General features: G+C 48.1%; 1 protein-coding gene and 1 pseudogene across 1 annotated transcript; both read right to left on the bottom strand.

Moving 5' to 3' along the window:
* Positions 1–6,550: 6,550 nt before the first annotated feature.
* LOC124673293 lies at positions 6,551–16,395 on the bottom strand. The gene is made up of 3 exons (XM_047209405.1): positions 16,249–16,395; positions 14,311–14,423; positions 6,551–6,678 (listed from the first exon to the last, which is right to left on the bottom strand). Exons 1-3 carry the CDS (start codon positions 16,393–16,395, stop codon positions 6,558–6,560), a joined length of 381 nt encoding a protein of 126 aa, XP_047065361.1. The 3' UTR covers positions 6,551–6,557.
* A 2,839-nt stretch (positions 16,396–19,234) lies between these two features.
* LOC124673294 lies at positions 19,235–42,839 on the bottom strand (annotated as a pseudogene).
* Between the last annotated feature and the right edge of the window lie 24,288 nt (positions 42,840–67,127).

The raw sequence follows: 67,127 nt of genomic DNA on the forward strand, positions 1-67,127 counted from the left end.
ATCATCAATTGGATCATCACTTGTAGCCTTCACTGCATCCTCATTTTGATCATCATTTTGCTCATCATTTGAAACATCAAAACACTCTCCGAACGCTGGATCTACTGCGTTATCACAGTACTTAGCGAAATGACCAGACCCACCACACAGTCAACTTTGCTCACTTCACTGAATTGGCTTCTGGCCCATAACTTGGAGTGGTGTGTTTCTGTTGACGTCAGAAACCCCCTGGCGGGCAGAGACGGTCAGCACTGTAGAGCCGGGAACAACTAGGGCTGCGGCTGGCCCCAGTCCCTCAGAGCGACGGCCCGCAAAGCCTCCTGGTCGCACGCGCCGATGTTTATCACAAGGGCGTGCCACCGACCTATACCTGGTCGGGAAGGTGTGGATGATGCCTCGCTTAGTTTCCTGCGGGGGCACACACGTAAACGTTAAATACGAGCCTCGATCGGCTCTCGGAGTTATCCCGTGAATCGGCTCAAAGAGCCGATCCACCCATGATTCAGACGGGGTGTCCGAATATATGGTGGTCCTGCTTGATCAAGGTAAAGCTAATGAGATCTACGACGATTTAGGGTTTTCACCGCATAATCGGATCATCCTACTCGGGATTGGGCCTCGCGCTCGCGCACGGTGACCGTAAGCCGATCCTAGACAGGGCCTAAAAATCAACACGAGGTTGATCCCCGGAACATCCGTTCTAGGACTAGCGAACGCCACCCTACACGCCGCTGGATCCTCCAGGCCCTTGTAAGGCCTAACTATTGCAGATATTAAACTAATCCTTGTGGAACAAGGATGCAATCGTAACGGATCAGATCTACTAAACTATAATCAAGCGGGGTGCCGCCCCTACACCTAAGATAGGTGTAAGGGCGGCTAGACATGCAAGGGTTGCACTACGAAAGCATGTAATATGAAGAACAATGCTAACCCTAACATGTCTAAGATAACTACGTTGCTCGCCATCAAAAAGGCTTCGATACGAGCAACGCATGAACAACGTAGGCGAGGCTTGTGCTGCCTAGATCGCAAGATGCGATCTAGGCAGCATGATGCTTACCGGTAGAAACCCTCGAGACGAAGGGGTTGGCGATGCGCCGAGATTTGTTTGTGGTTGAACGTTGGTTGTTGTTTATTCCATAAACCCTAGATACATATTTATAGTCCAGCGGACTTTCTAATGCGGGCGTGCACTAAACCGTGCACGAGATAAACTCTAACTTTTAATCTAGATACAATCTACTATAATTAAAGATATATGGGCAATCTGGCCCAACTTCACCGAGCAAGGCCGCTTCAGAGATCTTTCCCGTGTAATTTTCCAAGCTCATCTTGATCGCGGCCCACCTCCTGATTTAGCCAAAATCTGGTGATAACAGATTTCCAAGTATTCCTTCACTTTGTCATTTTTGTATAACTGCCTCATGTGATAGTTGTGCTTCTTCACACTGCAAGTCGAAGATGCTGGCCATAAATTGTCGGCATACACCTTTCCTTTGAATTTCTTCCCAAAATTTGCAGCAAGGTGACGCATGCATTCCCTATGCTCTACTCCAGGGAACACATTGTCCACGGCTACTTCTAAACCCTTGCAAGCATCTGTATGAATTACCAACCCATTGGGATGTGCAATAGCTCGGCGCAGATTCTGCAAAAACCAATTCCAGCTCTCCTCAGACTCTGCCTCTATCACGCCATAAGCAACTGGAAATACAAAATTGTGGCCATCAACTGCACAAGCTGCTACTAACTGTCCTTTAAACCTCCCTGTGAGAAAAGTAGCATCAATAGCCAAATAGGGCCTGCAGCCTTCCAAAAAACCCCGGCGACAAGCCTCAAAGCAGACAAAAACACTTCTAAAGCACTCTTTGGTCATTGTCATTCCCCTCAACGTGTACTCCACGGTGTGGTGATCAATATCTACAATACTACCTGGGCTGGTCTTCTCCACTTCACCCTTAAATGAATACAACAATTTAAAACTTTCCTGCCAATTACCATAAATAGAATCCATAGCATGTTGTTTTCCATTGAAAACCCTCATGTATGGTACCTCTATCTTGAACTTTTCTTTGAGCTTCTTACGCAACTCCTTTGTACCCACTTGATGGTCTTCTGTCACCCACCGTTTTCCTTCTTCAGCCACCCATCTTGACTTGGCTCTACTGATTGTTTCCTTCCTCAGGGTTGATTCCAGGCATGTGTGCCTAAAAGGCTTCACTTTGACTTTAACATTCGTGCTATTTCGCATTTTAGACGCGTGCATCCTCCATGGACAATCTTCAGTCGGACAGTGCACTCCGTAACGTACTGCGTCGCTCTTGTCAACTTCAAATGTATGCTGCGCCCGATGCGAGTATGTCACAAGTGCATTTCTACACTCACTCATGGATGCAAAGATGGTAACTTCTTCCATCTGAGAGTTTGCAGGGTCCCATTCAATAGCTGGAAGGTCTTCGTCCTCAACCTCCTCATCATCAATCACAAAAGCCTCATTGTCACACTCATCTCGGTTTTCAGCCCGACATGGCAGTCGTAAATTCTGCACAACATCAGAATATAGCCTCTCTTCATCATCGATGTATTCAGGCTCCACTTCTCTTGGGGCCCTACTGCCGGTGCCCATGTTTGACGAGCCACCACGTCGCCGTGCACTAACTGAAGCTCCCCTAACTGAACTGTTCTGGCTAGAGTTGCCATTACGACGACATGAATCTGTCAGAGAAGGTCCAACTGCCGGCACAACCACATCATTTTGCAGCCTTACATGAAATTGCTCTTTCTCCTTATGCTTAGCAAACATGGTAGCGAGCTCTTCATCATTACTAACTTTCACCCAATCAATTCCCCCATTGTAGTATTTGAATTCCACTTCATCATGCATACCCCAAGGATATGGGCCGCAAATTACCTCGCCAAATTGTCTAAAACTCCAATTACAATCCATTGGCAACCGATAATCAAACCCTCCTTGGAATTTCTTTTGATCCTTTGCATCCACAATGAATCGCTCCCTTCTAATGTTCACCAAGAAAGCAAACCGCAATTCCATCCTAATCAACCAAAAACGAGAGAGGCAATGAGCACACCAAAAGCACAAGCAAACGCAATGAGCACTCCATGTCAAATCGACTATTGCACTGCACAACAAAGCTCAATAGGAACAAGTCTTACCCCTCGGGAACCCAATCATGGACGCGGCGGGTCTCCGGCCCGACGCCTGCCTCGCCAAGGTCGTCGCCGCCACTAGCCATTTCGTCGAGCAGGTGGAGGGCGCAGTGGCGGAACGAACGACTACGTCGCAAGACGGTGGGGGCAGAGCAGGTGCTCCTGGAGGCGTGGCGGTGGCGGTGGAGCAGGTGTCCACGCGGGACAGCCGCGCGGCGGCGCAGGTGGTGGCGTCGCAGGTGGTGGCGGCGCAGGTGGTGGCGGCAGGGGTGCGGATGGTGGTGGGTGCAGCAGATCGGTGTGTTGCTGTATGGCGGGAGCAGGGGTAGTTCGGTCTTCACCTATTGTCATTGCGTGGTCCTACCTGTAAGATCCGGCCCCACTTTCAGTAACGGCAAGAGACGGAAACGTTTGAAGCCTGGCCGTTTGGCCTCGACAGAGCAGCTGCGCCAGAAGCGGTGGCAAAAGTGAGCACCATTCTGCTCTAGTGGCAAAACTGAGTCATGCGCGAGGTGTAGTGGCAAACCAATAATTAACCCTACTCAGAACCACGTGCTTCGATATCATATTTGCTTGTAAAAGAACTTCATAGGGACATGACGATTTTCAAATTGACCATGTTGTTACTATTGAAAATCATGGTTAGGGATACGCTCCCAGAGGTTACTCTTAGACGAATGCTTGGATATCTTATTATCTCTCAAAAGAAATTTTTAGGCAACGAACGGTTTTCAATACGATTATGATGGTACTATTTATAATCAGTGGTTTTCTTAGACACAAGCTTGGATATATTTTCCCTGAAAAAAAGCTTGGATATCTTAATAGTTCGGAAAAGAACTTATTACACACCAAACGGTTTTCAATTTGAATATGAGGGTTCTATTTTATAATAAGGGTTAGTGATACATGACCACCGGTTACTCACAGACACAATCTTAGATATGCTAATAGGTCATAAAAGAAATTCTTACACACCAAACGGTTTTCAATTTGAATAAGATGGTTCTTTTTTATATTCATGGTTAGTAATACACGACCGATGGTTACTCCGAGACACATGCTTGAATATCTTATAATCGCGGAAAAGGACTTCTTAATCACCGAACGGTTTCAATAGGAATATGATGGTACTATTTATAATAGTGATGAGCGATACACCACATGTGGTTACTTTGAGACACATCCTTGAATATCGTATTAGCTCTCAGAAGAACTTCTTATGAATATGATGGTACTTTTTAATAGCTCGGAAAATGACATTTTAGGCACTGAATGAGTTTCAATATTACTATGATGGTACTATTTATAATCATGGTTAGCGATACACAACCAACGGTTACTTGGAGGCACATGCTTGGATATTTTACTATCTTGGAAAAGAACATAGGAAGCAAACGTTTTTCAATATGAATATGATAGGGAGTGGTGTTTTGGCACATGGGAGCATATGATCTCTTCATTTTAAAATGCATCTTACACACATTTTGAATTTTAAAAAATTCGAACGAAAAATTCGCACGTACATCTTCACGTGCTACATGCTCACAACGTCGTTTCATGAAAAATCAACGGCGTCGCATGTGTAAAAAGAGACAAAATTCATTGCTAAATATATGGCTTTTCATAAGATAAATTTTCTCTTTTTTACATAGATCACAAAATATATTGGTTCTTCGTGAAACTTGACGAACACACGGATATTGTGAACATGTACAAGTAGAAATTTTGTCAAATTTTCTTGACATTTCAAAATATAATTTCGGGTAGAGGGAGCATACGCACCCGGGAGCCAAATTGAATTTCCGAATATGATGGTACTATTTATAATCATGGTTAGATGGTTACTCCCGGACACAAGCTTGGATATCTTAATAGCTCGAAAAATAACTTCTTATGAACCAAACGGGTTTTAGTTTTAATATGATTGTTCTTTTTTATGACCATGGTTAGTGATACACGACTGGCGGTTACTCACAGACATATGCTTAGATATCTTACTGGATTGGAAAAAAAAAAAACTCCTTAGGCATCGAACACTTTTCAATTTGACTATGATGTTACTATATAGAATGATGATTAGCGATACACCGTTAATGGTTACTCACAACCACATGCTTGCATATCTTATTAGCTCGTAAAATACTATTTTAGGAACCAAATAGTTTTCAAATTTGAATATGTTGTTACAATTGAAAATCTTGGTTAGGGATACTCCACTAGGGGTTACTCTTAGATATATGGTTGGATATCTTATTAACTCTCAAAAGAACTTTTTAGGCACCGAATGGTTTTCAAATATGAACATGTGACGGTACTATTTATAGTAATGGCGATACGCCATCAACGGTTACTCTTAGACACAATATTGGATATCTTAATAGCTTGAAAAAGAACTTACTACACACCAAACTTTGTCAATTTGAATATGATGGTTCTATTTTATAATCATGGTTAGTGATACACGACCAGTGATTACTCACAAACACAATGTTGGATATGTTAATAGTCGGGAAAACAAATTCTTATGCACCAAACAATTTTTAATTTTAATACGATGGTTCTAGCTTTTAATCATGCTTAGGAGTACACGATCGGCTGTTACTCAGAGTCACATTCTTGGATATCTTAGTATCGCGGAAAAGGACTTCTTAGCCACTGAACGGTTTTCAATTTGACCATGATGTTACTAGAAAATCGATCGGACTACGTATCCGCCAATACCGATCGTTTAGATGTAGTCCGCCTACCTGCCAAAATGGATCCATTCGAAAATGTGTGATGATACTTTAGAGAAAGGATCATACATGATAAACATATGATTTTGAGGACAGTATAAGATGGCAAAAAAAAGGTTACTTTAGATGAAGCGTGAGGATACCCGGCCGAAAAAAGGATCTGACTTGCAAAGCACAAAGCACGAATACATTTGCTAGGAAAAAGGATCCTTTATATAATGTGTGAAGATACATTTGCTCGAAAAAAAATTCCTAGGTGCCAAAGATAGGATTCCTCTGACGACGCATAAGGATACCTTCCAGAAGAGATCTCACGTGCCAAGCATATAATTTCAAGATAATGTGTCAAATGGTTACTTTAGTGACATGTAAAGATATATCAATTACCAAAATCATATTAAAATTAAAAATGGTGACACGTAAAGATGTCACGTAAAGAGGATCAGCGGTAGGGCGAGGATGTCGACAGTGGCCGGGTTGACCAGGGTGATGGCAACCACATCCAGTGTTCATCCCGATAAACAGATCCGGCATATAGCTCATTAAAACCCTAGAATCTAGCACATGCATGATATTGCACATAAATATTACTCCATACTAGGCTCCTTCAACATCATTGGTTTAAGCCTCACACACTCACATACTCCACTACATCGCATTGGTCAGCGACAGGATGGCTGTAGACGCACACAGGAACATCAGAACATTGCAGGTCTTCTCAATCGTGTGCAGCTCCCCGCGAAGCTTTGCCCAGAACTCAACCTCAAGCCTGTGCATGAAAGGGCATAACAGTAAATAAAGAGATTGAATGAGGAAAAACTGACAACTTATTAGAGAAGAATGAACACTAGAAAATATTTACAAAACTTTAAGTCCTAACAGGTCTGGTTACATCATACATTGCCACAGCTAAATTTCACACGGTGTAAGAAACGAAAAATTGCAATAAACAAGGTCTGTCAATGCCAATGTGGTTGACAGAAAGCATGATGCATGCATCACTCAAAAAACACATATCAGTGTAAATTTGGAACATCCAACACTTGAACAATTGTCCCGGAAAAAAGTCATGTACCCTAGCAGTTTTATTCATTTCAAGGTTGTTCATCGTCCCAGATAAGAAAGTAGAAGCTTTGAAGTGCTTCACTACAACGTCAAGGTTTCTGCTATCAAGACGCACATGATAATTTATCATACGTATTTGACATAACTAAAAAATGGCCATACTTCAACTATCATTTGCTGAAAGTAGCTGCTGCTACTACAGCAAGTGTCAAACGCAAAACAGTTGTTTGATGACTAAAGCGTGTTTATATTTCTAGAGAAAAAAAAAGTCAAGTTGTAACCTCAAGTTGACTGAGAGGCTTTTTGCACATTCCCACAAAAATACCACTTGGTGACTAATGCTAAGTGTGTCATTTCGGATCAAACACTTCTATAAGGATAATTTTGATTTTGTGGCAGCAGTAAACATATACTCCGTTATGAAGGGCGGAGGGATTAGTGGCAAACAGAGGCGATGTGGAAAAGGAAAACTTCAACCGTTACAGACAAAGAGTAAAATAGCTTATAGGAGAAGCGGTACTATCTAACTGTCTATTGCCATGTAAATATCACTATTTTCAGAACATCGCTTTCACGCTTTTAGTTCTAACAGATCTGTCTATCCCATTGTGCTTGTATACTTGACAGAAAGCATGATACATGCATCACTCAAAAACAAATATCAGTGTAAATTTGGAGCATCCAGCACTTGAACAATTGTCCGGGGAAAATAGAAAAGTCGCGTGCATTAGCAGTTTTATTCATTTCAAGGTTGTTCATCATCCTACAGAAAAGAAAGTAAAAGCTTTGAAGTGCTTCACTACAACGTCAAGGTTTCTACTATCAAGACTCGCATGATAATTTATCGTACATATTTGACATAACTAAAAACTGGCCATACTTCAACTATCATTTGCTGAAAGTAGCTGCTGCTACTACAGCAAGTGTCAAACGCAAAACAGTTGTTTTGATGACTAAAGCCCACGTTTATATTTCTAGAGAAAAAATGGTCAAGTTCCAACTGATAGTATCTCTAGCCTCACTTTCATGAAGAAGAGGATGACACTAGGAGAGTTGGGGCAATTTTCGTTGGTTTATTTCACACACATCTCACACAATGCCATGCCAGACTGAGGGCACGGGGTTACAGATTTATAGCTGCTAGCCAGCCAGAATATGCTAGTCTAAAAGATGCTAACTACCCGTCCTTGATGCCCCTAAAAGCAGTCAAAGATCAGGGGATGCTATCCTATCCTAACAGCCTAACAGACAGTCCTTCACAAAGGACCATGTGTGCTGCAGTCCTATCCTAACAGCCTAACAGACAGTCCTTCACAAAGAACCATGTGTGCTGCAGTAGCTCCACAAAGACCAGAATACAATGACTTATTCATCATTCTCCCCCTAAGTCTTGTACGCCGTCTTGCGGGAGCGCTGAGCCATCCCGATCCGGGAGCAAAGCTCGAGGAACTTGACCCTCCCAAGAGGCTTGGTGAGCAGATCTGCGAGCTGATCCGTGGTGTTGACGTAGCTTGCATGGATGCTCCCTTCCTCCAAGCAGTCTCGGATGAAGTGGTACCTCAACCGAATGTGCTTGCTCCGTTCATGAAAAACGGGGTTCTTTGCCAGGCCAGAGCAGACTTGCTGTCCACCAAGAGCTGCACTGGTCTAGTGTCTCGACCAAGGAGATCACCAAGCAGTCGAGCGAGCCGGAGCGCCCGAGTGCAAGCGGTGGAGGCTGCTATGTACTCAGCCTCACAGCTGGACATGGCCACCACCTGGCTGCTTGATCGACCGCCGACTCACGAGGCACTTGCCAAGGAAGACGAGGATCCCGCTCGTGCTCTTGCCGGTGTCGATGTCGCCGGCGTGGTCGCCGTCGCCGTACCCGACGAAGTGCGCCGCCCAGGACACCTAGGGTAGTGGAGGCCATGGTCGAGAGTCCCCGCAATGTAGCGGATGATCCTCTTCACAGCCTGCAGGTGCTCCGTCGTCGGTCGCTCCATGAAGCGACTAACGTAGCCGACGGAGAAGGCCAAGTCCGGCCGTGTGTGGGCGAGGTAGCAAAGGCTCCCCACAAGACGCCGGTATTGTGTGGCGTCCACTTCCTCCGTCGTGCTGTCGCGGCTCAATTTCAGCCTCTCCTCCATTGGAGTGAGGGCTGGGTTGCATCCAAGTGAGCCCGGCTAGCTCAACGATGCGCTTGGCGTAGGCGGTCCGCCGAAGCGTGATCCCGGAGTGGTCCCGGTGCACCTCGATCCCCGGATAGAAGGAGAGGAGCCCCGGATCACTCATCCGGAAGGTGGCCTTCATCTCTTCCTTGAACGCTGCCACCTCTCGCATCCTTGATGCCGGTGATCACCAAGTCGTCGACATAGACGCCCACCAACAGGGTGTTTCGTCCACTCCCCGTCGGTAGACGGCCGCCTCGTGCGGGCTTTGCTCGAAGCCCATTGCCTTCGGCGTGGAATCCAGCTTGGCATTCCACGCCCGTGGTGCCCGCCGCAGCCATAGAGAGCCTTGCGCGAGCGGAGTACCTTGCCCTCCCGGCCGGGAATCGCAAATCCCGGCGGCTGCCGCACGTAGACCTCCTCCTTCAAGTCGCCATTGAGGAAGGCGGACTTGACATCCATGTGATGGACGCGCCAGCCCTCCCGGGCAGCGAGCGCAAGGAGGAGTCGCACGGACTCCATCCGTGCCACGGGAGCGAAGGCATCGTCGAAGTCGACCCCCTCCTCGCCGCAAGAAGCCTCGTGCCACCAAGCGAGCCTTGTGCTTGACGATGGCGCCGGCTTCATCCCTCTTCGCCTTGAACACCCATTTGAGGGTGATCGCGCGGTGACCACGAGGAGGTCGGCAAGCTGCCAGTGCGGTTCTTCTCGACCGCATCCATCTCCAACCGCATGGCAGCGCGCCATGCCGCGTCTCTCTCGGCCTCCGCAAGGGACCGAGGCTCGCCGTCGTCACGCGCAAGCTGCGCGCTGCGCCTCCGGTCGCGTGGCACCTCGTCCCGGCACCGGCCGGTCGCCGAGAAGGTTCTCCATCGTACGGTACCGCAGCGGCTCGCCGCCATGATACGCGTCGATGCGCTCCCCGTCGTGAGAGAGCGGGGAAGCGAACTCCACCGGGCTGTGCTCAACATGAGCCGGTGTAGACGTGCCCGGAGGAGTGACTGCCGGTGCTGGAGTACGTGGTGACGCCGGCTGTGGTGGTGTAGCAACCACCGGGGTCGATGGAGACTTGGGGACCGAGGTAGGCGAGCTTGTTGAAGAAGAGCTGCCTACTCCCCTGGCTGCCTCGAAGTGGATGTACTCGACAATGAAGTCGTCATACGTCGGAGTCGAGCTGTCCTCCACCGCCTTGCCCCATGCTCACCCTCGCCCTTCGTTGAACACGACGTCGCGCGACGTGCGCACACGCTGTGTCTTGGGGTCGAGGATGCGGTAGGCCTTTGAGCCCTCCGAGTAGCCAATGAACACTCCCGGAGTGCTCCTGTCGTCGAGCTTGCCGATGTGGCTGAGCTCCTTGGCGAATGCGAGGCAGCCAAAGACCCGCGAGTGCGAGATCGCTAGCTTTCGCCCATGCCGGGCCTCGTACGGCGTCCCGCCGTCAAGCGCCTTAGTAGGCGAGCGGTTGAGGATGTAGACGGCCGTCGCGCACCGCCTCTCCCGCGAAGACAGCCGGCATCTCTCTGCGCTGAGGAGGGCCCGAGCCATCCCCACAACCGTCCGGTTGCGCCGCTCGACGACGCCGTTCTCGCTGCGGGCCGTAAGGCGCGGAGTAGTGGCGCCGGATGCCTTCCTCGGCCGCAGCACGACGCGACTCGGCCGATGTGAATTCGCCGCCGTTGTCGGTGCGCGAGCACGCGCAGCTTGCGGCCGCACTCCGCCTCCGCGAGCAACTCGCGAGCGCCCGATGGCGTCCGGCCGCTCTCCCTTGCCGCCGAGGAGCACCACCCACATGTAGCGGGAGAGGTCATCGACGAGCGCGCAGGAAGTAGCGTCGTCCTCCCGGTGTGGCCGGTGTCACCGGGCCACACAAGTCCCCGTGCACGAGCTCGAGCTTCTCCTTGGCTCGAAGCTCGCCCGTCGGGGAAAGCGGAGTCGTCTCGCTTCGTCACAACGCGCACGCCGCAGAACCGCTCCACATGGTCAAGGCACGGCATGCCTCGCACCATCTCCATGGTACCGAGCCGCTTCGTGGCCTCGAAGTGAAGGTGCCCGAAGCGCTCGTGCCATCGCCACGCCTCGTCCTCCCGACGAGCGGCCGAGACAGAGGGGTTGTGCCACCCGCACATCAAGAACATAGAGGCGATTTGTGCCTCCGGTTACCTTGGCAAGCGTGTGACGGTGGCGATCCCATATGCGCGGAACTCCGCTCTCGATCGGCACGCGGGAGCCGTTCTCATCCAGCTGTCCCGGGCTGATGATGGAGTTCCTCGCTGCGGGATGTAGTAGACACCGGTGAGCAGCCGGTGCTCTCCAGTCTTGGCGGCGAAGATGACGGAACCGACGCCCTTGATCTCCACGGCGGAGGCATCCCCAAACTTGACGGAGCCTCGCACGTCGGAGTCGAGCTCGGCGAAGAACTCCCGTCGGCCGGTCATGTGGTGGGTGGCGCCGGTGTCGAGGCACCACCCGCCGGCCCTTGTCGTTGCCGGAGCAATCGCCGAGAAGGGCGTGTGCTTTCGGCTCGTCAAGGTGGAGGAGAGTGGTACGGTGGAGAGCCGCCGCGGCCGGTGCCGCCGGGAGACGACTCGATGCCGGCATGCGCCATGAACGAGCCGGCTCCTCCTCCCCGCCCGTGCGACGTGGGCTTGGCCACGTCGTGGCCGTCGGCACTCGTTGGCCCGGTGACCAAGCTTGCCGCAGCTTGTGGCAGGCGTCGTCCTTTGTCGGCTTGGGCTTGCCGGCAGCCGCCTCGCGAGCATCACCTTGCGCCTTGGCATGGCCATCCTTCCGCGCCTTGCGTGGCTTGCCGCGCTTGCGGCCGCTCGTCGAGGAAGAAGGCTCCCCTTCTTCCCGTCACCGTGGCCAGCATCCCACCGCTCCCGAGTGAGGAGCAGCCTTCCCGCCGGTGGTGATGGGCCCCGACGAAGACCGTGGCTCGTCGGTGTCGACGACCTTGAGGCGACCTATCGCCTCCTCGATCTTCATGGTGGAGAGGTCCAGCGAGGACTCGATCGAGCGAGCCATCTCGCTTGTACTTCTCGGGACGCGACGAAAGAGCTTCTCGACGCCTCTCTCCTCGTCGTAGGCGTCATCGCCGAACCGCACCATCTTCTCGCAGAGAGTGTTAAGACGGAGAGCAAAGTCATCAACGTCCTCACCCGGCTTGAAGGCCAGGTTCTCCCACTCCTTGCGAAGTGCCCGCAGCTGTGGACTTGCGAGCACGGTCGGCTCGCCGATGCGTGCCGCGGCGATGGCGTCCCAAGCCTCCTTGGCGATCCGCTTGTGGGAGAGCGAGAACCGCATCTCGGCCGGGACTCGCGGCGATGAGGGCGTCCGGCCGCCCGTCGATCCTCATGATGGTCGACGTCGCCGTCGTGGACCGCCTCCCACATGTGCCGCACTCGGAGCCTGATCTTCATGATCGCGGCCCACTCGACGTAGTTGGTTTTGGTGAGGGTAGGCCACCCAACACCGGGACCAACATCCCCGACCACCGTCCGACCCCGTAGAGGCCGCGGTCTTGGTCATCCCGGCCCGCCACCGCCGTGCGCGCCTCCTCCGGGAGCGCCATCCCGAGGTGCGCGGGCGTGCTCGGCTGCCCATCGCTGCCGCCCGCCGCGCCGCCCGTGGCGCCGCTGCGTCGCCGCTGCCATCGGCAGAACGGAGCCGTTGGCGCTGCCGCGCGGCACCTCGACCTCCGCCGCCGCCGCACGTGCCGCCTCCGCCGCTTCGCTGCTTCTACCTCCGCCCGCCGCTGCCGCGCTCCGCCGCTGCCGCCCTCGATGCCCTTGCTTTCGCCGCAGCGGCTGCCGCGGCCACTCGTTCGCGCTCCTTCGCCGCGGCGCGATCGGCCTCCCCGCCGACGCCGCGTGCCGGAGGTAGCCGTGTGCCGAGAGTGGCCGTCGGACATGGCTCGCTGCTCGGGGCTGAGCGCTGCTTCCGACGAGCTGCTGCTCGACAACCCGGACGGAGGGAAGTAACCGTGGGCGGTTGAGGCTGCTACTGGTTGGGGCTGCTCCCTTCCCCGTGAAGGGAGGAGCAGGAGATGCTCAGGCTGCAAGACAACCTTGCTACCACTTGATAGTATCTCTAGCCTCACTTTCATGAAGAAGAGGATGACACTAGGAGAGTTGGGGCAATTTTCGTTGGTTTATTTCACACACATCTCACACAATGCCATGCCAGACTGAGGGCACGGGGTTACAGATTTATAGCTGCTAGCCAGCCAGAATATGCTAGTCTAAAAGATGCTAACTACCCGTCCTTGATGCCCCTAAAAGCAGTCAAAGATCAGGGGATGCTATCCTATCCTAACAGCCTAACAGACAGTCCTTCACAAAGGACCATGTGTGCTGCAGTCCTATCCTAACAGCCTAACAGACAGTCCTTCACAAAGGACCATGTGCGCTGCAGTAGCTCCACAAAGACCAGAATACAATGACTTATTCATCACCAACCTCAAGTTGACTCAGAGGCTTTTTGCACATTTTCACTAGGTGACTAATCTTCAGTGTGTCATTTCAGATCAAACATTTATATAAGGATAATTTTGATTTTGTGGCAGCAGTAAAAATTTGCTCCTTTATGAAGGGTGGAGGGATTAGTGGAAAACAGAGCCGATGTGAAAAAACGAAAATGTCAACCGTTATGGAGAAAGAGTAAAATAGCTATAGGAGAAGCGGTAGTATATGACTGTCTATTGCCATTTAAACATCACTAATTACAGAACATCGCTTTCACGCTATCTGAATATTAAACTGCCAGCTCCTAAACCAATGGTGTTAGAGTAATGACAAAGAAAATAAAAAGTGATCCCTAAATGCGAGAGGACTGAAGAATATTTATACGGAGAAAGTAGCTGCTGCAACTACAGTCGGTGTCAGAATGCTAATCTGTACAGTCTGCCGCACCATGAGGCCATAACAAATCATATCCTCGATGTTGTTTTCTCACACAAACATATACCAATGAGGCTCACGCTTGACAGATCACATACAAAATTGAATGAGCGGATGCTCATATGCCAGGACCTATTTGGTTGGGAGCCAAACACAAATACCTAATTCCCGCACCACGGAGAAAATCAGAAACTCCAACCATGCCATTAACTGCGTGCATCCTAGACAAAATGCGGAAATACCCCCCCGGAGAACCCTACACACAACCAAAATCAGCATATCACATACCTCCACTGCTCATCCATTTGCTGCTGTATCACCTTCATGTTCCTCTCGAACTCTGCATGCGCACGATCTGATTTCTCCCGCAGCAATTCTTCAGAGTAGACTGCTTGGGGCCCCTGCAAATCAAGGGCACCGCCGCATCGTGCAAACATAATAAATGTTAGAATCTAATCGAATGTAACAAAGTGAACAAATCACCTAAACGAAGTTGAAGAAGACCATCCTAGAGTACGTATGGATGAAAGACAACAAGGCTACCAAGGGAGGGGGGCACGAGGAACACGATCACCCAACCAAAGCTGTGGTTACCCACTAAAATACATCTAAAAGGTGTGACAGCAACTTCCTAAGAAGAATTGCCACAAGTAGACAGATAGGTATAGGCATCATTGGTAATGAGTATTTACTGCAGCACGATAATAATATATAATTAGAAAACAGGATTTGGATAGTGAAAAAGCAACTGAAAGCTCAGTTTAAACAAGCGGGTATAAAGTGATTTTACGGAGAGAAGTACTGAGAAGAGACACACCACTGGCATCAGTTCATTATCACTTTAGTTGAAACTAGGAGAAGGATTATGTACCACAAATCAACTAACCTGAAGTTAACAAGGAAACCGGGAAAAGGAGCATATGTGTGTGGTGTTTGTGTGGTTAGATTAAAGAAAGTAATGAGAAAAACACAAGGCAACAGATCATGAATGACGAGGCTAACTGAATTCTTACTGATAATCAAGAAATGGTGAATCAAAAGAAGATCAAAGGCTGAACACTGAAAAAAGATAGAATGAGGGTAGCAGGACTGAAGAAACTGAGAAGGAAGAAATAAACTAGGGCACTAAAAACTAGGGATACCGAAGAAAAGCTAAGACTGGCAAATGAAGGCAAACTGAGACAATGAGGAACTGGAGAAAAACAATGATGTAAGTAAAGAACAAAAATGAAGATGACTAAAGATAGAATGACAAAAAAGTCCTACTCATGGAGTTTCGCGATATATCCATCATCAATAGTGCCTTCTTATTCCCAACTTTGACTAAATTGAGAGAGTAACTAATGACTGACTGAAAAAGGTGTGAGGGCAAAGAAACAAAGAATGGAGAAAGAGGGACTAATGAAAAATCAATTCAAGATGCATGTCGGAAGGAAAAGGACTTAAAACAAGCCCACCCTAGAGTACGTATGGATGAAAGACAACAAGGCTACCAAGGGAGGGAGGCACGAGGAACACGATGACCCAAACAAAGCCAAGACCACATCAAGAAGGGCACCACCGACGACCGCCAACCAAACACAACATGTCAACCGGCATAGTCGCTGCCTGGTCCAGAGATGGACCACAGAGTGACACGACCCATGACGACGCCTCCAATGAGGAAGAGAGGCGCCCCAGCAACTACCGGACAAGGCTCTCATGGTGCCCAGCCTCCCGTGGATTTTCGCCATATATCCATCATCAATACTGCCTTCTTATTCCCAACTTTGACTAAATTGAAAGAGTAACTAATGACTGGCTGAAAAATGTGTGAGGACAAAGAAACTGAGAATGGAGAAAGGGGAACTGATGAGAAATCAATACAAGATGCATGTCAGAAGGGAAATGACTAAAAACAAGAGGAACAAATTCAGAACTGAAATGCACTGTCCCCGTCTCAACAATTGGACAGTATAAAAAACACATGCTGAAACGTCATATAGCTGTCTTCACCACCAGAACATAATTTTACATGTTCAATCGACTATTAGGCACATAGAGACAAACAAATTGTTCAGAAGTTTCTCTAGGTGTGTCACTAGATCCGGCGCGCACACAGACACAACTACACAAGCATGCAGCTCTAATTTCTCTCACAGTGGACGAACTGAAACTGAAAACGCGCGCAAGGGGAGAACCCGCAAGCTAGCAGCGGGGAAAGGGAGGGAATTTCGGTGTACTTACAGATACGGATGGACCGTGCGAAAGAAATCGAGATCCCGCCGCCTGTTGCAGCGCCTGGATGATCGGGGGCCTGGGACGGAGGGAAACCGGCGAAGTGAGACCGCCGGCGAGGGCGGGGCCCTTCCGGAGCAGGGACCGCAGCGCCATCTAGGGTTCCGGTCGCCGCCGTCTCTTCCTCGTGTCCGGTGGAGGAGGCCACTCGCTCACGCAGACACTTCCTCTTGTTTAGGGCAAGTCGCGGCCACGAGATACTACAGTTGCACCCGGGTGCCAGTGCACCCGGTTTTTCCAAAATTGGAAAAAAAAAGAATTACTTAAAAGTTTCAAAAAATTTGAAATAATTTTTTGCATTACATATTATTGTTGATATTTACTTCTGTAAGTTTGCATGAAAGAAATACAAAATACGATTGTATGTGGCCTACACGAAAATAACAAAATGTCCATATGACACTATAATGGCTGGTTCCGTCAGAAATGTCGTTTTTTTGTCCAAAAAACTGCACAAAAAAGTATCAACATAGTATGTACATACGTGTATTTTTTTCAAAATTTTCTAAAACATTTAAATAGCATTATTTTCTGAAACTTTTTTTTAAAACGAGTGGCAAAAGATTCACAAAGGAAAACAAAAGAAAAAGGAAGCTAAGGGGTTACTCTCATGTCATTACAAAACTCAAACACTTCGCACCCGCGGCAACCCAAAGCTTCACTTCGGATTTGATGATGTTGAGGAGGGCGGCGGTTGGTGCGGACTTATGGTTGAAAATTCTAGCATTCCGCTCCTTCTAAATGGTCCAACTAACAAGCATGGTTATGGAAGACAAGGCCTTACGATTGTCCGAAGCCTCATTCAACATCTTGGACCACCATCCCTCAAGGGTGAGATCATCCGTCCACTCATGGAAGTGGATGGAAGGAATGCCAATCCAACTTTTCACCATCCCCCAAAGGCGCTTGGTGTAGCGGCAATGAGAGAGAAGGTGGGCTGCCGTTTCTTGAGTTTGGTTGCAAAGCGGACACCGACCACAATTGGTTCTACCCCTCCTCGCGAGATGGTTCGTCGTCCAAAGCCTATTATGGAGAGACAACCAAGCGAAGAACTTGATCTTTGGGGGGCCCAAGCCTTCCAAACAAGCCGATTCATGTTAGTAGTCACGGCGCCGAAGAATTGTGCTTTGTAAGCCGCGGCCGAGGAGTACTCTCCATTCTCGGTGGTGGTCCATGTGATTGTGTCCTCAAGAAGATCATTGAAATGAATGACTCGGAGAAGTGTCCATAGCCGAATGTACTCATGCATATATTGGATGGTGAGGTTTGTCTCCATCTTGATTTTTTTTACCCAAGCATGACCCATCAACGCTTGGTTTACCTTCCATCTCTTTCTTGTAGAAGCTTCATATATTAATGGAGCTATGTCTTCGGGCTTCGTTCCATTGAGCCAAGGTGATTCCAAAAAACTAGCAATCTTGCCATTCCCTATATATTCATTTATCTCTTCAGTCACAAAAACAACACTTTTTTGCACCCATTCCATTTTCTCTTTGCTACACTAAGACTTCTTATTGAGGACCACGTGAAGATATTTATCTTCAGGGGTATTATCAACTTCCATAAGTATTTTGTAGGGAAATTACTATGAACCTTTATTAAATCCCCGCACATGGATTTTACTGTGAAAACGCCGATGCATTTAATTTCCATACAAAGTATCCTGTTCCGCGGATAGGTTCAGCACCATAAGGTGCTGACATAGATGTAGCCACATAGCTCATTTGGTTGGTGTAAGTATTCTTCTAAAACCGACGATTAGAGGAACATAGGACACAATAAACGAAAACATATTTCCGCTACACTATATTATATAAAGAGGGATATTGATTATTCAAAGGCGTCGCTCCTAGCCAAATGTCTTCCTAATATTTAGTTGTCCTACCATTTCCTGTTTTGAAAGAACCTGCACTAAAAAAATCTTCTTTTAACCACGTAAGACATTTCCAAAATGGTGAATCTCTTGGTTTCACTTGAACCTCATAGGCTCATACAGGTTTTTGTTTCGAACATATTTATTATGCAGCATCTCTTGCCACGTTCCTTTTTCGGTTAGTAGTTTAAATAACCATTTACTAAGGAAACACTTGTTCTTTAGTCCTAATACCTCAATGCTAAGACCGCCTGACTTTTTGGTCTACAAATTATGTTCCATTTTATTAGTCGGTATTATTTTTGTTGTCATTGTGAAGTATGTTTTGTTCCATCGCATTTCACTGGCATTACTTTTCTACAGCACCTGCTATAAACTCATTACAGGTTATGTGATATGTACTATTGGATGGTACAAAAGATGGTTCAATCAACGACTATCTATCATTTGTATTCGGTGATGTACCAAGTATGGATTCAAAAATATGAAATGTTGTCCATTTCATTTAATGCGCCACCGTAGCAACACACAGGCTCTATGGAGTAGTAATAATTTTATTTTGAAAAAGGTAAAAGTTTAGAGTAAGACCAAAACCAAAATGGTGGACATGTTTCTCAAAACTCTAGCATTACACCCGTTCCATATTTCCCAAGAAAATAGCAAGACTAATGAAGATAGTCCCTCGTGCCGCCTTCCATCGACTCCCACGATAGAGCAGCACCGATCTTTAACCGCGTCAAAGTTTGTCGTCTTACATCCGATCTCGTGTTTGTGCGTGAAATTAAAAGCTCATACCTACTAGACAAAAGCAGGAAAAAAAGGAGGAAAAGGAACGAAAACCTGAGGTAAGTAGAAACATCTCACGAGAAAAAAGAAATCTCTGTGTATTCAGCATTGGTGTTGGTGTGTAGAGTGCAAGTGTCCAGGTGTGATTTTACATTGGCTGCAATTATCAGTCGTTGGAGAAGGCAAGCAGACAAATCATGAATCTACTTATACACACAAAAAGGTAGAAGTAAGAAATGAGTCATGTTATTGACAAAAACGGTGCTAGCATCGGTCTCATTGTGCCATCTTTTTGTTTGCCAGGTTCGGAAATGCATCCAAAATGTTGTGCGCCCTCAGGTCCTGTCTTGTCAAGATCCCCACAATTGGAGTTATCTGAAGCGGAACAAAAATACTCATATCAATCGAATTTTGCAGGTACATTTGGATGGAATAAAAACATTTTACTTTGCTGAGATTAACTGGGCTCACCTCAGGGCCTTGGTACTTGGGCACGATGAGCATGTGGCGGAGCGCGACGCTGCGGAAGAGCACGACGGCCTTGGCCACCGACATGGTCTCCACGACGGTGTAGGGCGTGGTGTTGGTGAAGGGGTGGAGGTCAATGTACATGTCCATCTCCTCATGCGTGAGCTCGACATCATCGAGCTTACAGCTCTTGTCGGCGAGCTCCACCGCCGAGAACCGCTCCCTGGCCTCCCACATCTCCGTCTTCCTCTTCTCCGTGAGAAACCACCGCTTGTTGAGAACGGCAACGAGAGTTAAGAAACACAAGTGTTTAGGGTTTGCGTGGGGCAATGCCTCTCCACGTATCTCTTTATATATAGATCAGCTACGTACACAATACACGTATACATGACAGGTATAATACATCTAGACCTACTTTAACACTCCCCCTCAATCTGAACTTCTATTTTGTACAAGGTTCAGATTGGTACTAAAACGGTCTAGCATCTGTCGAGTAGCTGGTTTGGTAAACACATCAGCTAGCTGATCATTGGAAGAGATGAACCTGACTTGAAGAGCTCCAGACGCCACGCGCTCACGCACAAAATGGAAATCGATCTCAATGTGCTTTGTCCTTGCATGGAACACTGGATTAGCTGTCAGGTAAGTTGCCCCTAAATTATCACACCATAATATGGGTGTTCGCTGCCGAGATACTCCTAACTCCTTGAGTAGAGACTCTATCCAAATAGCTTCAGCAGCGCCATTTGCCAACGCTTTGTACTCTGCCTCGGTACTCGATCTCGAGACAGTGGGTTGTTTCTTCGAACTCCAAGAAATAAGATTCGACCCAACAAAGATGGCGTACCCTCCAGTGGATCGTCGATCATCCACACATCCTGCCCAATCTGCGTCAGTAAACACACTGATTCCTGTCGAGGCCGACTTGCGAAAGAGCAATCCCGTGCTTAAAGTGCCCTTGACATAACGCAGTATGCGCTTGACTGATTCCCAATGTACATCAGTCGGCTGTGACAGGAACTGGCATACTTTGTTTACCGCAAATGATATGTCCGGACGGGTGAGAGTCAAATACTGGAGGCCTCCAACGACGCTACGATAGCGGTGAGAATCCTCATCACTCAAGAGAGTGCCAATCTCTCGAGATAGATGCTCCATCACATTCAGCGGTGTAGAAGTGGGTCTACAATTCTCCATACTCACACGGTGCAAAAGATCCAATGCATACTTCCGTTGAGTGATAGTCATCCCCCTGAATTGTAGGACGCTTCAAGACCCAAGAAGTACTCCAGCGTACCAAGATCTTTAATGGGAAAACTGGCTGAGAGGGCACGCACAAGTCCATCAACCGCCCCTGGAGTAGAACCAGCAATGACAATATCATCGACGTACACCAACATGTACACCTGAACACCATCTCGAGAAAAGGTGAACAAGGAAGTGTCAGCTTTGGAGGGAACAAAACCCAAATCAACCAGCAAAGCGCTCAGTCGAGCATACCAAGCGCGCGGGGACTGCTTCAAGCCATAGAGAGCTCGCTGCAACTTACACACATGAGAGGGATACCGAGCATCCTCAAAGCCAGGTGGTTGTTGCATGTACACATCCTCGGACAGAAAACCATGGAGGAAAGCATTGCTGACATCAATCTGACGGAGACTCCATCCGCGAGACACGGCAAGAGAGAGAACCAGCCGCACCGTAGCTGGTTTGACAACTGGGCTAAACGTATCACCATAGTCAATACCATGCCGCTGAGTGAAACCCCGAGCGACAAGTCGAGCCTTATGTTTATCAATAGAACCATCAGGGCGATGCTTAGTCTTAAAAATCCACTTGCAGCCAACAACATTGACGTCGGGAGGACGAGGAACCAAGACCCATGTCCTGGTGTGATGAAGGGCAGCAACCTCCTCAGCCATGGCAGCGCGCCACGCAGTCTCACGGAGTGCATCACGATGTGAGACGGGTGTAGCAAAGAAGGCCCGTCGGCTAGGATCATAACGCACCGTACCATCGGTGTACATCCTCTCACGCCGAGTGTTGTCACGAGCACGAGTGACCATGGCGTGGCCTGGAGCAGCCGTGGGCGTCGCGGTCGAGGAGCCCTCGACAGATGGCGACGCGGGCTGATCAGGGACAGGGGCCGCGCTGAGAGAGGCAGCGGCCGCGGGTGACGCGCAGGTCGACCCGTCGCGCGACGCAGCAGGCGCGGGTGAGGGAGCTGCATGTGGCGCGGGATCTCGCGCCTCCGCATGCACGTCGATCACCAGGGCATGCGCAGCTGGCGCGGACGGTGGTGTAGCTTCGGCGGCCATTTGTTCCTGCACAAAAGGAGCACTACCAGGCACATCAAGAGGTAAACAGGACAAGTCATATTTGCGCATAGTGACACTCGTAACCGGTTCATCGGACGGAAAAGACAGTGCATCCGCTAGGGTGGAGACGTCGACCGAAACACCGGGAGTGGCATAAGGAAACACGGACTCGTCGAAGACAACATCTCGAGATATATAAACGCGACCCGTGGACCTATCCAGACACTTATAGCCTTTATGCATGGGGTTGTACCCGAGAAAGACACACATAGTGGACCGAAACGCAAGCTTGTGTGTGTTATATTTGCGCAGACTTGGCCAGCACGCGCAACCAAAGGTGCGAAGGAAGGAATAGTCAGGCTTGACCTGAAGAAGCCGATAGATAGGTGTATCTTGCTGCAAAACAGCTAGCCGGCATGCGATTGATCAAATAGCACGCCGTAAGAAAAGCCTCATCCCAAAAACGCAAAGGGAGAGAAGAATGAGCAAGAAGAGCAAGCCCCGTTTCCACCAAGTGACGGTGCTTGCGCTCCGCCACCCCGTTTTGCTGCGAGGTATGCGGGCAAGAGACACGATGAGCAATGCCAGTGCGCTTGAAATAGCTATGAAGCCGATGATACTCACCACCCCAGTCCGACTGAACGGTTTTGATTTTAGTGTCTAAGAGACGCTCAACATGAGCCTGAAAGGCATAAAACACTTGCTCAACATCAGACTTGTGCTTGAGGAGATAAATCCATACAAAACGAGAATAATCATCGACAAAACTCACATAGTACTTATACCCTCCCGAGGAAGAAATAGCAGGACCCCAAACATCGGAGTGAATCAACTCAAGAGGCATAGTAGAAATACGATGAGAAGCATGATATGGCATTTGTCGACTTTTAGCACATTGACAAGCATCACAAACTGGAGTCTGATTATTTGGAAAGCACACTAAATCATTATTTCTAACAATGTGTTGAACGATATTATTGGTGGGATGACCAAGGCGATGGTGCCACTTGTGAAGCAGAAGCACGGACACTAGACGACGCTTGACGTGATGATGACGAAGAGGCACGGCTGAACGGCACCGGGTAGAGACCGCCGTGACTCCTACCGTGTAGCAGGACCTTCTTGGTGACCTTGTCCTTAACAAGGAAAAAGAACTTATGAAATTCCACAAAGACATTGTTATCACAAACAAGGCGATAGACGTAAAGAAGGTGCTTGCTAATGTGCGGGACATGAAGGATATTATGCAAGCGAAGAGATGAACCGGTTAATTGAGAGTGACCAATATGCGAAATAGACAAACCTGCACCGTTGGCCACTTGCACTTGATCCTTCCCGCCATAGCGCTCATGGACATGCAGGCGCTCAAGATCACTTGTCAGGTGGTCGGTGGCACCTGTATCAAGGTGCCAATATTGCTCGTTGTCGTGGGAGGAGGTCGAGGCGCCGTTGCCGGAGCGCTGATCCCGATCATAGCGCCGACGACAGTCATTTGCATCATGCCCCCATTTGTCACAAATCTGGCACTGGGGACGCCAGCGACGGTTGCGACCGTAGCCGCCACCGTTTCCTCCTCCTCCATTGTTGCGGGCATTGCCGCCATTGCCGTTGCCGTCAGTGCGGCGGCGATCCTGGCCACCTTGGCCACCCTGGCCGTAGCCGATCTGGCCCTGCGGAGCTCCCTGTCCGGCAGGACGACCACCGCTTGGGCGGTTGGAGTCGTTCGTGCGCCCGGGGTTGTTGAGGTGGACCGGGCGTGACGCGAGATTGGCGGAGGACGTCCAGTCCTCGCTTTCCGCCTGCTGCTTCTGGAGACTTTCGAAGTTCAGCACGTTCTTGTAGAACACTGCGAGGGTGACGGGGGTCGGCGCGAAGTCCATGGAAGCGGCGATGGGGTTGTATGCAGGGCCGAGCCCTACCAGCATGTAGTCGATGATCTCGTCATCGCGAAGCGGGGATCCAGCGGCAGCCATGGCGTCGGCGAGCGCCTTCACCTTCTGCATGTACTCGCTGGCCGATTTGTCGCCCTTCCGAAGCCCTTGGATCTGGCGGCGAAGAGCGCGCACGCCGGCTCGGTTCTCGGCGGAAAACATGGCGTGAACGGTACTCCAAGCCGCCGCAGCCGAGGTGCAGCCGATGAGTTGGGCTGAGATATCCTCATGCATCGAGCCGAGGAGATGGCCTAGAACCTTCGGTCCATCGTCCACCACCGCGCGTAGTCGGGATTGACAACGTCGCGCGCGTCGGCTCCGGTCCCTTCCTTGATGGTCGCGGATGGGGCCTGTGCCGATCCGTCGAGGAAGCCATGAAGACGGGCACCGGCGAGGTTGGGAAGGGCGTGAGCCCTCCAGAGCATGAAGTTGTTGCCGTTTAACCGCACGGTGATGGCGGGGAGCACCGGCGCAGCTGCAGTTGCAGATGGCGGATCGATGACGGGTCCAGCGACCGTCGTGGAGAGACTCCCCACGGTAGCCAACGTGAGGGCAGAGCTGGTCATCGCGGCAGATGCGTGGCGCGGAGGCGCGGCGGCTGCGGCTGATCGGAGAGGCGGCGCGCGGCGGAAGACTCGCGGCGGCGGCGGGAGCCCTAGGTGGCTCTGATACCAAGTTAAGAAACACAAGTGTTTAGGGTTTGCGTGGGGCAATGCCTCTCCACGTATCTCTTTATATATAGATCAGCTACGTACACAATATACGTATACATGACAGGTATAATACATCTAGACCTACTTTAACAACGAGATGCGATCGGAGCACGAGCCCGTGCAACTCCGACAAGCTGGGTCTCGGCCGATCGACCACCGGGAACCCGTTGTGGCCGGTGTTCCGCAGCACATGGACGATGGTGGACACCCTCTCGACGACCTGGACACTACTAGGGAAAAGCCTATAGGTGGAGGCAAGTGGTGCCGGCGCACCACCTTGTGCATGCGCCGGTGAAAATCATTGCCGGCGCACCACATTTCAGCCGCGCCGGCGATGAAGGGGTACTGCCGGCGCACCTCGGGGAAAGGCTCGCCGGCGCTATTTCCTCGGCATGGCCCCGGCCGATTCGGGCCAGGCCCAAGAATCATTGCCGGCGCACCGGCCCGGTGGTGCGCCGGTGGAAGATTTGCTATTGCCGGCGCACCCCCGGGCCGGTGCGCCGGCAATGATTCTTGGGCCCGGCCCGGTTGTGATATAGCCGAAAGGGGTATATGTTGCCGGCGCACCATGGTCCGAGTGCGCCGGCAATAACTCGGCGATTATTTCAGCCACCAACCAGCCCACTCACTCACACACTCACTACACTCCACTTCTCCACACAAACCCGAGCCTTCTCCCAACCCAGCTCATTTTTGCCCATTTCTATCCCCAATTTCACCAATTTGACCAAACAAAATCAAAAATTTTGAGCAAATCTTCCCTTCCTACATGCATCTCCCACATCCCCCTATGTAGATCTAGATCTACTATCCCGCATTGACCGCTCAATCTAGATCTAGATCTAGAAAGTCGGCTTCCATACGCCATTGTCGCGGCGCGTCGTCTCGATCTTATCGACGAATATATCAAACAAATAGGTGATTAATGAACAAATTGGAATGAAATCGATGTATGTTGGACATTTGAAGAAAAGCTCTCGTGTGTGGCATATATATATGTTGTGCTTGTGCTTGTGTGTGTGTTGGCGTTGAAAATGAGTTGCCAACGTTGCGCCGAAATGTTGATTCTTCAAGTTTCCGTTTCGGCACATTTACGGCGCTCCTATGTCCTACCGTGTAGGAAGGTCATGCCGAAATTTTCCGTGAAAACTACCGACGGATGCATGGTTCTAATGAATTATGTAATCTTACCATGCAGGCGATAATGGTTATCGAGATGAGTGAAAGCATCGTGATGAGATATCTGAAACACGCGATCATCGACATGTATGAAAATAACCGCACGGAGGTATTGTGTCCGTGCCGGAGATGCAAACGAGGGAAATGGTTTGACCCGTATTCGAGGCAAGTTGCAGGGGCACCTGCTCACTAATGGTTTCATGCATGGACACACTCAATGGATGAGTGATGATGGCGCGGAGGTCAATGGGGCGACGGCGGCGGTTGGTAAAAATGGCCGGCAAGAAGGAGGGCATCATGATACCGATGACGATGAAGAGTTTGTCGCACATGACGATAACCTTGACGACGACAATAACCTTGACGACGACAATAACCTTGACGACGACGAAGAGGTGCCGCTAGCTTCGATCGTGCGGGACCCTCATCTTCAAGATCCGCTTCTCGAAAAGACGAAAGGCGCCAAGCGGAAATCAAAGCTTGAGCAACTCGAGATAGACTCGAATACTCCGTTGTACGACTCAGGTCGCGGGTTGGGGGAGTCTCGCTGAGAGTAGCTCTCGATGTGCTGCGAGATGAAGGCGAAACACGGATGGACGGACACAAGCGTCGACGACATCCTGGAATACGTGAAAGATCTCCTTCTCGCCGGGAACACGTGTCTCGGTAGTCTAGCCGAGGCCAAGAGAATCACGTGCCCTCTCGACTTACCCCACGAAAAGTATCACGCCTGCATCAACGACTCGTATCATGTATCGCAAGGAGCACATGGACAAGACCAAATGTCCCGTGTGTGAAGCTGAACGGTACAAGAAAGGAAGAAGAAAGCTCCTCGGAAAGTTGTGTGGTACTTCCCGCTCGCCCCGGCTTCAACGGTTCTACGCGGACCGCAAGGAAGCAAAGCTCATGCGGCGGCACGCGAGAAAGAAAGGAGAGCGGTGTTGAATGATAAAGAGCGGATTGAGCACCCGAGTGCTGACGCACCCTTCGGATGCAAGCCGGTGGAAAGCATTAGACAATGAATTCGGAAGTTTTGGGGCAGATCCCGAAACATCGAGGTTGGGTGCGAGCACGGACGGATTCAATCCGTTCGGAAACCGAGCAACACACATAGCACATGGCCCGTGTTTGTATGGATCTACAACCTCCCGCCCTGGCTGTGCATGAAGAGGAAGTACATACGGATGAGTATGCTAATTCAAGGGCCGACACAGCCAGGAAACGATATCAACATGTATCTCGAACTATTAAAGGAGGAGCTTGAAACGTTGTGGGCGGAGGAAGGGGTAGATACATGGGACGCCGTCGCGGAAGAATATTTCCCTTTGAGAGCCGCGTTGATCACGACGGTGCGGGACTACCTCGGATACGGTTACATTTCGTGCCGGTGTGCCATGGACACAAGGCATGTGTCGGTGCATGGAAGAGACGATGTTTTTGCAGCTTGGTAAGGATGGCTCTTCGAAAACGGTTTACATGGGGCATCGAAGGTGGCTACGAAAACCGACCCGTGGAGAAAGCGTGGAGATATGTTCGATGGTACAAATGAACCCCGAGGACCTCCACGTAAGAAGAGCGGCGAAGAGATCGATACATTACTAAAAGGTTGGAAGGAGTGCCCTGCGCCGGGAAAGATTCGTCAAAAGCTCGGAGAGAAGAAGAAGAAAAAGGAAACGACGCCGCTCATTGGTGTATGGAAAAGGAGGTCCGTGTTTTGGGACTTGCCGTCTTGGAAAATTCTCGATACACCTCCATTGCCTTGATGTCATGCATATTACAAAGAACGTGTGCGAGAGCTTGCTTGGCACTCTTCTCAACATGCCGGACCGGACCAAAGATGGGCCGAAAGCAAGACATGACACTGAAAGTTTTGGGCATCGGGGAAGAGCTTCGAGATCCCGCCGGCCCAAGAGGGACGATCGGAGGAGGAGGCGGACGGCGGTCGGAAGCGCAAAGGATTAAGCAGCCGGACTATTCTGTCCCCCTCCTGCTTCACTTTTAGTCCGGTCGAGGTCGATCAATTTTTCAATTGCCTTGTAGGAGTCGAGTGCCCTTCGGTTACTCCGGGGTAATAAGCGGATACATGGACCCCAAGAAACGAAACTTCAGCGGCATGAAGTCTCATGACTGTCACGTGATGATGACGCGAGATTCTTCCGGTTGCAATCCGAGGTATAATGGATGACCATGTCCGTGCAACGCTGATCGGGCTCGTAACTTCTTCGACGTCATAACTCGGAAGTCGATAAGCGTGAAGAAACTCGCAAGGCTCCGAGGAAGAGATCGTGGTGATCCTATGTGAGATGGAGATGTACTTCCCGCTTGCATTCTTTGACGTGATGGTCCATGCTGTTGGTCCATATAATGGATGATATCGTCGGTCTAGGGCCGGCATTCTTACACAACATGATGCCGTTTGAAAGAATGAATGGGGTCATTAAAGGATACGTTCGTAACAGGTCACATCCGAGATGGAAGCATCGTACAGGGCTGGCTCACCGAAGAGTGCATCTCTTCTGCACGAATTATCTAGACATCGAGGACCCTGTTGGTTTGCCTCAAAACAAGTACCTCACGTAGGTTCGAGGGAGTAGGCCACAAAAATGGAAGGAAGGAACTGCACGTGCACATGTACGAGTCGGAGTTCCGACTTTGGCGAGGGCCAACTTAGTAGCGCTACAACACATTGACTTGATCGATCCTTGGTTGAAAGAGCACAAAACCATGATAGAGAACAGTGGCAAGCCGATGATGACGGAAGCGAAATATACGGAGAGCACAACTCCTCTTTTGCGCGCTGGTTCAAAGACCACATTGATGCTAATCCCCCACCAATGGATTCGACAAGGATAAACTAGTATTGGCCTTGTCACATGGCCCCGCGCCCAACATCATGACTTACCAAGCGTACGATATCAACGGGTACACATTCTACACGGAAGAAAAAGACAAGAACAGTGTTTACGGAACTCGGGGGTAACGATGGATTCTGGACGGGTGACGTAAAGACTAGATACTACGGAAGAATCGAGGAAATCTGGGAGCTTAGCTACTGCTTGGGGAGAAAGTGCCGATGTTCCGTATCGGATGGGCTAAGAGCGTCGAGAAAGAAGACCGGTATTTCACCACCATGTTTCTACCCGAAGCCAACAAATCAAAGTCCACGAACGCCACCGCGCGAGAATGAGCCATGGGTGCTGGCGAGAACACGTGCACCAATGCTTCTTCATAACCGACCCATCCGAGGCCTAGCCGTGTTATCGTGAGGAGAGGCAAGAGGACCATCGTCGGAATGGATGGAGTCGCCAACGAGGAAGACTTCGAAGGACAAGTCGGAGACCCAATGATGGAAGAATCCGAGGACGAAGACACAACATACACCACAAGAAGAAGCGAGGACCACGCTACCGAGGTCGGGTCGACCCTTCAAAAGAAGAAGTCACGACACGGGGCTAAATTATTCAACGACGAGCAAGAAAAGCAAGAAGAAAGCGAAACACTCTTCTCAATCAATGATGTAAAAATTTATTTGCAATCTATAACTCATATTTTGTGTAATTCATAACTACTCATATGGTCATGGCCAATATTTTATGTATGACTAATTAATATTGTGTTGGTCAATATTTTGTGTATGTATATATAACTCATATATATATCTTCATGTTTTTACATAACTCATGCATATTGCTTCATTATTATCTTGAAAAGATAAGAAAAATAAAATACTACAGTATTTGGGGTAAAAGAAAAGAAAAATACAATAAAGAGAAAAGAAATAAATTTTTGGGGTAAAAGAAAAGAAACATACAATAAAGAGAAAAAATACTACAGCTGATCCGGGGTTATTGCCGGCGCACCAGGCTTATTAATTCGCGGGGGTATACTTGTCCCGGCGAACCGGGTATGTGGTGCGCCGGCAATAACCCTGGATCAGCTATATCAGGACTTAACCTTTTTCCCCTTCTTCCTTCTCCCCGCACAGCCACATCTCCAACCCCACCGTCGAGCGCCGCCGTTGCGTCGCCACCTCAAGTCCCCTCTCGAGCGCCGCCGTTCTGCGCCCGCCACCGCCCTCCACCATCCCCTCGACCATCCCCCACCACCGCCACGTACGCCGCCGCGGAGAGACCCGTGGAGAAGGAGGTGCCGCGCGCCATTGGAGAAGGAGGTGCCGCGCGCGAGGGACGTCGGCGCCGCCGTTGGAGAAGAAGGAGCCGCGCGCCATTGGTGAGCTTCCGCTCCCCTTCCCTCTCCCCTTCCCTCCCCTTCCCTCTCGTTCTTCCTCATCTCCGGTGACCCAAGCCGGTTAGGGTTCTTCCTCGTCTCATACCCTGGTTCATTTAATTCGTGTTTAATACCCTGGTTAAATTTGAATGCTAAAATTGGTTTGAAAAGCTAAAATTTGATGTCCAACAAAATTGCCCAAAAAGGAAGTTTGAATGCTAAAATTGGTTTGAAAAGCTAGCAGTATTGTTCTCTGGTTTTGGTTCTTTATGTTCATAGGAGGTTAATTGCTAGCGGTAGCAAAAAAGGATTGGTTCAAACAAGAAAATGATTTTAGTTGCGGGTATGTTAGTTCTTCATTAAATGAAAATGAAAATGAAAATGAAAATGGTTTTGCTAAATGGTTAAATGAAAATAAAATGCTCATGCTTATGCTACTTGCAATCAAGTTGAAAATGAACTTTATATATGTTGGTTTTGCTAAATGGTTAAATGAAAATAAAATGCTCATGCTTTTGCTAAATGGTGTTGCATGCTCATGCTAATAATATGAATGAAATTCATAGGTTAATTTGTTCTACGGTTTGAAAAAGGAAAATGAATGCTAGCGAGTATGTTAGTTCTTGATTAAATGCATTCTACGGTTTGCTAGGTAAAGAACGACGGGTTTAGCTCACCAAACCATTTATAAAATGCCCGAGAAAATGCTAGCATCTTGGTGGTGTTCTCTGGTTTAAAAATGCTAGCATTTTGGTACTTTATGCTACTTTATGCTACTTTATGATGGTTCTCTAGTTGGCGGTAGCTCACTTGGTTCAATTGTTTAGTTCAAAATGCTCATGCATGCTCATTGGTTGTAAATTAATTTGGTTCAAAATGCTCATGCATCATTACCTACTTGCCAAAAAAAGAAAATGAAATAGAGGTTTGGCTCAAAATTGATTTTACTTGCGGTAGCTAAAATGAAAATTGATTTTGTTTAGTTAATTTTACTAGTGCAAGTCAATATGATCCCTTGGATTTCTGCTTGGTTACCTTTGGTTAACATTGCAAGAAATAGGGTTCAAATTGGAAATAGGGTTCTCTGGTTTGAATTTTTGAATGCTAAAAATTGGTTTCAAATTCTAGCGGTGAGGTTTCAATTTTTCATTATAAGTTATACATAAAATTTTGAATGCTAGCAGTAGGTTTCATTTAATTGATTTAGTTAAATGCTAAAAATTGTTCTCTGGTTGGAAATTGTTCTCTGGTTGGAAATTGTTCTCTAGTTGATAAAATTTGTTCTCTGGTTGGTTTAAAAAGAACAAGTGCTATTCTATAAATTCTATAGATGTTTGCTGGCTAAAATTCTGGTTCAATTCATTCTTTTAAATTCATTCTCTGGTTCAATTCATTTATGCCACTGTAATGTATATGCTAAAAGCTAGCTACGTAATTTATGTGGTGATGGTTATGGTGATGGCATGGTTATGGAGATGGTTATGGTTATGGTTATGGCATTTATATGTTTGCATTTACGTTACGGGGATTGAGTTGCTATTGAGTGTCGGAATGTCGATTCATTTCCGTTCCGGCAATTCTAGCACTCGGCATGACCAATTTTTAGCAAAGGTCATGCCGAATTTTCCGTGAATTCTAACTCTTTTTCATCTTCTATTAGTGCAAGCCACCATGTCGTCTCAAGAAGAGTTAGAGGAGCACTACAATAGGCACTTCTTTAGGACGGAGGAGGATGCGAGGCGGCCGGTGTTGGCGGCGGCGAGGACCATGAGATGGAGGATGCCGGCGGGGGTAGTGCTCGGCGAGCCGGCGGCAACGAGGCAAGCGCCGCCGCCGGGGGTAGTACCTACGAGCCTAGCGGCGATGAGGCAACCGGCGCCGCCGGGGTGGCGGCGAGACAAGCGGCGACGATCCTAGCGCCGCCGCCGGGAGTAGTGGCACCGGGACAAGTGGAGCCAAGAGGCCGCGGAAGGCAAGGCGCCAAAACACGGTCGGCACGGCGAGAGACACGATCACGAGAGGTGGACCCCGCCGGTGGTTTGCCGGTGTTGCCTAAGGATGTTGCCAAGGGTACGGCAACCAAGCGGCATGTATCCTCCGAGAGGTCGTCAATCTCAACGAGACGGACCTCCGAGCTGAGAGCAAAGCGCCTTTGCGAGCCCAGCTCATTGCGAGGTTGCACGCACGATACAAGTTCCTAGGCGACTACGCCTCCGGTCATCAAACCAACAACATTGTGAACTCACAAGCCCTCCTGAAGTTCACCAAACACCTCAGCAGCTATAAGTACATGGTGCGGAGGCTGATTGCTTGAGGGCAAAGGTTTCGAAGAGGTCCACTCCGCCTTTCGCATGTCACCCGAGGCGGACTTTGATGCTTTTGTGGCCAATGAAGAGCTACAAGCAACCAAGAATCGCAAGTTGTGGGGGAAGGAAATGCGGGAGCTTAACATCGGCAACCACAACCTTGGGAGCCGTGGGTACGAAGGAAAGGAGCCCTATTGGGCGAAGGAGGACGAGGCGTATGTAAATGCGGCATTGAGAACCCACGGCTCAAGTACAAGGACCCGCTTGAAAGAAGATTCATCAGGTCCCGGTACCATAAGAAGAAACTAACCGGGGAACTTGTCACGGACCCGAAGGTCGTAACCGACATAATTTGGTTCACGAACGACCGAGAAGGTCTGGCGTTGGAGAAAAAGCTGGTAAGCAATTTACCGGTTTTATTAGATCAAGTATCGTTCATATAATAGTAGCAACATTTCTAAATGGTTCGCGTTTCTTCCGCGAGGAAGAAGAAAGACAAAGACTTTCTCAAGCCTCCCAAGGTGACGAAGGCTCCTCGTCCCGGGCGTCGACGGGCGGGGTAGCCTGGGACAAGCCTCTCGTACGGGCGCTAAACATCGTTAATGAGCATTCACCGACGAGAAGGCCGCATAGAGGCCGTGTGGGCTGGCGCGGTACGGGCTACAAGCATGGTCACTATGGCTTGTCGTCTGCGGCCGATAAAAATGCGCGTAATGAGAGGAAGCAGCGGGAGGCGGAGGAAATGAGGGAGTCAATCCTAGCCCAAGTCCAAGCTGGTTTGGTACCGCAGCTGGTACCGCAACTCAAAGCTACACTCGTACCTGAAGTCAAAGCTGAAGTCGCCGCTGGAGTCCAAGCAGATTTCAACGCTATGCAAGCGTGGTATGAGGGTGGCAAACAAGCCCCCACCGAAAATGCAAGTGGTTAGCTTCAACGGCGGCAACTCGATGGTGCCGCCGTCCGCTCGGCAATGACAATGTTATAATGGAGACTCCTCCGGCCGCCGGCAATGTCGGCTGGTGCTAGGGATTCACCGTCCATGCCGGGTAGCAGCCCCTCCGTCACTTGCACGCCCGCGCGCATGTGCTGGCCCGTCGACATTAGCCGAGCTCAACGCCCTCACGGTAATTAACTAATGTGTACATCAAGTTAATATATTAGTTTACGTCATCCTTGCCCTCTCTCTAACGCCATACACATGTTCTCGCGGGCGCTCTCGATGCCATGCACCTTTTTGATGAGAGTAAGCAGACGAACTCAAAGACGTCGCGAGGGGTCCATCATTCGGCCCTGGATAAGAAGTGGCACACACGAGATATGGCGGATGACGTTTACCGGGTTGAAGTGGATCGGGCGTTACCGGGCTATGAGGATTTGTTTCCTCCTAATCAGCCGCATGGTGCCGATGGCGATAGCCCGTTGAATCCGGCCTCATCGAAGGGTTGGCTGCTTGCTATGGCCGAAGACCCTAATTCGGATCAACACCTACTCGGGGTCGACGGCAAGCAAAGACAAGCACCTTGCGGCGCCACATGTCGGCGTCCCTCCACGACGGCCAGCGGCGCCGTGGTCATCGCCCCACCGGAACGGCCAGGCTGCGCCGGAGGTCGGCGCCCCACCACAACAGCCAGGCTGCGCCGGAGGCCGAGGAATATGAACGTGACAACTTCCAATGGGATATTCCTACGTCTTCACAAGTTGTCCATGAGGATGCGCAGGGCTTCAAATATGTGTGCTCCAAGAAGGCTGTTCGATTCTCAAGAAACGGGCGATGAGGAGGAAAATCTGAGGAGGTCGCCACCGCCGCCGTCAAAAATATGTTGAGCCCAAACACACTCCGTGCCTACGGCCACTACGGCGATGGATGGTCCAGCACTACAACCCAAGAAGAGGAAGAGGGCAAATAAGAAGGACGCCCAAGACAAGGCGGCGGCGGCAAATCCAAGGACAAGGTCCCACTCCTTGACAAGTTGCCAAACAATTGGCGACCTCTGCATCACTTGGGTCAGCCGATGCTGCCGGAGCATGTCGTGAAGAAACTCACCCCGGATATGAGGAGCTTGCATGAGGCTGTCTTGCATGTGGAGAACCTTCTTCTCAAATCAAAAGATCCTGGTTACCCTCTCTTCGTGGCGAAGGTGCCAAGCGGCATGAACTTCGTCGAGAAGTACCCACGGACTTGTGCTTCATCCGGTTCAACGACATCTTCAGCATCTATCGCATGCAAGCGCTCCACTTTAGTGTGGTTCGCCTAGTTGCTCTTAGCATGTCTTCCCAGTTGTTAAGGAGGGGACGCCGACCATCGCGATCATGGACCCCTTCTATATGCGGGAGAGCATCATACGCAACCACGGGGATCGCGCGATTGCCACCCAGCAGGTCGAGGATTTCATGCTGGCGAACATTAAGAAGGGCGCCATTCTCATCCCTTACTTCCCGAGTAAGTAATCACTCGCTAGTCCCCCATCACCATTCTATCCTATATCTCCATTTGCATTTCCAAAGGTTAATCCGTGTGTTTTCCGCAGAGACAAGTTCTGCACCCTCATCGTCGTGCACACGCAACACTCGCATGCGGTCTATCTCGACTCGGGTAGGGACCGCAAGAAAGACTACTCCCACATCGGGGCCCTTCTCAATGATGCTCTCACCGGCTTCGCCAACAAGGCGAGGCCCCCTCAAAGTAGAGAGGAAATCCCGAGGAGGCTTCGTCTTAACCCACACAACCAACTTCCCACGCCTCGGGCGATCGATGCCCGACAATGGGATGGACGCGTGGTACGCCATCCTTCGGATGCGGGAGTACATAAAGTACGCAGGATGACATGTTGCTGCCGGATAATCTCGAAACAGGTTTGCAAACATGGCGGATGTCCACGATAGAGAGATTAGAAAGAAGCTGGGGTCGCATCCAGCAGTTCATTTGCACGATAATCCTGCAGGATGTCAACAATAGGTCTGGCGAGTTCTTCTACGGCTATGGTCTACCACCTAATGACGAGATAGACCTCCGCTTGGAGATGTCGCGTGATGAGAGGCCGTTCAACTCGCTTGAGGGCTGCCGTCCATTCCCCCTAGGCGTACAACCTGATCCTACGACGGGAACACTTGCTAAAGCTTGAACGATATGTCCTTGAACTTCCGTACTTGTAATAATTGTTATATATTCCCATAGAATCGAGTAGTTGCTTTTATTTAGTTGTATGAATGTGCATGTGAACATGTGTACGTAGTTTCATTTACTTTGCTATATATTTCAAGATTATGGCGTACATAGCTTAATAATTATTTGCATTTACTCGACCACTACTTGCCTCGTATTTGGAGTTCGCCGATGATTAGAATGTTCGGTCAATCGTACACTCGGGGGTGGAGCCGGTGAGCCTTGGTGCGACGGCCACAAGTATCAATCTATTGTGCATCCTACCTAGCCTCACTGACTCCATCCCTGGATGTTAATATTTGTTTCGACCAGACAAAGTATGAGGCACGCTATTTAATTCGTACTACTTGTCTTCTATTTGAGTTCGCACTTCTTAATTGCATTGGCCGATGATTAAAATGTTCGGTCACTTGTACACTCCGGGGTGGGGCCGGTGAGGCTTGGTGTGATGGCCACAAATATCAATCTATTGTGCATCCTACCTAGCCTCATGACCCCATCCCTGTATGTTATTATTTATTTCGACCAACAAAGTATGAGGCACATGCTATTTAGTTCATACTACTTGTCTCTTATTTGAGTTGGCACTTGTTCATTGCATTGGTACTAACGTTTTACTTGTCTTGTGAATGGAGATGCCGACGACATATGTCGTGTACAAGGGGAGGGTTCCTGGAGTCTACGACGGTCGGGAGGACTGTCGGAGACAGGTGCACCGTTTCGGCGGCAACAGCTACAAGGGATACCCCACTAGGGTGGAGGCGGAAGGAAGATACGCCCGTTATCTAGCGGGAGAGATGAGGGACATGAGGAGGAACCGGATGAAGACCATGGCCTTCGTGATGATGGTCATGACCATGTTGGTCATGTTCTATGTGGTTCTAGTTTAGGTTAGGACCTACATTGTGAGGTGTATGACGATACTTGTGACGACTATGTACCAAGACTTCTAACTTTGTGAAACTTCGCCGTTCGGTGTTGCATATGCACATGTGTGTTGTATGAATCAATACATTCCGAAACGAGACTTGCGTATTTGTGTACTCAGACCGAAATGAAACTTGGCTCTCTATGTGCTTCTCATATTGCATGTAATACTGTATAAATATGAACTGCGTTTAAATATATCTTGCTGTCAAATATGTATTCTTTGTCAAAATTGTATTGTAATATGCTTGGAAAAAAGTGGAAAAAGAATTTTCGAATTAATTGCCGGCGCACCTAAATGACACATTGCCGGCGCACGTGGCATTCGCCGGTGCTTGGAAGCACTACTGCCGGCGCACCTGATAGTGCGCCGGTGGAATAGATCTTTGCCGGCGAAGCGGGGTGGTGCGCCGGCGAGTAGCGAGAGATATCGCCGGCGCACTACCTGGTGCGCCGGCAGTGTCCCTTTATCACCGGCGCGTTCGCACCGGCGGGCTCGTGGTGCGCCGGCAATGGGGGTTTTAGGTGCGCCGGCAATGGGCCTTTCCCTAGTAGTGGTGGGATGACCAAGGCGATGGTGCCACTTGTGAAGCAGAAGCACGGACACTAGACGACGCTTGACGTGATGATGACGAAGAGGCACGGCTGAACGGCACCGGGTAGAGACCGCCGTGACTCCTACCGTGTAGCAGGACCTTCTTGGTGACCTTGTCCTTAACAAGGAAAAAGAACTTATGAAATTCCACAAAGACATTGTTATCACAAACAAGGCGATAGACAGAAAGAAGGTGCTTGCTAATGTGCGGGACATGAAGGATATTATGCAAGCGAAGAGATGAACCGGTTAATTGAGAGTGACCAATATGCGAAATAGACAAACCTGCACCGTTGGCCACTTGCACTTGATCCTTCCCGCCATAGCGCTCATGGACATGCAGGCGCTCAAGATCACTTGTCAGGTGGTCGGTGGCACCTGTATCAAGGTGCCAATATTGCTCGTTGTCGTGGGAGGAGGTCGAGGCGCCGTTGCCGGAGCGCTGATCCCGATCATAGCGCCGACGACGATCATTTGCATCATGCCCCCATTTGTCACAAATCTGGCACTGGGGACGCCAGCGACGGTTGCGACCGTTGCCGCCACCGTTTCCTCCTCCTCCATTGTTGCGGGCATTGCCGCCATTGCCGTTGCCGTCAGTGCGGCGGCGATCCTGGCCACCTTGGCCACCCTGGCCGTAGTCGATCTGGCCCTGCGGAGCTCCCTGGCCGGCAGGACGACCACCGCTTGGGCGGTTGGAGTCGTACGTGCGCCCGGGGTTGTTGAGGTGGACCGGGCGTGACGCGAGATTGGCGGAGGACGTCCAGTCCTCGCTTTCCGCCTGCTGCTTCTGGAGACTTTCGAAGTTCAGCACGTTCTTGTAGAACACTGCGAGGGTGACGGGGGTCGGCGCGAAGTCCATGGAAGCGGCGATGGGGTTGTATGCAGGGCCGAGCCCTACCAGCATGTAGTCGATGATCTCGTCATCGCGAAGCGGGGATCCAGCGGCAGCCATGGCGTCGGCGAGCGCCTTCACCTTCTGCATGTACTCGCTGGCCGATTTGTCGCCCTTCCGAAGCCCTTGGATCTGGCGGCGAAGAGCGCGCACGCCGGCTCGGTTCTCGGCGGAAAACATGGCGTGAACGGTACTCCAAGCCGCCGCAGCCGAGGTGCAGCCGATGAGTTGGGCTGAGATATCCTCATGCATCGAGCCGAGGAGATGGCCGAGAACCTTCTGGTCCATCGTCCACCACTGCGCGTAGTCAGGATTGACAACGTCGCGCGCGTCAGTTCCGGTCCCTTCCTTTATGGTCGCGGATGGGGCCTGTGCCGATCCGTCGAGGAAGCCATGAAGACGGGCACCGGCGAGGTTGGGAAGGGCGTGAGCCCTCCAGAGCATGAAGTTGTTGCCGTTTAACCGCACGGTGATGGCGGGGAGCACCGGCGCAGCTGCAGTTGCAGATGGCGGATCGATGACGGGTCCGAGCGACCGTCGTGGAGAGACTCCCACGGTAGCCAACGTGAGGGCGAGCTGGTCATCGCGGCAGATGCGTGGCGCGGAGGCGCGGCGGCTGCGGCTGATCGGAGAGGCGGCGCGCGGCGGAAGACTCGCGGCGGCGGCGGGAGCCCTAGGTGGCTCTGATACCAAGTTAAGAAACACAAGTGTTTAGGGTTTGCGTGGGGCAATGCCTCTCCACGTATCTCTTTATATATAGATCAGCTACGTACACAATATACGTATACATGACAGGTATAATACATCTAGACCTACTTTAACAACGAGATGCGATCGGAGCACGAGCCCGTGCAACTCCGACAAGCTGGGTCTCGGCCGATCGACCACCGGGAACCCGTTGTGGCCGGTGTTCCGCAGCACATGGACGATGGTGGACACCCTCTCGACGACCTGGAGGCTGATAGCGCGCGGCTTGGCGGCCGCGAGCTCACCGACGGTGATGTCCTTCATCCATGGTTCCGGATTGGGCTCCGGGAAGGGCGGTCCCTTGAGATCCGAGAATGATCTCGTAGATGCTAGGGTTGAAAGCGTCGCCGACGGTCTTGGCGATGAGCAGCACGAACATGGTCATCGGGAGCAGGAGCAAGTTGTTGGTGAGCTCGAGGAAGATGACGCAGAGGGAGACGGTCATCCTCATGGAGCCCGACATGAGCGCCGCGGCGCCGAGCACGGCGTAAAGGCCGTGGTCGATGCGGGCGACGTCCTGTAGCATGAGCGCGATGATGCGGCCGTAGGCAGAGCCCATGAGGATGATGGGGAGGAAGAGCCCCGACGGAACGGCAATGCCAAAGGTGAAGAGCCCCAGCACACAGTAGATGGCGAAGAAGATGAGGAGCGAGTCGAGGCGGAACTCGCCGGATGTGCCGGTGGAGAAGATGTTGCGCGTCGCGTCCATGTTGGTGGCGTGCAGGAGGCTGGCCAGGTCGTTGTAGTGGCCGGCAGGGCAGTTGAACTGCTTGAAGTTGCCGCTCATCCCATTGGCCGGGCACGCGGCGCCCAACGCCGGGTTGCACGGGGTGCACGGCACGGCGAAGGGGAGCACGTACAGCCCCGCCGACGTGAACACGCACACGGCCAGGGCTAGCGCCAGCTTCGCCATCCGGCCCTTCCCGTTGATGAGACTGTAGAGGCGGAGCACCTTGTGGAGAAGGTAGTTGTAGAGGGCGCCGAGGAGTCCGCCGATGACGCCAACGAGCGTGACGAGGAGGAGGTCGTCGAGGTGGTAGTTGACGGTGACGTCGCCGACGTCGAAGATGATGAGCCCGCCCTCGCCAAACAGCGCGCACCATCCGTTGCGGCATACCTCGATGAAGCCCCGCAGCACCACCACCACGGTGGCCGTGCTGAAGAAAGTGCGCCACAGCAGCGTGCTCCGCCACCAGGTGGCCACCTCCTCCAGCGCGAACAGGACGCCGCCGACGGGGAGCGGAACGCCGCGCACACCCCGGACGAGGCGCCGCAGGTGATGAGGTCGCGCCTGTCACGGTCGTTGTTGAAGTAACGCAGCCACTTCCAGCGGAGGCGGAACCGGCCGGCGCCGCCCTGGCTGAGCAGGTTGGCGAGGCATGCGCCGATGTGCACAAGCGGGCCTTCCTTGCCGAGATCGAGCCCCGACGATCAGGGGCGGAGCCAGGATTTAGGTATAGGGGGGGCGAGACACTAGTGGAAAAAAAAAGCTTCCCAGACTATGAAAAAGTTGTTTATCCAATTATCATTGGGGTTTAATTTTTCCATACATGGACAACAATGTCGAGTGTGTAAGCATAACTAACAACGATGAACAAATCCATATACGCGCCATGTAGGCGGCGAGGCCGGTAATCAAACTACTTGGATATATGACATGAAATGATATGAAAGTGCAAGATATACTCATGACACCAATCATAGTTAACTAAATTGTTGGATTTAGCTAGTATTTATACAGGTTTGGTCTCAAATTTTCAGTTGGACTAGCAATTTAATTGGACTTGATAGCTACCAATTCGTGCACATACATATATATAATCGAATGAGAGTAGTTAATTGTATAAGAAGTACTAGTACTGAACAATGTTATCAGGGTACATACCTAGGCAGAATTTAGTCCAGGACATGCTCCCTTCTAAAACTGAATAGAGTTAGAGGGTGAAGGAGATATGCTAGTCAGTGACGGCAGGCGTGGGCAGCAGCCACCGCTATTTGCAGGTCACCGAAGTTTGACAAAGTAGGAGATCCGGCCAAGACTATGCGCTGCCCATGCGCTAGATCGGTGAAGCTGGGCGCACAAAGGCAGTTGGTGTAGCGTCGCGCCGGCGAGTCGACGAGCAGCAGAATCGCAAATAGATCGCTGGCAGGAGCAAGCGCGCTACCGCCCTAGCAACGACGCGAAGAGAGGGAGGCGGCAAGCAGTCGCGCTCACGCAGCTATCATCGACGGATCGATCGATCGTGGGAACAAACTGCATCTACGACTGTCCAGGCTAAGAGCATGTCTAACAGGCCCCGTATTTCGCTGCCCCGTATAAGTCTCTTATTTCGCCCCGTATCGAAAAACTGCTCCATTTCGAGCCATGCCGTCTAGCAGACCCCGTATTTCGCCCCGTATTTTCAAAAATTAAAACCCCGGGAAGTTCTTCTTCATTGATCATACTAGGGATCATACATACATTTTGATCATACTACAGATCATACTACATCTAAACCTACCTCTACTCGTCCGGGATGACGTAGGGGATGAAGGCGATCCTCGCCGCCTCCTCCCGCGCCTCCCGGGCCTCCCGCGCCTGCCGCGCCTCGAACTCCTGGACGGCGGCGATGGCCGCCGCCTCCTCCTCTGCCTCCGCCGCCGCTTTCTCGGCGGCATCCGCCTCGGACAAGGCGACCGCACGGCGGTAGGCCGCCTCCTCTTCCTCCTCTTCCGCCGCCGCCGCTTCCTCCTCGCCGCCTCCGCTTCCTCCGCCGGCTGCTGCTGCTGCCGATGGTCGCCCTCCATTCCGCCAACGCCGCGCGGTCGCGCAGCCCGCTGCGCGCGCCATTTCTCGAACGCCTCGCCGCTCATCGGCTTGAGCGGCGGGTCCTGCTGTGCCACCGCCCACCCGCGGCGAACTCGCGGAGCGGGTCCGGCACGTACGGCGCGCCTGCGTACTTGCGGGCCGCGCGGCGGCTCCCGGCGGCGGAAAGTTTGCACTTCAGCCGCCACGCTTCCTCTACGGTGTCCGGCGAGCGGGATCGCTTCGATCCGCTCGCCGGCGAGCCCTCCTGCGGCGGCGGGAGTCCATCCTAGCTTTTGGGGTGGAATGCGTGGCGGGGAGCGGCTAATTGCTCGCCGGAGCGGGAGGAGGAGGCGGCGGCGCGCGGCGGAGCTAGGGTTGCGAGTGAGGGGTTAACCCCTCACTCGCACCTGCGCCCACTATATGTACGGGGCGACGGGGCCGATTTCCTGGGCCCCGTATTCCGCCGAAACGGGGCGGCCCGAATACGGGGCCTGCTAGACGGCCCAAACCGCGCCTGCCCCGTATGTCGCCGGAATTTTACGGGGTGGGCGGGTTATACGGGGCCTGTTAGACATGCTCTAAACCGGCACATGCGTAGGGTAATTGGGCTGCTTGATTCGATGTGCATTGATTAATCACTCTATGATGGGCTAATAATTTGATTATTACGGGCCAATACGACATGTAGTGCTGCTGCAAATCGTTATGGGCTAATAATTTGATTATTACGGGCCAATACAACATGTACTGCTGCTGCAAATCGTTAGGGGGGGCCAACCATTGGGGGGGGGTCTAGCCCCTGCTCGCCCCCCCCCCCCCACCCCTCCCTCCGCCCCTGCCGACGATACCGCACAAATGCTGCCGATGATCTGAGCATGGAGCAACCTATTAGTTCAGTTGTTCATTTTCATTCACTTGACTCTTGAGCAGCTACGATTCAGTTGCATTTCGAGAGGTGCACGGACCTTGACAAGAAGCTGTGGCGCACCAAACATGTTGGGCGTGTCGACGCCGTTGAGGTAGGCCTTGATCTCGGGGATGCCCGGGCCAGCGGCTGTGGGCGCAAAGACCACACAAAGCACGGCAGCCACGAAGGTGAGTGCCAAGTTGAAGCCGGAGAAGTAGAAGAAGCCGGTCCAGTATCTTTTATCTCGGACGAGCTGCACCATGTGGATCATCTTGATGCCGGAGATGTTCTCGATGGCGAGGTTGATGAGCGAGGCGATGACGCCGGTGAGGAGGCCGACGAGGAACGCCAAGGCCCACTTGAGGAAGATGTACTGCAGCACCTCCACGTTGGACCGGCTCCTCCAGTCGTGCTTGAACAGATCGTTCTCGATGATCCTGCATCATACGGCAATGGCAATACGCAATGAGTCAAAGGTGGCTGCAACAGAGAAATGGAATGCTCGCTCACTCACTCGTAGTCGAGGCTCTCAATGTGCGAGACCTTGGCGCCGACGATGGCGAGGTGGGTAGTGTTTCTCCTCAGCAGGGGTTGCTCCCGGGAGCTGATGCCATAGCTGGTGCTCCCTGGATCCTCCGGGTTGTCGTGGACACCATTATCGTGTTTGCCTAGACCAGACGTCGTAGCCGTAGCTCCGGCGCTCTGCTCGTCCTCCATGCCCGTTTCTTCATTGGCACAGAGACAGTTTTTGATGCCTCTGTTTCTTCAAGTTTTGAAACAACAAGGGATGTCAAGGCTGGGATTGGCATGTCTATGCGTACGTGTACATATAAATTGACGGGTGGCATTGGCAGGGCAGAACACTTTGGCCCCTCTTGCTCTTCTCCCATATTTTTTTTTCAAGATTCATACTCCTCACATGGATCTTATTTAGATGCAATTTTGCAAGTCATTTGTCGATGCAAATAGCACAAGTATACTTTTCCTCTTTTATCTATTTATTTGATTTCATACTCCGTTGACATTACACATGTAGTTGCCACTCCATATGGACCAATTATCTTCCTTACGAACTCTTCTCTGGAAAGGAAAATAATATTAATCTGAATAACCGATTTATCGCAGCTCTGAAGAATTGATCCTGGTCTTGCCTTTTCGGACGCTAGTACCGTTGCTTTTCTGGATGCATACAGCTCATGATGAAACAGTTCTTTTACTAAGGACAAATAGAATCATGTGGAGCGTCCCATGTACGGAACCATCTCATGTCTCATAGGTGCAAACAAAAGGCATAATAACTCTTGTCCGTACATACGGAGAGACGAACTTCCTGTTGTTTTCTCGACGACACATTCAGGACAGAGGAGTCTCTCAGAATTTTATTAATTAGCTGGTTCATATATACAAGCAATTGCCCAATTAGTTGGCTATATGTTCTCTCTGTGCGCAAGAGATTTCTATAATACCCGAAATATCTAAAGAAAACTGCTAGTTGTTGAATGGCAACAGTTTGTGAGGCCAAAAGGCAACAGTTTGGCTGTTTTGACAACCAGCTTAAGGGAAGAAAACGGAAGCTATATTGATGGGTCCAGATCTGCTCCTGCTTTGTACTTTGAAGAACCCACGCCTAAAAAGGAAGATAAATTTGCAGATCAACATGCATTTCTGTTGTGGCAAGAACAGAGATACTCCCTCCTATTCATATTGCTCGTCATTAATATGGATGTATCTAGAATTAAAATGTTTCTAGATACATCCATATTGCTAACAAGTATAATGGGTCGGAAGGAGTACTACACTTGAAGAGTACCTCGATGCTTCTGGATTCATAAATTTGAAAGCAAGTTGCGGCACTGAGCTTGTGATGCACATGAGTCAATTGGGAGATAGGTCGTTTGGCTGACACGGGCAACGGCTTGGTTGATCTCACATGCTCGCTCTAGAGGTCAAAACACATGATCTTTTCCTCTGGCCCCTCCGTGACCCAGTAGATGCCCCCGTTCAAGCTGACAAGGCCGACGTCGAGTCTGCACCTGGCCCCAAGGGCCGGAACCTCCCTCCAGGACGCCTCCCCGAGCGTGACCACCTGGAGCGTGACAATGGTTTATGGCATTTTAAGAATTTACTCATGTTTTTCACATCTCCATGTCTTAATTTTTTCTTCCGCTCCGTCCCTGGCTCCAGGGAAAGATATCGAGTTATATTTTTTTTACCATTTTAGTATTGTTTTATAAATCCCTAAAAATGTAATCGTACAAAAATTTACAAAACATTTCTTTCCAAATAAATTGTTTCTGAACAATCTAGGCCAAATAAAATGTTTCTAAAAAGTGAGAGAACAAGTAGGAAAACTCACTTTGAAGGCCAAGCTACAGGTAGCTCGTTATCGTGTCCATCGGTGGCCGGTTGTGATCTGTGCCAAGGTAGTATTCACTCATCGTATATGTCATACACAGTTCGTTGTAATTCGTATTGCAGGAAGTATAGATCTGGAACAACTTCTGGTCCAAAGTATATTGGTCTTCCTCACCTCCAGTTATGCCTGCCTCTTGTCGAGAAGGCGTCAAGCCCAAGCTTCTTCTGGCTTTGGAATTCGGTCTCCTCCTTATCCTTCCTGTTCATAATTTCATCCACCCACGTTTCGAGTTCACCCTTGAGCTGCAATACTTTGTCACCAATGAGTACACCAACATCATCGAGAGTCTCTTTTTGATCTCCAAACCTCACAAGATTGAGTACGCCATAGCCGAAGATGGCAGCGGTTGCAAGGACCGAGGATCCCCCACCGTTGTCCACAAACATGCCGCAGTAAAGACCGCCACACTCTAAGAGCGATCGGAGGGGAAGGGGAGCGGCTTTTTCGCTGGCGAGAAAGAGCGACAAAAAACCTGAAACTGCTCTTGCGTGCGGTTGCTTCTGTACACTTCTGTAGTTGCTAAAATGGAAAGTGAAAAGTGAAACCTTATCATCCCTAAACAAAATGAAACGTGAAACCGTGAGCCTATGACCACAGGGCCATCCTGCCGTGCTACGTAACGTGGGACGAGGCTATCCGGAACAAACTTGGCGCTTACGTCCCGGTAACAAAATCCACCGCGCGCGGGCGGAACAAAATCGAATCAAACGCTAGGGACGACGATCCTTGGTTGCGCGCGATGGTGTACATCCCCACGGAGCTGGTGCTGGAGATCCTTGTGCGTCTACCATGGACCTCGCTCCGACGGCTGCGCCTCGTCTGCCGGACCTGGCGCGACCTCGTCCACTATCGGACGACGGAGATGAAGCAGTGCCGCGACGCCGTGCCCCTCGTCGTCACCACGGAGTCCATCTACGTCCTCGACGGCCAAGGGTCCTCCAACTCCAAGGCCGGCACACCTCGAGAGCTGTGGCCAGCCTGCAACATCTACAAAACCATGGAGGTGGTCGGCGCCTGCAACGGCGTGCTCTGCCTGTGCGACGACGCCAGACCCGGCGGCGCCATCACCCTGCTTAACCCGGCCACCACCGACATCCTCGCCCTCCCGCCGATCCCGTGCGCCGGCCTGTTCAGACGCCACAACACACGTCGCCGTGGCCGGAGCTGGCACCAGGCATACAGCTTCGGCTACCACCACGCGACGGGGCAGTACAAGGTCGTGCACGTCCCGTGCTTCTTCAAGACCAAGGAGACGCTCCATGTGTTCACGTTGGGGGAGGCCTCCTGGAGGGAGGTTCCGGCGCCTGACGCCAGGTGCCGACTTGACGCCGGCCTTGTCAGCGTTAACGGGGCCACCTACTGGGTCACCGAGGGGTCGAAGGAGAATATCATGTCTTTTGACCACCGGAGCGAGCAGGTGAGATCCACGAAGCCATTGCCCGTGTCTGCCAGACGACCCATCTGCCAGTTGACCCTGGTGCATCGTAGGCTGAGCGCTGCAACTACCGACCAAATCTATGGATGCGGCAGCATCGAGGTAATCTTCAATCTAGTATCCCTAGCATTGCCGCAACCACAAATGCGATTTTAGCAACGCGATGTGGCCTTCCGATCAAGTAATGCCGTGATTTATGCACCCTATCTAGCTATAGCATATCAGGAGAGCCAACGCTACGCTATTTTGGCGCTATAGCGTGCTATTCGCGTTAATAGCACGCTATAACATGCTAATAGCGTCTTTTTAGACCCACGCTATTGTGTTATAGCGCGCTATTTTTTTCGCTAGCTAGAAGTAATCAGAAAAGGTCTGTTTTATTATTCTAGCTGAAAATTTCTCGACTATTTTAGGTGTGGGTACTTGAGAGCATGGGGAAGGAGCAGACCTGGGTTCATCAAGCAAGCTTACGATATCTTCCGTCGCCATGGCCATCAATACGACTCGCACATCCAAACTACATCTATAGAGAGTATGACCTATTGTTTGGGGATCTTGGAGGAAATGGCCAGAAACTGTTTGGGGGGCAGCATAAGCCAACCAGTTATTTCAGACCGTTGGATTGCAGGGTTCGTAACTATTCTTTCCAGAAACCACTAGTTTCCAATATGAAAGGCGATGTTTGTCGGACACTCGAGTACATCAAGACCACAGAGTCACTGAGTGTTTATAGGCGTTGGTGACAGACTATGAATGGATTTATTTGCATGTAATAAATTAAAGTCAGCCTGCTAGTTGTTCTTTATCTAATCAAATTCTCTATCTTATTTTCGAAGATAAATTTGCTATCCCTTTTACTCTTTGTTTTGACTGGATTGAGCATGAGCTGTCTTTTTTTATCTTTTAACTTCTCTCATGCAGGAATGTGCAGGCGGGGGTAACCAACCAGCAATTATGCTCCTTCGAATATCTGCACGATTATGTCGAGGTGAGAATAGTCCAACCTCCAGCCTTTAGTGGAGAAGGAAAGCTACAAGAAAAATGTGCCTTCAACACCAAATCCAGGGAACATTGCCGATACAGGAAGACTCGAAATGTTGTTAACAAAAACAGAAAAAACATTCCAACAGAATGTTGGAGTAAAGGGTTCAGTTAGGATGAAAACACAGAAAGAGCACTAAACACTGTCAATATTCAAAAGATGTTCCTCCCAGATGAAAGACTGCAGATGCAAATTACAAAAAGAGACATGAAAGAGCCAAAGCGTAGTTAGGAAGCTCACAAGAAAGTGGAAGAGTGAAATGTGAAAGAAAACTATCATCAAGGAAGCAAAGTCACCAATAGTCCTAATATGATTATCAAGAAAATGTAACTATAGATGATCCACAAACATCATCCAAAAAAGAGCGAAAATGAGCCTTCTTACGTAACACAACCTAAAATCGGTGATGCTACACTGATGAATGCCAACGAATGCAATGAAGAGCACAGTTGGATTAAAAGAGTATAACATCTGTGTTCTTCCAATGAGACGAGCAGGAAATTAAACTGCACGATGCTTACTTACTTGCACAACCATCCCCGCATTTATGGAGGAAAATTCAGTGGTTTGATAATATCTAAGTAGATGTAAGATCTGCTTGATAATTAGTTGCTTGAGTTGGCCAAAAAAAAGCATCATTCTGTATTGTTGTTTCAGCTTGATTAATAAAAGCCTATCAAAATGCTGCAGTTAAAGTGATGTGGTCGGAAAGGTGTCTTCGCTATTCATGACATGTCCATAAATAGGCACAAAATATTCATGGGTCTCGATGCTAGGCTTTGTGATATTCCACTACAATGTATCTTTGATGTGGTTCTGACAAGCAGTCGAGAAAATGGCTATCGCTAAAAGATATAGGGCTGTGTTTCCAATATGGTGCACAAAATAACTTCGCGGGCTACCAAACACCAAGACTTTTCTAGTCCAGAGCTCATATGGAACGCACAGGGCCTTCCATGTAACTAGCGTAGTGAATCAAACCCAGGCTACCAAACGGCCCCTTTGGTGGTTGTGGAAGTGTTCGCCTCATCCAAGGCGGATCCAGCATAACCGATGGGTTCCCAAACCGAAACACGGTTGGCCTCTTTCCTTGTTTTCCACAAAATTAATCTAGTGGTACGGATCAACTGGCACCTAAAATAAAATTTAATGCCACATTCAATAAATTTATAGTTGTTTTCTACATGCTATAGAAATATAGACGAACTCTCACAGAGTGCAATAGTAGATTACTCACTGTCGATACTAGTAAGATCGGCCATGTACTGGACAAAGGAAAACTACCGCGGGCCTCGCGGAGCCTCGAGGTAGAATCATGGTTCCATCATAGTTAATATTTTGTAGTATCATGCATTTGCTATTAAATTTTCTAGTTTTACCTGCTTGTACTATGTAGTTTCGTATTTAGTGGCTAATGACATTCCATACCAATTGTGCTGGATTGAATTTATCACCTTAATTAGTGAGGATTTGGTATTATATTATTAAAAAAGTCTCACCATTTTGATCATCGGACCAAGATTGAGCATTCATTGTTTTTTACTCTTAGACACATGCTTGGATATCTTACTAGCTCTCGAAAGAAATTTGTATGGATTGAACTCGTTTGATGGTACTATTTATAATAGTGATTAGCGGTACACCACCGGCGGTTACTTAGAGACACATCCTTGAAAATCTTATTAGCTCTCAAAAGAACTTCTTAGCCACCGAACGATTTTGAAAATGAATATGATGGTATTATTTACCGACACAAGCTTGTATATCTTAATAGCTTGGAAAATAACTTTTTAGGCACCGAATGGGTTTCCATTTGACTATGATTAGCGATACACGACTGACGGTTACTTGGAGATACATGCTTGGATATTTTATAATCTTGGAAAAGAACAACATAAGCTGCAAATGTTTTTCAATATGAATATGATGGTACTATTTATAATCCTGGTTAGACGGTTATTACTCCCAGGCACAAGTTTCGATATCTTAATAGCTCGAAAAATAACTTCTTACGAACCGAACGGTTTTTAGTTTTAATATGATTGTTCTTTTTTACGATCATGGTTAGTGATACACGACCGGCGGTTACTACAAACATATGCATAGATATCTTACTAGCTTGGAAAAGAACTTCTTAGGCATCAAACGGTTATCAATTTGACTATGATGTTACTATTTAGAATCATGGTTAGCGATACACCGTCGATGGTTACTCACAACCACATGCTTGCATATCTTATTAGCTCGTAAAATACCATCTTAGGGACCAAATAGTTTTCAAATTTGAATATGTTGTTACAATTGAAAATCATGGTTAGGGATACTCCATTAGAGGTTACTCTTAGACACATGCTTCGATATCTTATTAACTCTCTAAAGAACTATTTAGGCACTGAATGGTTTTTCAATATGAATTTTATGGTACTATTTACAATAATTGCTAGGGTTGCACCACCGGTGGTTACTCTGAGATGCATGCTTAAAAATCTTATTAACTCTCAAAAAACTTAGACATTGAACTATTTTTTATATGAATATGGTGGTGCTATTTATGATCATGGTACAGATACACCACCAGCGGTTACTCACGGACACAAGTGTGGATATCTTAATCAGTGGCGGACCTACCGTAGGGGCGAGACAGGGCGGCCACCCCGAGTCTACACTGGCGGAGTAGGTACCCCTTAGCTACTTGCATTTAGCGGCCGCGCGCGGAGCAAGGCCATTGATGGATCCATCGAAGCTTTCCATCCAGAAGACTATGGGAGAAGAAGAAGAAGAATAAGAGATGTCGAACTGGCCTGGACATGTTAGCTGGGTTTAAGTGAAAAGGCCCATCAATCCTCTCGTTGACGTGCTTAGAAAAAGCCTCCCACTTAGAAAAGTGAGAGATTCTAAAAAAAAAAACATAGAAACGTGAGAACCATTTTTTTGTTTCCTATGTTTAGATTTAGGCTGGAATTTAAACGAGCGTTTAAAAAAGGGGAGGTCGTGCTACTACTTTGTAATCCATTTTTAGTTTGCCTAACACGCAGACTGGGAATTAGTCTTGAATTATTAGTGGATTAATTGATATCATGGCCTCTTGTCTCATGGCCTTTTTTTCTTCTTCCGGTTAGCTGCACGGCTCCGCTCGATCCCTTCTTCTATCCTTCACCAGTACTTGAATTGCCATCATCCCGCAAGTGGTCGACGCTTTGTCACACACCCCGAAGTCTATCCCGGTGCCCTAGTCTTGGACGAATATTTTGTGGATCATTTATTTTGATGATTAGAACAACATTTGTGCCTAAAAATAGACATAATAATTTTGCCCCGGCTAACCTTATTTCCTGGGTCCGCCACTTAATAGATCAGAAAAGAACTTTTTAGGGCATGTACAACGCTGGACGTTTAGATAGGCGCTTAAGTCAATTTAGAAAATACTTATAGAAAATAAAAGGGAACCAAGCGCCTGGTCCTCCAATGCAACCGCTAACAGAGGCGCTTAATATATGCGTATCCGTACGATTCGCTGCTAACCAAAACCGTTTTCTACAGGAAAGAGAGACGAAGCGCCGATGCAACGTCAAGCGTCGACGTAAGACTGTTTCCCAGGATCGACCAGGAATAGAGCAGAACGGCCAGGTTCTTCATCCTAGCGCCCGCTGTAAGCATCGGCGTTGTACATGCCCTTAGTCATTGAACGGTTTTCGATATGAACACGATGGTACTATTAATAATCATGGTTAGAGATACATGACCGGCGGTTACTGAGACACACAAGCTTGGATATGTTAATGGGTTTGCCTATGTCTCAGTTGACTGAGATTTTCTTAAGTCTCAGTCAACTCAGAAAAGTGCAACCACAGTTTAAAGAAAAGTGCAACTCAGTTCAGTTGCACATTTCTACTAGAAAAGTGCAATTGCATTTTTTTAACAGAAAAGTGCAACTCAAAGCACATTTTTGTAAGTGACTTAGACTTAAGAAAATCTCAGTTGACTGAGACATAGCAAAACCGTATGTTAATAGGCTGGAATAGAACTTACAAACCAACCGGTTACTCGGAGACATTCTTGGATATCTTGTTATCGCGGAAAAGGACTTCTTAGCCACCGAATGGTTTTTAGTTTGACTATGATGTTACTATTACGAATCATGGTTAGCGATACACCATCCATGGTTACAGAAGGGTTAATTATTGGTTTGCCACTACAGCCCGCGCAACACTCAGTTTTGCCACTAGAGCAGAATGGTGCTCGGTTTTGCCACTAGTCTGTGTGCAACGACTCCTTCCGTGAGTCTGCCGTTTCATTCAGGTCAACGTCCTTGACTCGGCTGTTTCAGGTGGGACCAGGCGGAGACGCATTTGAAAAGAGGACCGTTGCTGGCCGTTTGACGTGGGACCCACAAGGCAACCGTTGGAGCTCAACCCCATTTAAAATCCCTGAACGCGCGGCGGAGCTCGCAGCGGTGAGCAGAAATCGACGGGGTTGGAGACGGACCCTCGCAGAGGTGCGGCGCGGGCGACTGAGAGGGCCTTGTTGACGGGGAGCGCCGCCGACGGCGCGAGCTGCGGAGGGCGCAGCCGTCTGCCAGAAGCACCTCATGGTTCAGATCCCCGACGGGGAGCGCCGCCGACGGCGGGAGCTGCGGAGGGCGCAGCCGTCGCGCGAAGCACCTCACCTGTTCAGATCCCGCGCCACCTCTATCCATGTCTTCTTCTAGCTCCCGTGCCACCTCTCGGTTCGAGCTTCCGGTGCGCATGGAGATGCCGATCCTCCTCTGTCCGCGGTGTCGGGCGCCCGTTGATCGGAGGATTTCGCGCACACCGAAGAACACCAATCGTCCGTTCTACGTGTGCAGCAGCGAGAAAGGGGTAAGAATAGTGGAAATTTCAGTATTTTGTGCATAGTTTGTGCTCAATATGGTTGATCTCTTTCGTGTGCTTGCAGATAAAATACTTCTTCGTTTGGGTCGATGTTTTGCTCCAGACGCTGATGAATCAGCTGCTGGATGAGCATGAAGAATGGTTGCCCATCTTGCCACAGACGACACGGGTCGCCGCGATAGCTAGTGCAGAAGAGACGCAGGGCGGAGCACACATTGACAGAGAGGTAGCTTTTGAGCTAAGGTGGATGAACCAGAAGATTAGAGAGCTCGAAGATCAATCAAAAATTTGGAATTACATTTGTGCATTTGTAGGTGGTATTGTCATTGCACTAGGTTTAATGTTGACATTGTATGGAAAGGCATGACTTTGTCATGAATTTGTAAGCTTCAAATTGTATGAACTTGTAAGCTTGAATTTGCAAGCTTGAAATAAATAAATCTGATCAAAATTCGCTAGTGGCAAAGGTTTGGCTTTGGGCAGATGAGAAGGGTGTTTAAAAAAAACGGTGAAAAATGAACAAACAAAAAAGGGTGCGGCTAGGACTCGAACCCAAGACCTCTTTGTTTGGTAGCGTGAAGGATTGCTCTGGTAATCAGTGGGGTGCATGGAAAGATATTGAAAAGCAAAAGGAAGAAATCTAGCTATAGTTAGTTCTAGTTCGTGACTTGGTTTATGGTGTAAGGACGCATATGTTTGTTCTTTGTGTTTATGCACGCTGCTTAACCAAAAACAGGGTGGGTCTTTTTTTTCAAGCATTACGTGTTTGTGGTTTAGTTTGAAAAAATAATCAAACAAAAAAGGGTGCATCTTTCTATTTTTGCGAGGGAAAAAGGGTGCATTTATCTGATTTCAAGCATTGCGTGTTTGTGATTTTTTGTTTCATACTTATATGGGTATCCTACTTATATTACATCAAAGTTCATACTTGGATCCATGTTTGTGATTTCATGATTCGTACACCCTTGATACATTACATCGAAATCAAAGAAAAATAAGATATATGAGATGCAAATATTGGTAGCAAGATCATGACGCAAAATAAATATTGAGTGACACACGAATTGAAACGACTCGACACGGAACCACACAGAAAATGAAAACGTAAAGCTAAAAAAACATGACGAGCTTGACGAGAACACATCTTGGCCGCACCACCTGTGCCGCACCACCGTCTTCACCAGCGTCTTCACTTCTAGTACGGGAGGCAGTGCATAGGTTTCCCGGAGAAGAAGATGGCGTCGCAATCGGTGAAGACGTTGTAGGTGCTGAAGAAGATTGACTCGCAGCCGCACCAGAAGACCTCACCGAGGAGGGCGTACGCGTCAAATCGGTTGGCGAAGGTGACCGTGAGCAGCTTGAGGGCGACGCCTTCACGAGACTCGTTGACGTAGTACATGACGGGCGAGCCCGGTGGGAGGTGGGAGAAGCCCTCGTCGAGGAAGTCTCGAGTGAGCTCGACCTCGGTCCTCCACCTCGACTTTGCCCACACACGGAGCGTGGTCTCGACGAGGACTTCCGCCGGATAGAGTAGCTCCGGCCTGGTGCGCGGACGGCGGAAGGTCGGTCCCGTGTACTGCATCTTCGGAGAGGCAGAGAGGCTCGCTTAAGTGCACGCGTGGTGCTTTGGAGAGGGAGAGGAAGAGAGGCTCGCTCGGTTGGTGTGTGGGAGAGGAAGAGAGGCCCCTTATAAAGAGGTTGGCTCATAATTCGGGTTCCTAATGAATTAACGCGTGGCTAGCCGTCTTCCAAAAATAATTAAGCGTATTGACGCGATCGACGATGGCACGGCACGGCCTGAGACGATGGCAAAGCTGATGCGCCTGCATCGCTGCGAGAGCTGAGACGATGGCAAGGCTGAGACGCTGCCTCGATGCATTAAAAGGCGTCGGTGAGTGAGGTACGTGGAAAGGGGCGTTGGCGTGGCGCCTGCATGGCGCATGCAACGCAGGCCCAGACACGCGGGACGGCCCAACGGACCAACGAACATTTCAGTGTGTGTTCTTATAGCCCACCGTACGCGTGGAGAAAGGAACCAATCATGTTGAAGAACGAGGGTGTCCACGGATCGGCCCCGAAACCTTCTAGAAGGCTAGATCGGACGGCTGGCGTTACCGCGGTGAACGGTCCACAATGCAAAACAGAGCAACCCACGGATCGGTCCGGTTTCCTTCTAGAAGAATAGGGTTAGCTGGTCAAAGTTAGGCTTTGACCAAAATTGAAATGAGCATAAAAAATTCAAAAAAATCAAAAAAATGGAAAACCTTGTCACATAGACTTGTTATGTCATATACTACCGATTCTAGTTGATAAACATGGTCTACATGTTGTTCAACAAAAAAACCATGTGTCTAATGTGATATCTCAAACACTGGGGTACAAGTTCGAGGGTGAAGACAAGAGGTTTAGGGTTTGGAACATGAAAAGTTTCAAAAACCTCACCAAAGCTTCATTTTGGAGTGAATAACAAGGATCCATGCTTAGTTTTTCAATTCCATGGTTCAAACTTGCTAAAATGATGGTCAAAGTTAGGTTTGACTAAATTTGAAATGAACATAAAAAATTCAAAAAAAATCAAAAAAATGGAAATCCTTCTCACATAGTCTTCTTATGTCATATACTACCAATTCTAGTTGATAAACATGGTCTACATGATGTTCAACAAAAAAAACCATGTGTCTAATGTGATATCTCAAACACTGGGTACAAGTTCGAGGGTGAAGACAAGAGGTTTAGGGTTTGGAACATGAAAAGTTTCAAAAACCTCACCAAAGCTTCATTTTGGAGTGAATAACAAGGATCCATGCTTAGTTTTTCAATTCCATGGTTCAAACTTGCTAAAATGATGGTCAAAGTTAGGTTTGACTAAATTTGAAATGAGCATAAAAAATTCAAAAAAATCAAAAAAATGGAAATCCTTCTCACATAGTCTTCTTATGTCATATACTACCCATTCTAGTTGATAAACATGGTCTACATGTTGTTCAACAAAAAAACCATGTGTCTAATGTGATATCTCAAACACTGGGGTACAAGTTCGAGGGTGAAGACAAGAGGTTTAGGGTTTGGAACATGAAAAGTTTCAAAAACCTCACCAAAGCTTCATTTTGGAGTGAATAACAAGGATCCATGCTTAGTTTTTCAATTCCATGGTTCAAACTTGCTAAAATGATGGTCAAAGTTAGGTTTGACTAAATTTGAAATGAGCATAAAAAATTCAAAAAAAATCAAAAAAATGGAAATCCTTCTCACATAGTCTTCTTATGTCATATACTACCAATTATAGTTGATAAACATGGTCTACATGCTGTTAAACAAAAAAAACCATGTGTCTAATGTGATATCTCAAACACTGGGGTACAAGTTCGAGGGTGAAGACAAGAGGTTTAGGGTTTGGAACATGAAAAGTTTCAAAAACCTCACCAAAGCTTCATTTTGGAGTGAATAACAAGGATCCATGCTTAGTTTTTCAATTCCATGTTTCAAACTTGCTAAAATGATGGACAAAGTTAGGTTTGACTAAATTTGAAATGAGCATAAAAAATTCAAAAAAAATCAAAAAATGGAAATCCTTCTCACATAGTCTTCTTACATGGAATAGATGTGTAGTGAACTTATTTGGCCAATTTAGACAAGATCAAAAAAAACTTGCTTAGAAATGAGGCCATTTACCCTACCTTTGGAGCTCTTTTTTAGCACATTTTGACATGAGTTCCTCAAAACATGTAATCTCATCATTCCAAAATTATTCAAACATAGTTCAAACATGTGCTCTAATCATTCCAACATCATTCAAACACAAATACAACATTATTCATGAACTTTAGTTGGTTCCCACTCAATCATCTACAAAGCGTTGTGGCTTCTTCTTGGTCCCCTTGCGCTTCTTGCCACCACTTTGCTCCTTGTGATCCTTGTGCTCATTGCTTCTTTTCTTCTCCTCTTGGTTGTCGGCACCTTAACTACCTCAGAGCTCACTGCCACAACTTTGTTCGAACCTACAACAGAGCTGTACAAAACAAAGGGTGGTAAGATTGTGTCAATTGATAAATGTACACTAGTATTGGCAAGATTTACATACCAAGTAGAACTCACAACCACAGAAGGTTGGACACCAACATTTGGAGCCTCAATTTTCTCCTCAATTGGATCATCAATTGGAACATCATTTTGATCATCAATTGGATCATCGTTTTGATCATTTTGTGGCTCATCAATCGGATCATCAATTTGATCATTTTGTGGCTCATCAATTGGATCATCAATTGGATCATCACTTGTAGCCTTCACTTCATCCTCATTTTGATCATCATTTTGCTCATCATTTGAAACATCAAAACACTCTCCGAACGCTGGATCTACTGCGTTATCACAGTACTTAGCGAAATGACCAGACCCACCACACAGTCAACTTTGCTCACTTCACTGAATTGGCTTCTGGCCCATAACTTGGAGTGGTGTGTTTCCAAGTATTCCTTCACTTTGTCATTTTTGTATAACTGCCTCATGTGATAGTTGTGCTTCTTCACACTGCAAGTCAAAGATGCTGGCCATAAATTGTCGGCATACACCTTTCCTTTGAATTTCTTCCCAAAATTTGCAGCAAGGTGACGCATGCATTCCCTATGCTCTACTCCAGGGAACACATTGTCCACGGCTACTTCTAAACCCTTGCAAGCATCTGTATGAATTACCAACCCATTGGGATGTGCAATAGCTCGGCGCAGATTCTGCAAAAACCAAGTCCACCTCTGCTCAGACTCTGCCTCTATCACGCCATAAGCAACTGGAAATACAAAATTGTGGCCATCAACTGCACAAGCTGCTACTAACTGTCCTTTAAACCTCCCTGTGAGAAAAGTAGCATCAATAGCCAAATAGGGCCTGCAGCCTTCCAAAAACCCCGGCGACAAGCCTCAAAGCGAGACAAAAACCCTTCTAAAGCACTCTTTGGTCATTGTCATTCCCCTCAACGTGTACTCCACGGTGTGGTGATCAATATCTACAATACTACCCGGGCTGGTCTTCTCCACTTCACCCTTAAATGAATACAACGAGTTTAAAACTTTCCCGCCAATTACCATAAATAGAATCCATAGCATGTTGTTTTCCATTGAAAACCCTCATGTATGTTACCTCTATCTTGAACTTTTCTTTGAGCTTCTTCTGCAACTCCTTTGTACCCACTTGATGGTCTTCTGTCACCCACCGTTTTCCTTCTTCAGCCACCCATATTGACTTGGCTCTACTGATTGTTTCCTTCCTCAGGGTTGATTCCAGGCATGTGTGCCTAAAAGGGTTCACTTTGACTTTAACATTCGTGCTATTTCGCATTTTAGACGCGTGCATCCTCCATGGACAATCTTCAGTCGGACAGTGCACTCTGTAACGTACTCTGTCGCTCTTGTCAACTTCAAATGTATGCTCTGCCCGATGCATGATGGCGTGTATTTCACACGTTCGTTGGGCAACCCCAAGAGGAAGGTATGATGCGCACAGCAGCAAGTTTTCCCTCAGAAAGAAACCAAGGTTTATCGAACCAGGAGGAGCCAAGAAGCACGTTGAAGGTTGATGGCGGCGGGATGTAGTGCGGCGCAACACCGCGAGATTCCGGCGCCAACGTGGAACCTGCACAACACAACCAAAGTACTTTGCCCCAACGAAACAAGTGAGGTTGTCAATCTCACCGGCTTGCTGTAACAAAGGATTAACCGTATTGTGTGGAAGATGATTGTTTGCGAGAGAAAATAGTAAAAACAAGTATTGCAGCAGATTTGTATTTCAGTATTAAAGAATGGACCGGGGTCCACAGTTCACTAGAGGTGTCTCTCCCATAAGATAAAAGCATGTTGGGTGAACAAATTACGGTCGGGCAATTGACAAATAGAGAGGGCATAACAATGCACATACATGACATGATAAGTATAGTGAGATTTAATTGGGCATTACGACAAAGTACATAGACCGCCATCCAACCGCATCTATGCCTAAAAAGTCCACCTTCAGGTTATCATCCGAACCCCCTCCAGTATTAAGTTGCTAAACAACAGACAATTGCATTAAGTATGGTGCGTAATGTAATCAACAACTACATCCTCGGACATAGCGCCAATGTTTTATCCCTAGTGGCAACAGCACAACACAACCTTAGGGGTTTCTGTCACTCCCCCGGGTGTCAATGCAGGCATGAACCCACTATCGAGCATAAGTACTCCCTCTTGGAGTTAAAAGTAAAAACTTGGCCAGAGCCTCTACTAGAAACGGAGAGCATGCAAGATCATAAACAACACATGTATAATAACTTGATAATTAACATGACATGGTATTCTCTATCCATCGGATCCCGACAAACACAACATATAGAATTACGGATAGATGATCTTGATCATGTTAGGCAGCTCACAAGATCCAACAATGAAGCACAATGAGGAGAAGACAACCATCTAGCTACTGCTATGGACCCATAGTCCAGGGGTGAACTACTCACTCATCACTCCGGAGGCGACCATGGCGGTGTAGAGTCCTCCGGGAGATGAATCCCCTCTCCGGCGGGTGCCGGAGGAGATCTCCGGAATCCCCCGAGATGGGATCGGCGGCGACGGCGTCTCGGTAAGGTTTTCCGTATCGTGGTTTTTCGCATCGGGGGTTTCGCGACGGAGGCTTTAAGTAGGCGGAAGGGCGGAGTCGGGGGCTAACGAGGGCCCACACTATAGGTCGGCGCGGCCGGGGCTTGGGCCGCGCCGCCCTATAGCTTGTCCACCTCGTGGCCCCACTTCGTGTGTTCTTCGGTCTTCCGGAAGCTCCGTGGAAAAATAGGGCCCCGGGTCTTCGTTTCGTCCAATTCCGAGAATATTTCGTTACTAGGATTTCGAAACCAAAAACAGCAGTAAAACAGAACCGGCACTTCGGCATCTTGTTAATAGGTTAGTTCCGGAAAATGCACGAATATGACATAAAGTGTGCATAAAACATGTAGGTATCATCAATAATATGGCATAGAACATAAGAAATTATCGATACGTCGGAGACGTATCAAGCATCCCCAAGCTTAGTTCCGCTCGTCCCGAGCAGGTAAAACGATAACAAAGATAATTTCTGAAGTGATATGCCATCATAACCTTGATCATACTATTTGTAAACATATGTAGTGGATGCAGCGATCATAACAATGGTGATGACATGAGTAAACAAGTGAATCATAAAGCAAAGACTTTTCATGAATAGTACTTCAAGACAAGTATTAATAAGTCTTGCATAAGAGTTAACTCATAAAGCAATAAATCAAAGTAAAGGTATTGAAGCAACACAAAGGAAGATTAAGTTTCAGCGGTTGCTTTCAACTTGTAACATGTATATCTCATGGATAGTTGTCAACATAGAGTAATATAACAAGTACAATATGCAAGTATGTAGGAATCAATGCACAGCTTCACACAAGTGTTTGCTTCTTGAGGTGGAGAGAAATAGGTGAACCGACTCAACATAAAAGTAAAGAGAATGGTCCTTCAAAGAGGAAAGCATCGATTGCTATATTTGTGCTAGAGCTTTTATTTTGAAAACATGAAACAATTTTGTCAACGGTAGTAATAAAGCATATGAGTTATGAAAGTTATATCTTACAAGTTGCAAGTCTCATGCATAGTATACTAATAGTGCCCGCACCTTGTCCTAATTAACTTGGACTACCGGATCTTTGCAATGCACATGTTTTGACCAAGTGTCACAATGGGGTACCTCCATGTCGCCTGTACAAAGGTCTAAGGAGAAAGCTCGCATTTCGGATTTCTCGCTTTTGATTATTCTCAACTTAGACATCCATACCGGGACAATATGGACAACAGATAATGGACTCCTCTTTAATGCATAAGCATGTGGCAACAATTTTTATTCTCATATGAGATTGAGGATATATGTCCAAACTGAAACTTCCACCATGAATCATGGCTTTAGTTAGCGGCCCAAAGTTCTTCTCTAACAATATGCATGCTCCAACCATGAAGGTGGTAGATCTCTCTTGCTTCGGACAAGACGGACATGCATAGCAACTCACATGATATCCAACAAAGAATAGTTGATGGCGTCCCCGAAACATGGTTATCGCTCAACAAGCAACTTAATAAGAGATAAAGTGCATAAGTACATATTCAATACTACAATAGTTTTTAAGCTGTTTGTCCCATGAGCTATATATTGCAAAGGTGAATGATGGAATTTTAAAGGTAGCACTCAAGCAATTTACTTTGGAATGGCGGGTAAATACCATGTAGTAGGTAGGTATGGTGGACACAAATGGCATAGTGGTTGGCTCAAGGATTTTGGATGCATGAGAAGTATTCCCTCTCGATACAAGGTTTAGGCTAGCAAGGTTATTTGAAACAAACACAAGGATGAACGGTACAGCAAAACTCACATAAAAGACATATGGTAAACATTATAAGACTCCATACCGTCTTCCTTGTTGTTCAAAACTCAATACTAGATGTTATCTAGACTCTAGAGAAACCAAATATGCAAACCAAATTAGCAAGCTCTAAGTATTTCTTCATTAATGGGTGCAAAGTATATGATGCGAGAGCTTAAACATGAGCACAACAATTGCCAAGTATCAAATTATCCAAGACATTATAGCAATTTACTACATGTATCATTTTCCAATTCCAACCATATAACAATTTAACGAAGATGAAACTTCGCCATGAATACTGTGAGTAGAGCCTAAGGACATATTTGTCCATATGCAACAGCGGAGCGTGTCTCTCTCCCATAAAGTGAATGCTAGGATCCATTTTATTCAATCAAAACAAAAAAACAAAAACAAACCGACGCTCCAAGCAAAGTACATAAGATGTGGCCGAATAAAAATATAGTTTCAGGGGAGGAACCTGATAATGTTGTCGATGAAGAAGGGGATGCCTTGGGCATCCCCAAGCTTAGACGCTTGAGTCTTCTTAATATATGCAGGGGTGAACCACCGGGGCATCCCCAAGCTTAGATCTTTCACTCTCCTTGATCATATTGCATCATACTCCTCTCTCGATCCTTGAAAACTTCCTCCACACCAAACTCGAAACAACTCATTAGAGGGTTAGTGCATAATAAAAATTCACATGTTCAGAGGTGACACCATCATTCTTAACACTTCTGGACATTGCATAAAGCTACTGGACATTAGTGGATCAAAGAAATTCATCCAACATAGCAAAAGAGGCAATGTGAAATAAAAGACAGAATCTGTCAAAACAGAACAGTCCGTAAAGATGGATTTTATTAGGCCACCAGATTTGCTCAAACGAAAATGCTCAAATTGAATGAAAGTTGCGTACATATCTGAGGATCATGCTCGTAAATTGGCGTAATTTTCTGAGCTACCTACAGGGAGATAGACCCAGATTCGTGACAGCAAAGAAATCTGAAACTGCGCAGTAATCCAAATCTAGTACTTACTTTTCTATCAAAGACTTTACTTGGCACAACAAAACATAAAACTAAGATAAGGAGAGGTTGCTACAGTAGTAAACAACTTCCAAGACACAAATATAAAACAAAAATACTGGAGTAAAAACATGGGTTGTCTCCCATAAGCGCTTTTCTTTAACGCCTTTCAGCTAGGCGCAGAAAGTATAACTCAAGTAACATCGAGAGATGAAGCATCAACATCATAAGCTCCCCCATTTGTAGTGGTACTAGGGGCTTTGTCAATTTTAGGCCTATAATAATATTTCTTTGGTTTAGGCACTTTAGAGGCATACATAAACTTTTGCTCCTTCCCCACATAAGCTTTCTCTCTAAACTCGTAAAGATGAAAAGGTTGAACACAAAGTTCCCATAGCTTTTTCAAGTTCGCCAATCCTATTAATTTGATTATCATGGTCAACACAAGTTCCTAGGACACTAATTCTTTCATCAATTCCTCCTAGGAATTTATCAAGTTCATCAGTTTTATCAAGTAATATCTCCAACTTAGTTTCAACACTCGGAAAATTTTTCTCTATGGTTTCCAATTTTTTCATAACATCCTCAAGGGAGGTTTCAATTTTAGTTTCATTAACAGGTGGTGTTCCAAATAAACTCTCAATAATGCAGCTAGCTTCTAAAGCGGGAGCGCCTAGGAAATTACCTCCCGCGAGACAATCAAGAACATATCTATTCCAGCTAGAGATACCAACATAAAAATTCCTGAGTAGGATAGTAGTGGAGTGTTTCTTAGTGCACCTATTATGAGCATCACTAATTCTATACCAAGCATCTTTTAAACATTCTCCTCCTTGTTGCTTAAATGAACGAACTTCAACTTCAGGATTACTCATTTTAGCAGTAGTAAATTAAGCAAACTAGATAAAGTAAATGCAAGCAAACTAATTTTTTTTTGTGTTTTTGATATAGCAAACAAGATAGCAAATAAAGTAAAGCTAGCAACTAATTTTTTTGTGTTTTGATATAAGTGCAGCAAACAAAGTAGTAAATAAAATAAAGCAAGACAAAAACAAAGTAAAGAGATTGAGAAGTGGAGACTCCCCTTGCGGCGTGTCTTGATCTCCCCGGCAACGGCGCCGGAAAAAGAGCTTGATGGCGTGTATTTCACACGTTCGTTGGGCAACCCCAAGAGGAAGGTATGATGCGCACAGCAGCAAGTTTTCCCTCGAGAAGAAACCAAGGTTTATCGAACCGAGGAGGAGCCAAGAAGCACGTTGAAGGTTGATGGCAGCGGGATGTAGTGCGGCGCAACACCGGAGATTCCGGCGCCAACGTGGAACCTGCACAACACAACCAAAGTACTTTGCCCCAACGAAACAGTGAGGTTGTCAATCTCACCGGCTTGCTGTAACAAAGGATTAACCGTATTGTGTGGAAGATGATTGTTTGCAGAGAAAATAGTAAAAACAAGTATTGCAGCAGATTTGTATTTCAGTATTAAAGAATGGACCGGGGTCCACAGGTCACTAGAGGTGTCTCTCCCATAAGATAAAAGCATGTTGGGTGAACAAATTACAGTCGGGCAATTGACAAATAGAGAGGGCATAACAATGCACATACATGACATGATAAGTATAGTGAGATTTAATTGGGCATTACGACAAAGTACATAGACCGCCATCCAACCGCATCTATGCCTAAAAAGTCCACCTTCAGGTTATCATCCGAACCCCTCCAGTATTAAGTTGCTAAACAACGGACAATTGCATTAAGTATGGTGCGTAATGTAATCAACAACTACATCCTCGGACATAGCGCCAATGTTTTATCCCTAGTGGCAACAAGCACAACACAACCTTAGGGGTTTCTGTCACTCCCCAGGTGTCAATGCAGGCATGAACCCACTATCGAGCATAAGTACTCCCTCTTGGAGTTAAAAGTAAAAACTTGGCCAGAGCCTCTACTAGAAACGGAGAGCATGCAAGATCATAAACAACACATGTATAATAACTTGATAATTAACATGACATGGTATTCTCTATCCATCGGATCCCGACAAACACAACATATAGAATTACAGATAGATGATCTTGATCATGTTAGGCAGCTCACAAGATCCAACAATGAAGCACAATGAGGAGAAGACAACCATCTAGCTACTGCTATGGACCCATAGTCCAGGGGTGAACTACTCACTCATCACTCCGGAGGCGACCATGGCGGTGTAGAGTCCTCCGGGAGATGAATCCCCTCTCCGGCGAGGTGCCGGAGGAGATCTCCAGAATCCCCCGAGATGGGATCGGCGGCGACGGCGTCTCGGTGAAGGTTTTCCGTATCGTGGTTTTTCGCATCGGGGTTTCGCGACGGAGGCTTTAAGTAGGCGGAAGGGCGAGTCGGGGGCTAACGAGGGGCCCACACTATAGGTCGGCGCGGCCGGGGCTTGGGCCGCGCCGCCCTATAGCTTGTCCACCTCGTGGCCCCACTTCGTGTGTTCTTCGGTCTTCCGGAAGCTCCGTGGAAAAATAGGGCCCCGGGTCTTCGTTTCGTCCAATTCCGAGAATATTTCGTTACTAGGATTTCTGAAACCAAAAACAGCAGAAAACAGGAACTGGCACTTCGGCATCTTGTTAATAGGTTAGTTCCAGAAAATGCACGAATATGACATAAAGTGTGCATAAAACATGTACGTATCATCAATAATATGGCATAGAACATAAGAAATTATCGATACGTCGGAGACGTATCAATGCACTATGTCACAAGTGCATTTCTACACTCACTCATGGATGCAAAGATGGTACCTTCTTCCTTCTGAGAGTTTGCAGGGTCCCATTCAATAGCTGGAAGGTCTTCGTCCTCAACCTCCTCATCATCAATCACAAAAGCCTCATTGTCACACTCATCTCGGTTTTCAGCCCGACATGGCAGTCGTAAATTCTGCACAACATCAGAATATAGCCTCTCTTCATCATCGATGTATTCAGGCTCCACTTCTCTTGGGGCCCTACTGCCGGTGCCCATGTTTGACGAGCCACCACGTCGCCGTGCACTAACTGAAGCTCCCCTAACTGAACTGTTCTGGCTAGAGCTGCCATTACGACGACATGAATCTGTCCGAGAAGGTCCAACTGCCGGCACAACCACATCATTTTGCAGCCTCACATGAAATTGCTCTTTCTCCTTATGCTTAGCAAACATGGTAGCGAGCTCTTCATCATTACTAACTTTCACCCAATCAATTCCCCCATCGTAGTATTTGAATTCCACTTCATCATGCATACCCCAAGGATATGGGCCGCAAATTACCTCGCCAAATTGTCTAAAACTCCAATTACAATCCATTGGCAACCGATAATCAAACCCTCCTTGGAATTTCTTTTGATCCTTTGCATCCACAATGAATCGCTCCCTTCTAATGTTCACCAAGAAAGCAAACCGCAATTCCATCCTAATCAACCAAAAACAGAGAGGCAATGAGCACACCAAAAGCAAAAGCAAACGCAATGAGCACTCCATGTCAAATCGACTATTGCACTGCACAACAAAGCTCAATAGGAACAAGTCTTACCCCTCGGGAACCCAATCATGGACGCGGCGGGTCTCCAGCCCGACGCCTGCCTCGCCAAGGTCGTCGCCGCCACTAGCCATTTCGTCGAGCAGGTGGAGGGCGCAGTGGCGGAACGAACGACTACGTCGCAAGACGGTGGGGGCAGAGCAGGTGCTCCTGGAGGCGTGGCGGTGGCGGTGGAGCAGGTGTCCACGCGGGACAGCCGCGCGGCGGCGCAGGTGGTGGCGTCGCAGGTGGTGGCGGCGCAGGTGGTGCCGGCAGGGGTGCGGATGGTGGTGGGTGCAGCAGATCGGTGTGTTGCTGTGTGGCGGGAGCAGGGGTAGTTCGGTCTTCACCTATTGTCATTGCGTGGTCCTACCTGTAAGATCCGACCCCACTTTCAGTAACGGCAAGAGACGGAAACGTTTGAAGCCTGGCCGTTTGGCCTCGACAGAGCAGCTGCGCCAGAAGCGGTGGCAAAAGTGAGCACCATTCTGCTCTAGTGGCAAAACTGAGTTATGCGCGAGGTGTAGTGGCAAACCAATAATTAACCCTACTCAGAACCACGTGCTTGGATATCATATTTGCTTGTAAAAGAACTTCATAGGGACATGACGATTTTCAAATTGACCATGTTGTTACTATTGAAAATCATGGTTAGGGATACGCTCCCAAGGGTTACTCTTAGACGAATGCTTGGATATCTTATTATCTCTCAAAAGAAATTTTTAGGCAACGAACGGTTTTCAATACGATTATGATGGTTCTATTTATAATCAGTGGTTTTCTTAGACACAAGCTTGGATATATTTTCCCTGAAAAAAGCTTGGATATCTTAATAGCTCGGAAAAGAACTTATTACACACCAAACGGTTTTCAATTTGAATATGAGGGTTCTATTTTATAATAAGGGTTAGTGATACATGACCACCGGTTACTCACAGACACAATCTTAGATATGCTAATAGGTCATAAAAGAAATTCTTACACACCAAACGGTTTTCAATTTGAATAAGATGGTTCTTTTTTATATTCATGGTTAGTAATACACGACCAATGGTTACTCCGAGACACATGCTTGAATATCTTATAATCGCGGAAAAGGACTTCTTAATCACCGAACGGTTTCAATAGGAATATGATGGTACTATTTATAATAGTGATGAGCGATACACCACATGTGGTTACTTTGAGACACATCCTTGAATATCGTATTAGCTCTCAGAAGAACTTCTTATGAATATGATGGTACTTTTTAATAGCTCGGAAAATTACATTTTAGGCACTGAATGAGTTTCAATATTACTATGATGGTACTATTTATAATCATGGTTAGCGATACACAACCAACGGTTACTTGGAGGCACATGCTTGGATATTTTACTATCTTGGAAAAGAACATAGGAAGCAAACGTTTTTCAATATGAATATGATAGGGAGTGGTGTTTTGGCACATGGGAGCATATGATCTCTTCATTTTAAAATGCATCTTACACACATTTTGAATTTAAAAAAATTCGAACGAAAAATTCGCACGTACATCTTCACGTGCTACATGCTCACAACGTCGTTTCATGAAAAATCAACGGCGTCGCATGTGTAAAAAGAGACAAAATTCATTGCTAAATATATGGCTTTTCATAAGATAAATTTTCTCTTTTTTACATAGATCACAAAAGATATTGGTTCCTCGTGAAACTTGACGAACACACGGATATTGTGAACATGTACAAGTAGAAATTTTGTCAAATTTTCTTGACATTTCAAAATATAATTTCGGGTAGAGGGAGCATACGCACCCGGGAGCCAAATTGAATTTCCGAATATGATGGTACTATTTATAATCATGGTTAGATGGTTACTCCCGGACACAAGCTTGGATATCTTAATAGCTCGAAAAATAACTTCTTATGAACCAAACGGGTTTTAGTTTTAATATGATTGTTCTTTTTTATGACCATGGTTAGTGATACACGACTGGCGGTTACTCACAGACATATGCTTAGATATCTTACTGGATTGGAAAAAAAAAACTCCTTAGGCATCGAACACTTTTCAATTTGACTATGATGTTACTATATAGAATCATGGTTAGCGATACACCGTTAATGGTTACTCACAACCACATGCTTGCATATCTTATTAGCTCGTAAAATACTATTTTAGGAACCAAATAGTTTTCAAATTTGAATATGTTGTTACAATTGAAAATCTTGGTTAGGGATACTCCACTAGGGGTTACTCTTAGATATATGGTTGGATATCTTATTAACTCTCAAA

This window comes from Lolium rigidum, chromosome 7 (genome assembly GCF_022539505.1).
Source record: "Lolium rigidum isolate FL_2022 chromosome 7, APGP_CSIRO_Lrig_0.1, whole genome shotgun sequence".
In the NCBI taxonomy this organism is placed as follows: Eukaryota; Viridiplantae; Streptophyta; class Magnoliopsida; order Poales; family Poaceae; genus Lolium; species Lolium rigidum.

Bases quoted from the DNA above. Each gene is read 5' to 3' on its own strand.
- LOC124673293 (XM_047209405.1), bottom strand. From the start codon at position 16,395: ATGGCGCTGCGGTCCCTGCTCCGGAAGGGCCCCGCCCTCGCCGGCGGT. The intron at 14,424-16,248 runs GTAAGTACACCG...CTTGATTTGCAG, and splicing joins CGCACGGTCCATCCGTATCT to GGGCCCCAAGCAGTCTACTC. The intron at 6,679-14,310 runs GTATGTGATATG...TTTCATGCACAG, and splicing joins CAAATGGATGAGCAGTGGAG to GCTTGAGGTTGAGTTCTGGG.